Below are 72,089 nucleotides of genomic sequence, written 5' to 3' on the forward strand. Positions count from 1 at the left end.
AGAAGGTGTAAGAGCATGGGTGAAGGAAGAGAGAGAGGAGGAAGGAGAAGGAGGGAAGAGGAGGAGGGAGGGGGAGGAGAGAGGAGGAGGAGGAGGAGGGAGGAGGAGGAGGAGGAGGAGGAGGGAGGAGGAGGAGAAGGAGGAAGGAGAAGGAGGGAGGAGGAGAGGGAGAGGGTGGGTTGCAGGGTTGGAGGAGAGGGGAGAAGGGTTGCAAGGTTAGGACATGCTTTTGGATGTGCAGTGCAAGGAAGCATGGACACTTGAGACAAATGCTTGGAATACCAATGTAGACTCAACACAATGCCCCCAGAGTGCGGGCTTCATTCCATTATGGGGTATTTATACAAGTTGGAGAGCTTCTCTCTCTGCATGTAACACAAAGTCGTATCACAAAGTTGTTACACAAAGTTGTATCACAAGGTTGTAACACAAAGTTGTGTCACAAAGTCATAACACATTCTCTCTCTTCATGCAGAAGTTGTAACACAAACTTGTAACACAAAGTTGTTACACAAAGTCGTGACATAAACTTGTAACACAAACTTGTAACACAAAGTTGTGACATAAACTTGTAACACAAACTTGTAACACAAAGTTGTTACACAAAGTCGTAACACAAAGTTGTGTCTAGAAGTTGTAACACAAAGTTGTAACACAAAATTGTATCGCAAAGTTGTAACACCTTCTCTTTCTTCATAAGTTCATGTTGGCACAGAGTCAACATACTCTCGGATCCATTTGATTACCCGTCCTCGGGTTATGGCTTATTGCGATCACGTACGTGGGTTGCCATGTTTTTAGTCCAGTGGCTGTGGAACTTGTGTCGTGCCAGTCAATCCTACTGTAGAGCCTTAGCACCATACAATTTTTGCGCAGTTTCTAGGTAGCCTGTATCTACCATTTGCTCGAACAGAGATATGTGGCGTGCCTCCAAGAAGATCACTCTTTGATATAGTCGGCTTGTAATCTGAGCATCAATCCGTTCATTGGGATTAAAGCTGAGTGGAGGCAAATGGGAATCAAGGTAACATGGGACCTCCAGAATTAATGCTAATGTTTTGTAGAATATGGCACTTTGGCGAAGGAAGCGATCAATGTTGCCGCGCATTGTTTGTTCATGCTGCTGAAGTGCTCGGATCATGGTGCCTTGGATATTCCATTCTACACCAGAGTAGGGTTCGATCATTGGCCAATTAATGACTCGATCTTCAGCCAAAGTGTGTATGTTGGCTTCCCATTTTTTACGCCGTGGAACTGCATAGAACTTGGGATGGGTTCTGAGACATGGAGGTGCCCGTAAGTACTCCTTTAAGAAGTTTACATCAAAGAGCTTGGGATGGCACCAATCAGGTTGTGGATCCAATTTGCTAATCCAACCTTCACTTATTTGGTGCTGACGAAGATTAGTAGGAAAGTTACCCAGGGTCCATCCACTGTGAGTTTTCATATCAGGATATTTGCTCCAAAGTTCCTTGATGGGGTTACGGGGAAGTGGTATCTCATCAAAATCATACCCATCATTGGAACTTGGCATGGGTGTACGAATTGGATTATCCGGATCCTGATATTCAAAATCAAATACTGCATCATTTTCTGTTGATGGAAGCACCAGAAGTGTCGGAGGTGATGACGGGGCTGGGAGAGAATCAGGGGACATGGGGGAGAAATATGGCTGAGTGATAGTGGCAGAAGGGGGAGCAGAGGGGAGGGGGGGAAGAAATGGGCAAATGGTTTGAGCAGCTTGGTAATCCTCAAGGGTAGGATTAGCAAGGGAGGGAAAAAAGCTAGGTGTGAGGGGCTCGTAAGTTTGTGACTGTTGGGTAAGTTGAAAATGGTGAGAGGCATGAGCAAAGAGATGATGGAGGGAATAGATGTTAGGATGGAGCTCGAGGAAGGTTAAGAGGGTGGTAGCAGCAAGGGGAAGTGAGGTTATGATGTTGGCAGAAAGAGTGGTTAGATATGGGAAGTTGGATGTGAGATAGGCCTTGTCATCTTCCGACACTTCTTTTTGCTGGTGCGATGGGATGATCAGCTGCATGGGTTGGATGTCGGTTATGTCATGCCGTGCAAATAATAGGGATGGCCTTTGTAGCAATGGCAACAAACCTGCAATAACCCTGAGGGTAGGACTACCCATGAGGCAGACATATGCAATGAAAGCATCCGTCCTGAGAGTTATAAACCCGACATGTGTAGACAGGCAGAAGATATTCTTCTCATCTTCAGACAAGTCTTGGCAAATTATGCGCAGGGTTTTAATCCCGATGGATTGTTTCCAGTCGATTGTTGGATGAGCAGATATGATCTTGAGTTGGAGTTGCTTCCATTGGATAAGCACGCATGCGTGGAGGTGATCTTCCATTTGCAGAGCAGCCACAAGCTCTTCATACACCATGGTTGTGCATTGTAGTGGGCCGTCATTGGTGTTATCTTCCAATGCCTCATTGTTGTGCACTAGCAATTGGAGTTCAAGCTTGGAGATGGCTATTTTTTGGGAGTGCATCTCATTCATCTTTTCTTTGTACTGATGGTAGATGGTTGTGTATGCCTCTTTAAGCTTTTTCATTTGCAAGGTGACCTTTGCCTGTTGAGGAATGTCTTCAGTGGTATTGGACCATTGGTCCAAGAACTGGGCTTGTGAAGTGCTGGCCTCTTGAACAATAGCAAGTTGGTCTTTTAAGAGTCGGCATTCCCTTGTAAGCTCATCAATGCTAAAGGCACGTACTACCAAAGATTGTTGCATGTCTTCAAGCTTGTCCTTGCAATCCTGAAGCTCTTCTTCTTTGTGAATGAGAGTGAGTCGAGCTTGTGCCACTATCTCTGTTTGTTGCGCATGTGCAGATGTCAGGGAGTTATAGGAGGTCTGTAGGATTGCCATTGCTTCTACTGCTGCAGTCAGCTGTGTTTGACTTTGGTGGAGGCTGGAGGTCACATCCCTTACGGCCTTCTCTTGAGCTTGGAGAGTCTGGTTCATGCGCACTTCTTCTACCTCCTTCTCATCTATTTGTGCCCGAAGTGCCTTGACCTCTATGGCGATTGCCTGGAATCGGTCTTCGATTTTTGATGCTGTCTGCCTTTCCATATCTCTTGCATATGCTTCCTTATCCAAGCTAGTGAAGAGTTCTGACATTTGGATCATTTGGCTAGCTTGATGTTGGAGAATGATAGACGGTGATGAGGTCTGGCGATATTGCTGATACAAGTTGTGCCCATGTAGCCATCCCGAGGATTCTGTAGTACTTGGGGGAGGTTGTTCCAATGGCATTTCAGTTCCTTGTGTACAATAGTCATACTGCTGATCTGGCACGAGCTCTCCTTGGGGCTCATCGACGATTGGCATGGCGTCGATGGGCGGTTCGAGTGCTGATGTGGTCTCAAGCTCTGGTGCTGATCGTTCCTCAGGTTCGGGTGCCAACCTTGTCTCGAGCTCGGGTTGGTGCTGTTGGTGGAGACTTAGTGGTTGCAGTTGTGCACCGAGCTGAAGCATTTCCTGGGGCAATTCTGCAATCCTGCTTTCCAGAATAGGAACTTCTGTTAAGGCATGTGTACTTATCAATGTGATAGCTGGAGCAGTTGATGATGGCTCCCATACTGGTGAGAAGGGTATGTCCAACTCCTCAATTGGCTTTGGAGACTGGGGCAAAGTCATTTCTCTTTCTTGTAGTTCTTTTTTGATGATTATAGCCAATAAGTGCGGAATTTTACATTTCTGGCCTGAAGAACCATCGAGTTTTTTGGTAAAGAAAATGACGAAGTGTTGGACCTAGTCTTGCTTGAGCTTCCTACTCAGCAAAACAAATGTGCGGAGTGGAAGGGAGCGTTCCTTGCCGTTCTTTATTCCCAGGATGGTGGAGAGAAATTGTGCTGCTTCTTTGAGGCGAGGGTCAAGGATTGTGCGAAGCAAGATGCCATCTCTATGGATCAGGGTACCCTTGGTGAGGAGAGACTATACTTCGATAAACTTTGCATCCGCAGACCTTTTAGGGTATTCGCCACCTTGCTTTGGCAGAGAGAAAGCCCTTTGAATGACTGTACTGTCGAGGATAATGTTCAGTGGGCTCTGTTGTATAGTGATTGTACTGTACTTGCCATCCATTGCATTGCTGGAGTAGTAAGAGTGGAGAAAGTCCTTGATGTAGGTGGTCATGATAGGACTGTCCTCCAAGGATTTGAGGCTCTCATGCAAATTGCCTAGACCCCGTTGCTCTAAGTAAGATGTTGCTTCCTGGGAAAGAGCATAAGTCGAGGTGGGTGGCCAGACAAGTTCCAATGATTGGGCCTTGTTAACGGTTGTGTAGGCCGGCTGTGACTGGGGTGGCATTTGTTCTGCTTGGACATGCACTGAATCTTCTTCCGAGCTATCACTTTGGACCACGAATGCCTGTGTTCTCCGTGGTTGAGAGGATGTAGATGGCTGCGAACTCTGGAGGGGGTCCCGTGGTTGAGGTGGTGGGCTCTTTCTATGCATCCTCTTTAGTGGCGGCATCTATTCTGAACCTGCATCCATGTACATGTAGTGTACCATTGATCATTACATTGATTGGCATGCCTGTATGACCTTTCTGTGTGTGTGTGGGAGAGAGATCTTTTTTTTTTTTTTAATACATTCTTTGAGAGTGTGGAATGAAAGTGTGGGGTACAATTATTCATGCAATCATCTATGTGTCTAAGCGAAAGCGTGTGAGTGCACGTGACCTAGTAGCTAAGTAGGGACTAACTATATGCTTTTTTGCTGGGATTTTCATAGGGCAGCTAGAACTCATCATCGCTTCTGAGCTCTAGGTAAAATCGATTGAGGCTACCTATATGTGCAAAGACGTACATATGCAAGTGAGTGCTCGTGATACAATCTAATCCTAACTAAGGAAGACTTGGTTTCCCAAATCTTCGTTTTTGTCGAGGATGGCTCGCGTGTTGATGTAGTAGCGCTTCAATCGGCTCCTGTTTATTGTTGTGTTGAATTGGACTCCATCTAGTGTTTCAAGTAGCACAGCTCCGATGGGATTCATCTTTCATACTCGATAGGGTCCTTGACCTAGATACTTTAGTTTTCCCTTGTGTACTTTGGCATTGTATAACAGGACTAAGTCGCCTTCCTTGATGTCTTTAGCTTTCAGATTCCTGTCAAACCATGCCTTTCTTTGACGTTTTTCTGTTGTCATGGCATGATAAGCGACTAGTCTTGTCTCTGTATGCTTTTCCAACTGACACAGCCTTTCTTTCAAGGACTCGTGATCACCCATGCGTTCCTGTATTGCGATGCGTAGACTTGGTATTACAAATTTGAGTGGGACCACGGCTTCAAGGCCGTACACCAATTGAAAAGGTATGTTCCCTGTACTGACCTTGAATGTGGTTCTATATGCCCATAAGGCTGCATTCAGTTTCTTTGCCCAATCAGAACGCTGTGGTTCTACTACCTTGGTGAGGATATTGCATATGATTTTGTTTGTGGATTCTGCTAGTCCATTCCCTTGGGGGTAGTAGGGTGTGCTTTTTCTATGAATGACCATGAAGCCAGACAAGAGTTCTTGGATTACCTCATTGACAAAATGTGTGCCTCTATCTGACACAATTTCAATGGGGCATCCGAATCGAGTGATCACATGTTCGTACAAGAATCTTGCTGTGCTTTTGGCATCTGCCTTTCTGACTGCTTTAGCTTCAACCCATTTTGTAAAGTAATCAGTGGCCACAATGATGTAGCGTGCCTGTGTTCCTTTTGCTGCTGGATCTATGGGACCTACATAATCAATCCCCCATTTTTCAAATGGTTGTTGTGCAACAACTGTTGTTATGGGATTGAAGTCTTTGTGTTGTGGTTTAGTAGTTCGTTGGCATACATCACAGCCTTTTACATATTCATAGGCATCTGCCCACAGTGTTGGCCACCAGTAGCCTACGAGGAGAACTTTTCTTGCTGTGGCTTCCCCTTGGAAGTGTCCTCCTGCAATGCCATCATGGACTTCACTCAGGATTGGCAGGATCTCATGAGGCATTACACATCTTCTTAATATCTGGTCCTTGCCCATCTTGTATAGTTGTCCTGCAATGAGTTGATAGGGTGCAGCCTTTAGAATCAATTTTTTGGCATCTACTGCTTTCATGTCAGGGGGTGGTCTTCCTGCCATCAAGTACCCAATGATATCTCCACACCATTCTAGAACAGCATCTATTTGAAATAGTGTGGCATCTGGTAAGTCGTCTTCTACTCCAGTGGCTTCTTCTCCTGTCTTGACTCGAGATATGTGATCGGCAATGTAGTGTTGGGCACCTTTGCGGACCACAATTTTGAAGTTGAATTCTTGCAGCAAGAGGAGCCATCTGGTTATTCTTCCTGTGGTACACGGACGGTTCACAAGATAAAGCAATGCTTGATGGTCGGTGTAGAAGACAAAATCATTTGCAAGTAGATAGTGCCAAAATTTCTTTACACTGTACACCATTGTGCTAGGGCTTCTCTTTCTGTGGTTGTATAGTTGATCTCTGCATCATTGAGTTGTCGACTGGCAAAGTAGATGGGGTATTCTTTCTTATGTTCACCAGGTTGACAAAGCACACTCCCAATTGCATACTTGGATCCATCAGTATGAACATGAAAATCAATATCCCAATTGGGAGATATAAGGATGGGTGCTGTGATTAGGCGCCACTTTAAAAGCTCAAAGGCTTGGTCGCACTCTTCGGTCCATAAGAACTCCACTAATAGTTTGTAAAGTGGTCTAGCTATCATGGCATACCACAATATAAATCTTCTATAATAGCCGGCATGTCCCATAAAGACCTGTACACCTTTGGAATTTGTAGGAGGAGGCAATTCCATGATGATTTTGATTTTGTCCATGTCAGTTGCAATCCCATGTTGAGAGACGATGTGTCCCAAAACAACTCCGTGGGTGACCATGAACTGGCATTTTGTCGGATTTAGGGAGATGCCATACTCCCTGCATTTGATTAGTACTTCTTCCAGACATTTGAAGTGGTCCTGTTTGGTTGAATGGATGCACAAATCATCCAAGAACACCTGTAAAAACTTATTCAAGAATGACTTGAAAGCTGTGAACATGACTCGCTGGAATGTGGCTGGGGCATTACAAAGGCCGAATGGCATGACTCTATATGCAAAAATACCCCATTCTGTAGCAAATGCTATTTTTGATTGGTCTTGAGGAGCAATTTGCACTTGGTTATCGCCACTGAAGCCATCCAAGAAGCTATATATTTCGGATCCTGCCACCTTTTCCAACACTGTTTCTGTTAAGGGTAGGGGGTAGTGATCCCTAATTGTGGCAGCATTCACATTTTTCAAGTTTACGCATATTCTGAGCTTTTTGTTGCGTTTAGGCACAATGACAATGGGTGAAACCCAATCAGTGTGCTCTATCTCGTAGATGAATCCGGCATCTAGGAGTTTTTCCAGCTCGTCATAAACCATGGTGCCATATTTAGGATTTGTGCGATAAGGTCCACATACCTTAGGGCGAGCACCTTCCCTTATAGGGATCGTGTAAACTGCCACTTCTGGTGAAATTCCTTTCATCTCTTTGTATGACCACGCTAGGCAGTCACGATATTCCATGAGGAGGTCTTTGAGTTTGAATTCATCTTCTTGACGGAGCTGTTTCCCAATGAAAACCAATTTTTCTTCCTCCCCTTCAAGGGCGAGGTTTATTGTGCGTGTTTTTGCCGGTCCCTCATAGATTGGAGTTTCTCCAATGCTATCAGTTTCTTGAACTTCAGATTCTCTGATTGGTCTTGGCATTGCTATTGGTGCACTGCCACTTGTATAATTCTTAAAGTATTCTGGCACTTCTCGAAGATCGGCCTCTGATGGGGTTGAACTAGCCTGAGATGTGTCATATGTACTAGGTGGCATAGTTGCATTTAGCAATTTGTTAGGCTCTTCTTTTCTTTCTTTGTCTGAAGTCTCTTGATCGAGCTTCATCCGCACATGTGGCTTATATTTCTGAAACTTCTTACGTTGGGAACTGTGGGGTAACTTTTCCACTGGCAAGATGTTTCCAAGTAAGGGTTCATGTGCTGCACATACTCCTTCCAGCCCCTCAGGGGACCATTCAAGAGTTGGTGGTTTTGATTTTGTGGGAACTGCCTTTGCAAGGTACAATTCGACAATCCTTGTTTGGACTCGTTCGAATTCATTGAAGTGCTCGGCCTTGGCTTTACTGCGATTTCCTCCGATAGCTTTCTTGCGGGATCTTCTGCTGTTATTCAACTGTGGAGGTTCAACTTTTGGGAGCTCAACTGCCATTAGGGCATGCAGAATGGCTAGGTCATTATCAAAGATGTGATCTTCAATTTCAGCATTCGCAGCCTCTGTTTCAAGGTCCCAAGGAAAATCTAAGTCATCATTGGTATGGGGACCTTCTTCAGGTTCATTATCCCATTCGAGGTCAGCCATAAAGAAAGGCATCTCTAGATCGATTGGTTCTTCATGTGTCGGTGGAGGATCGACCTGGAGTGCGTTAACATCTATCTGTGAGAAGATGGGGTCTAATGAATGGCAGTGGTCGATGGTTGCCAATGTTTGTATCCAGTTATTGACATTGCTTTGTGAGTCACCTGCTATGGCATGCTGTTGCAAGGGATCTGATTTGCTCGAGATTGTCGTGGAAGATGTGTCATCCAATGCTCTAGGAACAATTGGTTTAATAGCTCCTGTCCCCACATTCACCCTGACTGCAGTGTCTCGATTCTGGATTGTCAATCTATCAGTGCCCCAGTCATGGAGGACTGATGCTTCCCGTAACCAAGGACGTCCCAGTAAGATTTGATAGGATTTTTTGGGGAGATCCAAGATTGTGAATTGAAGGGAAAAGCGGACTCCTGCGATCTTTGTGGACACGCCATTCACTATTCCCAAGGGTTTAGCCCGTGAATCATCAGCAAGGCGTATGTTGAAATTAGCCTTTTGCATTGGTGGGAGACCCCATTCTTCGTAAAGCTCCTTTGATAGGACATTGACATCTGCTCCACCATCCACTATGGCTTGGATTTCATTATATGCCTTGTGGATCAAAGGCACAGTGATGTTGCGTATGTCATCTTTCTCACCCATCCGCACAAGGATATCTTCAATGTCATTCATAGGTGGAGGGGGATTTGCGAGTTCAATCCATCCTTTGAAACTCTCCCAGAGATTGGGACAATTTCGTAAGAGGATTCTGATGGGAATGGACACAGGGCAACTCAGGATGCTAGAGAGTGCAGCTCCTTCAAGTTGACGTGGCGGTACATTCTGTTGTGGAGTCTGTTGTTGGAACAAAGGCTCGAGTACAATATCAATACTTTGTGGGGCCAAGTCATGGAGTGGGTCTTGAGCTTGTTTCTGAGCCTCAAATTGAGCTTGTTCATTTTGGACCCATTGCTGAAGTGCCTGAAAACGAGCCTTCTCCACCTCTGCATTCGGGAATGGAGGTTCTTTTATTCGAGGCTCGGGAGTTGATGTGGATGAGCTCAGCTGCTCATTGCTTGGCGGAGGTGGAGGCACTTGTGCTTTCTTTTTCAGAAGTCGCTTCGGTTGTATTGGAATGATAGGGTCCTTCGTGGCCTCTTTCTGTTGGCGTGTAATTACATTGATAGGTTGTGACCTTAGACTTGCCGAACCCAGACTTTGACGGTCCACCCCAATGATGCCGATGGGGATGTCAGGCTTAACCCCTGTTTGTTCTGGGACCTTATTTTTACAATCCATACAGGCATGTCCTATGCCACAATCTCTGCAGAGTGGTTGGAAAGTGGCTGGGCTACCGCGATGATGGCAGTCTGCGCTTCTATGATTTTCTCCACAACCGTAACACTTGATTGGTGCACGAAATGTGTTGGGTTGCACTTGATTTGCATAGACTGGTATTAGACCCTCTGCACCTTCTACATAGTACATTGGGTACTCTGCTTCATACTCAAATAGTGAGTCTACTTCTTCGGCTTGTAATTGATGTATGGGGACTGCTTGAGGAGCTGGATTTGGTGCTCTTGGATACGGTCGTGGATTCGGATTCCTGAGTAGTTGTGGGACTTGTGTCCGAACGGGAACAGGATTTAGTCTCGGAGCTGGGGGCACTTGTGCAAGTGCCGGTTGCCTGTATACTGGCATGGGTGCCGCTTGGTATTGTGGTGGTCGAGGCGGATTGTTGCGCATGTTGAAGATGCAACTGGTCTCATCATGGCCGCCGACGACATAGATATGGCACCACAACCGTGGCGGTGGATTCGCTTGTGCAGTGATTCTTGCTCTTAGGACTGGGCATTCATTTGCTGTATGATTTGCCAAGCAGTGTGGGCACCAGACATTTTCTCGCCATGGATATGTTTGAGTTGGCGGTTGAGACAAGTGAAGTTTTTGATCCATGGCCTGCATCATATCTTCTTTCAGCTTCAAGGTCATGGCCTCGAGGCGATCTTCATTGGATGTTTCGGCAGTGTCCTTTGATTTACCTTTTTTTGAGCGCTTATCGCGTGTATTTGATCTGGCATCATCACTGCTAGTGTCTGAATCTGTCATGCCATCTTCGATGTCAATGGCTGCCGCATGAGCAGCACTGAATGTTTCATAGCTACTTATCTTTTTCATATCCTTGCGGATTTTCTTTCTTAGACCTGCTATGAACCATTCCGTGAGGTACTTTGCATCTGGGCGTGGGTCACATTTGGCGATCAATCTCTTCATCTTTCCCAGGTATGTGCGTATATCTTCCCTCCGGCCTTGTTCGATCTTGCTGAGTTGGAGAGCGGGATCATCTTGTAGCCTCTCCGTTTGGAAGCGACATTTGAATTCGGTTTGAAGTAGGTCCCATGTGGCACGTTCTTCCACAAGAAGGTCGAGGTACCATTCCGACGCCTCATCAGTTAAGGCCATTGGAAACCAAGCCACCTTGGTTTCATGGGATTGATCACCACCTGCTCGACATGCGGCATCAAAATGCTGGAGGAAGCGAGCTGGGTCTCCCCTACCATTATATTTGGGAAGTTCCAGTTTTCCCAAGGGGCATCGGCCTTGATTGTTGTGATTTCGTCGATTGAAGAAGTTATCAGCCTCGGCATCGAGCTCGATATCCCCATCATGCTCAGGACGACGTCCAGCCATGTTGGGGCGTGGAGGAGTTAAAGGAAGTTGTTGAATCTCAGGGGGGGATTCGGGGTAGAGGATTGGCGGGGGCGGTTGTTGCAGTGGAGTTAGTTGTGGATTGGGCGAGTGTTGGAGTCGAAGTCGTTGGCCAGAACGTAACTGCATGTGCAGATGGTGCGTGATTTGCCAAGGGTATCGCTACCCCAAGTGTGGGTGTGGAGGTGGTGCTGTTAGGAGAGTTAGAGTGGTGTTAGTTTGTGTAGGGACCGTCGTGTTAATAATGTGCCTAAGATTGTCCTACGTGTGTAGGGAAATGTGCCGGTGCAGACGGATCGTTAATCGGAGGTCGCAGCGTGAAAATACAAGTGAATTAATGCAAAATGAGGCCCACACGGGGGCGCGAATGAACGTGTGCTAGGGATGCTGAAATGGTGTGCAATGGGCTGGAAAAATACCCCGTAACGTGGCGTTTCCGTGTGTGAAATCTGGGTTCAAACGGGGTTCAATTTGGGTCCCAAACGGATGAGTTTCGAGGGGTTAAAGGAGGGGTAAATTTGGCATTTGGGGGGGTCCTAATGGTGGTGTGAATGGACTGTAAGTCCAACCGAGGGGTTGAAACCAAGTGGTTCTAGTTAGGGAAACTAACCTAGATCCTCCCAGTTACTGTAACTGGGAGGTTTAACTAACTGTAGTTAGATACTAACTGAAGAGTTAGTCTAACCTAACTGAGGGTAAACTAAACTAACCTAACCTCAGTTACTACTAACCAAACCTACGTAGCTAATCTAACTGAGGTTAACTAACTAACCTAGGGTTAACTAACCTAACCTAACTGTAGTTAGTACTAACTTAACTATGGTTAAACTAACCCTAGAGTTAATTTTAGGTTAGGTTTAGTTTGTGTGTTTTTTTTTTTTGGTTTGGTTAGGTGGGGGGCTGCTCGGCGGTGGCGCCCAGAGGGGTTGACGCGGCGTGGGAGGGCGAGGGTGGCGCGCGGGGGGGGCAGGGGAGGGCGAGGGGGTTGCGCGGGGTGGGGGGGCAGGGGGATAGGGCGGGGGGTGTGTGCGGGGGGTGTGAGGGGAGGGCGGGGGGTGGCGCAGGGGGGGAGGTGCGTGCGAGGGGGGGTGGCAGGGGAGGGCGGGGGGTGTGAGGGGAGGGGCATGGGCGGGGGCGCTGGGCTACGGGCGGGGGTGGTGCGGGCGGGGGGGCACTGGGTTGCGGGCGCTGGGCTGCGGGCGGGGGGCGGTGCGGGCGGGGGCGCTGGGCTGCGGGCGGGGGCACGGGGCTACGCAATGCAATGCAAGCATGAGGTGTCCCTTCTTCATTGTTAGTCATGGTGGGATATTGTAATTCACCAAGACTATAGGCCATGTCGACCAAGATGTCGAGCATAACCCAAAAGGGTTCATGCCATCCATGGTGAGCCCAAGATGTAAGTTGCATGGCTGTTGACTCTTTCCTTGGAAGAGCTGGGTATTCTATGTTGCAGGGTTCCAAGGCTTTTTCTCACCTACAGATATATTGGGATTGTCGTTGTAGTATATGTGTAGCTTAGGACCTCGAGTCGTGTTCCGGTGAGAGACGTAGGCTTAAGTGTGGTAAGCAAACAAAGTGCAAGCATGTGTAAAAGGCACGTAAACCATCGTTGTTGGGGTAATGAAGGCTTGTGCCTTCATTGCAGGTTGTAGGGTTTAGGAGGAGTTTAAGGGTTCAGAAGGAGGTTCCAGGGTTTAGAAAGAGTTCAGGGTTAGAAAGAGTTCCAGGGTTTAGAAAGAGGTTCCAAGGTTTAGAAGGAGTCCAGGGTTAGAAGGAGGATCCAGGGTTTAGAGTAGAGTACATGGTGGAGAACTCGTCTCCCTCGTAGATCATGGAGTTTAAGGGTTTAGGAAAGCATAGGAGTGGGAGAGGAAGAAGGTGTAAGAGCATGGGTGAAGGAAGAGAGAGAGGAGGAAGGAGAAGGAGGGAAGAGGAGGAGGGAGGGGGAGGAGAGAGGAGGAGGAGGAGGAGGGAGGAGGAGGAGGAGGAGGAGGAGGAGGGAGGAGGAGGAGAAGGAGGAAGGAGAAGGAGGGAGGAGGAGAGGGAGAGGGTGGGTTGCAGGGTTGGAGGAGAGGGGAGAAGGGTTGCAAGGTTAGGACATGCTTTTGGACGTGCAGTGCAAGGAAGCATGGACACTTGAGACAAATGCTTGGAATACCAATGTAGACTCAACACAATGCCCCCAGAGTGCGGGCTTCATTCCATTATGGGGTATTTATACAAGTTGGAGAGCTTCTCTCTCTCCATGTAACACAAAGTCGTATCACAAAGTTGTTACACAAAGTTTTATCACAAGGTTGTAACACAAAGTTGTGTCACAAAGTCGTAACACATTCTCTCTCTTCATGCAGAAGTTGTAACACAAACTTGTAACACAAAGTTGTTACACAAAGTCATGACATAAACTTGTAACACAAACTTGTAACACAAAGTTGTGACATAAACTTGTAACACAAACTTGTAACACAAAGTTGTTACACAAAGTCGTAACACAAAGTTGTGTCTAGAAGTTGTAACACAAAATTGTATCGCAAAGTTGTAACACCTTCTCTTTCTTCATAAGTTCATGTTGGCACAGAGTCAACAATGGCTTGCTCACAAAGTCTTGCCATTGATTGTCTATGTGCTTCCAAGTAGCACAATCTACACGAATCCTCAATGTGTCATTAGTGGACTGATGTGTAGCATGCCAAGTCATCAACTCCCCTATGGATTTGCATAGGAACATGTCTTGCATTCTAGCAATGATGGGAAAGTGTGTCAAGACATTTACTGGGATCCACTCACCCTGCAAGCATCTCTATATATCATTGTTCCCCACACTCCAAAAAACTAACCAAATCTCCATGCTCATGATGAAATAAAATACAATCATTGCAACAAGCATGGATGGTATCATAATCTATACCCACTGTTGTCAGCGCCTTCTTCACTTCATCTATTGATGCGGGCTATGATGATTCTCAAAACAATCAAGATCCAAATTGAGATAAATTATGCTCTAAGCTCATTAAGGCTGAGACACTTATATCAGACCACCCATACTTTTTTTGCAAATTCAAGATCAAGAGACAAGCTCATAGTTTTGACATCCCAACACCCTCATACAATTGTGTTGATTGCAACTCTCACACCACGGCCTCAGACTCGAACATCATGTGTGCATGTGATTTAGTGCCCCTAAAAATAGAATCCATCATGTCCACCATACCCTTGTCATCATATCCTGCTCAAAGTGTGGAGGTAGACGCACCCCCTCACCACCCTCCTCATCCTGTTGTCATAAGGTTTTGTGTAAATACAAGATCCTATCTCAAGGTTTTGTGTAAAGTACGCATGCAATATTAATCATGAACTCAAATAGCATTGACTTAGCAATGATCCATCACCACCACCAACGGTCGGTACTGGTGAAGGCTCCTCCCCATACATCTGCAAGTGGCACATGACAATATGACATTGATGTCGTACTTCTTGCTTGCAATGAGTGCAATGATAATAAAACCTCTCAGTAAGCCACTCCATGTTCCCGAGCGTTGGTGCATCATCTAATGAGCTTCCAGTCGTCCCTTCCATATGCACATCTCCAAAATCATAGAACAAAATGATTACAATCCACTCAAGATCCAAAAAATACCCTATTGTTAGCTTTTATGCCCTATTTGTTTAGTATATACTGACTTTAAGGGATACACAGAGTCAGGATATACCGACAATACAATGTCAGTATATACTGACACTGAGAGCTAAAACCCAAAACTTGCGTCGCCACCCATCACAATTGATCCATCGCAGAAAAAGCAAAAACCTGTCCTGCTTTCTCACCTTCGGTGACCTCACCTTCCTCCAACCTCTTCCCCATACTCCTCACCCCTACCTAGCCCCTCTCCCAACACTTGTGCTCCCTCTCTACCCTTCTGTCTCTCTACTCACATGAAAGTTCATTTTCCAAGAAGGTGTGTCTATTTAAACAATGTAGGTTTTTTTTTTTTTGGGGAAGAAAAGTAGAGCGTCTTTATTGCTTTATAACATGTAATACATAAAAAAGATATCTCCTGGAATATCAGTTCTGACTATAACAGCACTTACATCATGAAATAACACAAAACTATCAACTTCAAAATAGCCTAAGACGGGCTTCTCAAAGATGAAAGGAGAAGCTAGAGGTTTTCTCTTTGGAGTCTAAAGTAGCAACAGTAACACCAGCACCACTACTATCTGTAGAGTGACCATGAGCAATAGTGGTATCTATAGAGTGACCATGAGAAGTAGTAAGGCCTGGTGTGCTTAGAGACAGCACTATGCCAAGACTTATTTGTTAGAGTTTGCACACTCTTCAAGTGGAAGAGTTTAGGGTCAGCTTTAAACTAGAAGGGACTTCTCTCACTAGAGCCAAAAACACACCTCAACAAAATAGGTTTGTGATCTGACAAGCTTAAAGAGGAGTATGTTTCCATTATCAAAGATAGATGATTGTTTAATTAACTTTGGGAAACATAGAACCTGTCTAATCTAGCATCCCTTCTATTATCTCCAACTTGACTATTGCACCAAGTAAAATCCTTGCTTGTGCTCACATCAATTAGGTGCCAGTGTTCTTTGCACTTTTCCCATGAAAATAGTTCAGTTCTGTCTGAGTTGTTCTCTACCATTTTGAAATCTCCCATTAGAATGTAGTTGCCATCTACATACTATAGAGATTCCCATAGAGCCCTCCTTTCTATAGCTGAATTAGGAGGATAAAGAGAGATAACTAAGAAATTAATTCCAATCACACAACATTGCAGCATTAACCATGTATTGTGGTCATCTGTAGTGAGCTTCTTCTCTTTACTGTCCCAAAGGACCTTAGATATTCCCTCTCCTACACCCCTTAGGTGTAGATCAGGGTCCTTGATGGCTAGACCTGCTTGACAATAGTCCCCTGTAGCCCCTTCGATCAAGGGGTCATCACCTTCGACCGAGGGGGCATCACCTAGGCATACCTATCGTAGATGGAATAGTAGTAAGGGTCGAGGCTGCTATGGTGGCTCCAAGGATGTAGATGAGAAACCACTCAAGAAAAAACATCCACTGACTATGAATGGTACATGCAATGGCCACCTCATCAATTATGTGCATAAGCAAGTGCACTTGAGTTGTCATAATGTTTGAGGAAAAGTGCTTCTCAAGCAAGCATATGGCTTTGATGCAATCCACCCTAGCCTTCTCGATGCTCAATATAGAGATCTCTTTTTGAGATATCCACCTATTTCACATGCCCATGTAAGATTCATAATCAGTCTACAGATTATTCAACTTAAATTGAAGAAAATGCAATCTAGTGTGAGTTGATAGTAATCATACCTCACAATACCACTAATCTTGAATATAGCATTTCTAACATCTTCTTGTAAGCATCCTTTCACTGTAATTGGATGAACTATCCAAGCAATAAAGAAGTCATGTCAATAATATAACATAATCATAATTACACTAATGCGTCACGATTATCGGTACACTAATCCTATAGCTTAGAATACAAGTAAGACCTTGTGCCAATCATGGGACTTGAGCCCACTAAGCTTATTGTCCTTTGAAAATGCTCCTTTCAAGCAACACATGTACCCTGTCAGTGTTCAAAAAGAGGCAATGTCCACCTTGACCGCTTCCTCCTCTACGAACACGCACTTGGGGCCACAAATGAGGCATCCTATTCATAGTGCACAAGTATTCTCGCACTCCTCTTAAGTATTTGTCACCAACCAAGTGTGCCCAAATAGTAGCCCCCACATTCTTGAAGATATGCATGGGATCCAAGAGATGATTGATTTGTAATTGACCCCAATTTAGCCATGGTGGGATATTGTAATTCTCCAAGACTATAGGCCATGTCGACCAAGATGTCGAGCGTAACCTGAAATGGTTCACACCATCCATGGCAAGCCCAAGATGTAAGTTATGTGGCTCCATTGCAAAGTTCGGCCACTGATTGTCTATCAGTGTCTATGTGCTTCCAAGTAGCACAATTTGTAGGAATCCTCAATGTGTCATCAGTGGACCAATGTGTAGCATGCCAAGTCATCAACTCTGCTATGGATTTGCATCAAAACATGTGCTCTATTCTAACAATGATGGGAAAGTAGCTCAAGACCATTATTGGGATCTACTCACCCTACATGTCATCTCTATATCATTTCTCCCCACACTCTGTACATTGTAGTCAAATATCCATGTTCATGATGAAAGAGAATACAATCATTATGACAAGCATGGATGGTATCATAGTACATACCCACTGTTGTTAGCATCTTCTTTGCTTCATCTCTTGATGCGAGCATGGTATTTGGTGTAGGCAACATCTTTTAGAGCAACCTACCGCAATTCAAACATGCATAGGCTTCCAATAATGAAAAACTGTACAATGATTCTCAAAACAATCAAGATCCAAGTTATGAGCTAAATTAATGTAGGATCTAACCTCATTAAGGTCAAGACACCTATATCGGACCACCCATACTTTGCTTGCAGATTCAAGATTGAGAGACAAGCCCGTCATTTTGACATCCCAGCACCCTCATACAGCCATGTTGATTGCAACTTTCGCATATTGGCCTCAGACTTGGACATCATGTGTACATGTGATGCAGTGCCCCTAAAAATAGAATCCATCATGTCCATCATACCCTCGTCATCATCTGGCACATTCGAGAGATTATCCTCCTGCTCAAAGTGTGAAGGTATACACGCCCTCTTGCCACCCTCCTCATCGTGTCTCAAGGTTTTGTGTAAATATAAGATCACGTCTCAAGGTTTTGTGTAAAGTACACATGCAATATTAATCACCAACTCAAATAGAATTGACTCACCGATGATCCATCACCACATGCACCACCAATGGTCGGTATTGGTGTGGGCTCCTTCCCATACATCCACAAGTGGCGCATGACAATACGGCATTGATGTCATACTTCTCGCTTGCAATGAGTGCAATGGCAATACACACTCTTTGTAAGCCAATCTCTGCTCTCGAGCATTGGTGCATCATTTGACGAGCTTCTGCTCGTCCCTTCCATCAGCACACCTCCAAAATCACAACACAAAATGCAAGGAAATCCACTCGAGATCTAAAAAATAGCCACCCATAAGCTTTTATGCCTATTGCTAAATTTTATGCCCTGTACCATCGATATATACTAATGTTATATCCTATTCTGTCAATATATACCGATGCTTTTACGGATATATAAAGTCGGTATATACTGAGAGAGCAGTGTCGATATATATCAACTTTGGGAGCTAAAACCCGAAACCCGCTAGTTGTCGCCCCTCGCAATTCTATTGTGGGAAAAGAAAAAAACTCTCCTCCTTTATTATATTTGGCGACATAACTTTCCTCCAACCTCTTCCCCATACTCCTCACCCCTACCCATCCCCTCTCCCAACACTTGTGCTACCTCTCCACCCTCCTCTCTCTCTGCTTGTGTGAAAGGACATTTTCCAATTAGAAGGTGTGTCTATTTAAACAATGTAGGTTTTTTTTTTTTGAGATTTCATTTTGTAAATGTTGAAGCATGTTTCTCCTTACATTGCTAAGCCCATGTGCTCACTTTCATGCTAAGGATAAAAAATGAGATTTGGTGAAAGAAAGAAGGATCACCTCTTCTTTTTTTGGTATTTCTGTACTTTCCCTTCCTCTACTTTCACTTTCCCTTCCTTTTTCTAAAGTGTCTCTGCTCCTTTCCTCTCCTTTTCTTTCTTTAAAGGAAGAAACAATACACAAAAAACAGTCATGAAAGAGAAGAGTATGAAAGCTATACCTATTGTTTTCATGCTTTCTCCTTATTTGTAGGCTTCGCTTTGTCCCCTCAATCCAATCCCTTTGGAAAGTTGCTTCTCCAAACTCCTCCTTTCACTAATTAGTTTTCTAAAAAAAGGATATGTTTCCTCTCTTTTAGAAGGTCAGTACACGAAACACCTCCTCTTTTGAGCGAGATTATCCGATGCTAGGACACGTCATTTCCGGGTAGTGCTTCTTCTCTTTTCGTGGTTGCATTGGCTTGCAGCTAGTACCTTAAGTGCTAGCTACAGTGATGGGCATAGGAACTCTTATCCTCTCTTCTCCTCTGTTCTCCCCACTCTTATTTCCTCTATTCTCTTTTTTCTCCTTCTCTTCTCTTTTCCTTTTCCCCTTCTCTTGTCTTCTCTTTTCCTCTCTTTTCTTCCTTTCTCTCCTCTTTTCTTATTTCCTCTCTCTTTCCCCTCTCTTTTCTCTATCTTTTCCTCCTCTCTTCTCCTCTCTTTTTCCTCCTCTCTCTTATTTCCTCTTCTTTCCCTCTCTTCTCTTATCTCCTCTCTTCTCCTCTCTTTCCTGCTCTCTTTTCTCTCTTTTATCCTCTTTTCTCTCTTTTCCTCTCTTTACTTCTCTCGTTTTCTCTCTTTTCTCTCTTTTCCTCTCTCTACTTCTCTTTTCTCCTCTCTTTTCCTTCCACTCTTTCATCCTCTCTTTCTCTCTTTCATCATCTTTTCTCTCTTGTCATAAACATATGCATTTGGTATGCTTTTGCTTATATGCTTATGCATGATCATATGCTCATATGCTCATGCATAAGCATATGCTTTCTCTCTTTTCCTTCTCTCATTTCCTCTCTTTCCTTTAATCCTCCATTCTCTCTTTTCCTCATATGCATTTTTGTATTCTTATGCTTATATGCTTATGCATGAGCATATGCTCATGCATATGCATAATGATATGCTTTCTCTCTTTTACTTCTCTCTTTTCCTCTCTTTACTTCTCTCTTTTCTTCTCTCTTTTCCTCTCTTTTCCTTCTTTCCTTTCCTCTCTTTCCTTTAAGCCTCCATTCTCTCTTTTCCTCTTCTTTTACCCTCTCTCTTTTCCTCTCTTTTTCTCTCTTCCTCTCTTTTATTCTCTCTTTTCCTGTCTTTTCTTCTTTCCTTTCCTCTCTTTCATCCTCTCTCCCTGTCTTTTCCCCTCTCTTTTTCCTCTTTTCATTATCTCTTCTTCTTCTTATCCTTTTCCTCTTTTTTCTTTTTCTCCTTAGCCGTATTTGGTTCTTTTTTTTCAAATAGATTCTAAATGTAATGCTCATGAGTGTCTTCCAAAAACCCCAACCCAGTTCCCCACGTTGGAATGATTCTGGACATCCAAACTCCACTATCACATGTAGCAAAGAAGATTGCGCACGATATAGACTGGGTGAAGTATAATGTCAAAGTGTGTGCATTTGGGTGGGGTCTTGACCGAAGGCGCTTAGAGTAGTAGTGACTAAGGCAAGCATGAAACAACCTATGAGTTCTCGGTAAGTTTTTGAAAGACCACCATAACTGACTATATAGCAAGGATGATACTATAAAGGACATAATGGGTTGTATAGAGGTCTTCATGGACTACAAGTACATAATCTATGAAGAGTATGATTATTTATTAGAAGAAGTGGAAGATGAGGTCTCGAGTGACCCGTCTAGCAGTGAGGAGGAGGAAAGGACCTTGGACAACAATGCAAAGCAGTATACCTCCTCTATTTTGGCATTTTTGGACAATGTCTCTTTTAGACACACATATGAGAACTCTCTTGGATTCCGCTTGTCTTAAGTAAATAATTGTCCTTTAATAATTTTCTTTTCATAATTTTCTTAAGTAAATAACTATCTTTTCATAGTTTTATTAAATTGAATTTGAGTTTGACCTAATAAATTGTCTTTTAAGTAAATTGTCTTTCCGCTTCTTACCCACTCTTGTGTTTGTTTTTATTTTCATGTTTGTGTCTGTGTTTATCCAATCCCCCTGAATTAGACATGGCATCATGTCGCACGTCCTCTGAGTACAAAACCCATTGTAGAAGGATGTGTCATGATCTGTACTCTCCAGAGGACTTTGATTCTCCTTAATCGACTCGTTAGGTGCCTACCCCTATGACTACCCTTGGGCTGACTTCTCTCTGGCCTAGCACTACAAATACCCCTCAGGGAACTCCTTTACTAGCAGCCCATGGCTTCCTTGGGATACCCAACAAGTTTGTAGCATAGATAAATGATGCAGACGCAATGAGATTCTTTTCACTACTATCCCAGAGGAGCTCAGCTATTCCTACATCCCTCAGGGGTAGATCAAGGACATCGATGGCTAGACCTACTTGAGAGTCATTCCCTCTAGCCCCTTTGACTCAGGGGTCATCACCTGGGGTTATTCGGTAGGTCCTGGTTTGGACACTAGATGGGGGCCATGTATGGCCTGATGGCTGGACAACTTCAGATAGAGTTGGCACTCTGCCAACTAGGCTACATGCAAGTGCGAGAAAGCATCCCATGACTGACCGCACTAAGGGTAGATGGAGCATTTCTCAAGGCAGCCCACTCTCGGGTTGCGGGGCCTATTTGGAGCCCCAGATGATCTCGGATGGCTCTGGGCTGAATGGAAGGCATAGGTTAGTTGCTCTATTCTACGCCATGGTTCTAACGTGTGGTCAGTGGCCTATTTTGGGACCGACCTCTAGTTGGCCATTTTGGGCCGACTGGGTCAATCTCCCAATTGGGTCTAACCGACTATGACTGGTGGCTATATAAGAGCGAGCCCGTGAAGCCTATCATCATCACTGGCTATAGTAACCTTGATTCTGTAGCATCTAGCCTCTGTCCTCTACTGTTTCTAGCATGCCTTCGAAGCTTCTCACATAGGAGCACACGGCTGGGAGGCAGTGCCATCTATTGTATCAGTTTTATAGTAATCAAAATTTTGATTCTCCATACTATCTGCTTTTCTCTCTTGTATATGAGATCTTGTTATCTATTGAGCATAGACATTGTATTGTTTTCTTACATGGTATCAAAGCTTGGGCTCTAGCAAAAAGATTTGGTAGTGTGTTTTTGTTTGCGAGTAGACTGTGAGAGATGGCCCAGCTTGCAAGACTACGAATCCCACCATTTGGTGAAAGCAAAAAGTTGGATGGCACTAACTATCCACTCTGGAAGTTCAAGATGAAGACCATCCTAAGCGCATACGAGCTTTGGGATACTGCTACTGGGGTGGACATGAAGCCAATTACGAGACCAAATCCAGCCAATGTAGGACAACAGATAGTACTAACTACGGATGAGATTCTCGCGTGGACAAGAAGAAATGCAGATGCATTGTGTTCTATTGTCTGTGGTGTAAGTGATTTTGTCATGGCGTTAATTCAATATGTCATCATAGCGGAGGAGGCATGGATGACAGTCTTGAAAAATCAGTACAAGACCATGAATCAGACGTGGATTTAGAATCTAGAGACTCAACTCGCGAATGAGAAACTATATGAGTCTCAAATAGTAGAGAAGTTCATCACCAGGGTGAATAATCTGCACGATCAAATGACTACAATTGGCATCACTATCACCAGCGATAATCTAGCACGAAGGTGCATACGAATTCTCCCACCAAAGTACAAAGGTCTAGTTATGATGCTGAATACACATAATAGAAATCCACCCCTCAACATTGAGGATTTCAGCACGATGCTTCTGGAGGAGGAGATGCATCAAAAGATGAGGACTGGAGAAGATTTGGCTTTCTCGGCTGAGAAAGGTAAGGGTAAGGACTCTGGTAACCCATCTTCTTCTGATGATAAAAAGAGAAAGAAGAAGATCAAGTGCTTCTATTGCAACAAGGTAGGGCACAAGTAGAATGAGTGCTGGAAGAAGATTGCAGATGAGAAGAACGGAGTAAAGAAAGAGTCTAGCAATAGCACACAGGTAGTACCAGTAGAGCTGTGCATAGCAATTGAAGAGATTTGCACGGGGGCAGTTCATGTGCCTATGGATGAACCTTAGATTATTGATAGTGGTGCATCACGCCACATGACCAGTTGGAAGGATTGGTATACCTCTCTACATCTCGTAGGGAATGACATCCTGGTAGCAGTCAGCAATGATGCAAAATGTCCAGCAAAAGGAAAAGGTATGATTGCTCTTAAGTCAGATGGAGTTATAAAATAGTTGTCTGATGTTCTTTACGTGCCAGATATCAAGAGAAACTTGTTGTCCATTTCTGCGATCATGGATCGGGACCTCAAAATTCACTTCAATAAGAATGGTGCATAGATTTTGGATCTTCAAGGGAAGTTCATTGGTAAAGGTACATGGTGCAACAACATCTATGAACTCTCAACCTTCAGTGCTCGAGCCGATGTGAGCAACACTAAGCTATGGCATGAGAGGTTTGGTCATCTAAACCTTAGTTCTTTAAAGGAGATGCATAAAAGTAGAATGATTGCAGACCTACCCGAAATTATAGATTTTCCCGATGTATGTGAAGCTTGCATGATGGGCAAGCAGCATCAGCAGCCCTTTCCTAAAGAGGCCAGCAAGGCAAAGGCTCCTCTAAAGCTCGTTCACATGGACCTCTGCAGAAAGATGGAGATGGAGGCTTTGGGTGGTTCCTCCTACTTCATGATCCTGATCGATGACTATAGTAGAAGGATATGGATATACTTCCTGAAGACTAAAGATGAGGCTTTTAGTAAGTTCAAAAAATGGCATGTAATGGTCGAGAAAGAGACGGGGAGGAAGGTGAAGAAGTTGAGATCAGATAGAGGTGGAAAGTTCACATCAAATGAATTCAAAAGTTACTGCAAAAGTCACGGGATCAAGAGGTAGAAACCCCCACCACATACATCACAACAAAATGGAGTAGTAGAGCATAAGATGCACATCATCTGTGAAATGGGCAAGAGTATGATGAAAGGGAAAGATTTGCCAAAGACTTTTTGGGTTGAAGCATGTAACACGGCAGCTTACATTCTGAATCGTAGCTACACGAAGGTTGTGAATGGGATGACTCTACTACAGGCCTTTTCTGGTAAGAAACCTTCAGCTGCACATTTTAGAGTTTTTGGATGTGATTATTTTGTGCATGTCCCTGATGCTAACAAGACCAAATGGGAACCGAAGAGCCGGAAGTGTATTTTCTTGCGCTATAGTGAAGAGGCAAAGGGTTACCATCTCTATAATCCTATTACCAAGAAGGTAATAGTAAGTTGCAATGTGGTCTTCTCAGAATAGCCACATCAATTGGAGGAGGATGCTTCCTTCCTAGACAACCAGGACCAGGATATCCATCTAGTACAACCACCAATAACAGAATGAACTTCCCCAATGGTGCTTGGGAGGATTCAAGATAAAGAAGAGGAAGAAGAGCCTACAGAACCATACCATTCCTGAAGTGGGTAAAGCAGCTTTTGGATGGCAGAGAACCCCCAGCCATTGAGGAGGAACCATCCAAACACTGCCGGTCCAAGAGATTAGAGGAGCAAAGAAGGGTGCAGGAACACTTGGTCAACCATGCTTTGATGACAGAGGTGATCTGTGCTGAAGAACCCAAGTGTCTTAAAGAGGTACAGGGTGATGAGAGGTGGATGGAGGCTATGCAGTCAGAGTATGGCTCCATAATGAAGAACAACACTTGGGACCTTGTGGATCAACCACCAAAACGCAAGGTACTCAGCACCAAGTGGGTGTACAAGACCAAGTACAAGTCCGACGGCACGTTGGATAAGTACAAGGCTTGGCTCGTGGCGAAAGGATTCGCACAGGTACATGGTTTTGATTATCAAGATATTTTTCTCCCACAGCTTGACTAACCACAATTTGTAGTGTTTTGGCTTTAGCCGCATAGGAAAGTTGGCCCATGTTTTAGATGGATGTAAAATCTACCTTTTTGAATGGATATCTCAAGGAGGAGGTATATGTGGAACAACCACTAGGTTTTGTGATTCTCGGTTCAGAAGCTGAAGTCTGTAAACTAAAGAAGGCACTTTATGAGCTAAAACAGGCCCCACAAGCGTGATACCAGTAGATTGATGCCTACTTTCTACAAAATGGGTTCAAGAGGAGCCCATCTGATGCAAATTTGTATATTTATAGAGAAGGAGGCAAGTGCATGATCGTGGTCCTTTATGTGGATGACCTTGTCATATAGAGAACCATGAAGAGAAGATCTCACAGACAAAGAAATTTCTAGGAAGAGAGTTTGAAATGACAGACCTCAAACTAATGCATTTTTGTTTGGCGATTGAAGTTTGGCAAGAGCCAAAACAGATCTTCATCTCACAGCTAAAGTGTGCTAGAGAGATACTGAAGGCATTTGGCATGGTTGAGTGCAAGACAGTTGGCACCACTATGGAGGTTGACATGAAGCTCTCAAATGAGGATTCATTACCACTGGTGGACGAAGTGAAGTATAGAAGGCTTGTGGGCAGTTTGATTTACTTGTGCAACACGTGGCCGGAAATCAGCTTTGTGACTGGTGTACTAAGCAGGTTTTCCAATAAGCCCCAGGAGAACCATTAGAGGGTAGGGATGCAGGTGCTGAAATACATCAAAGGCACACTTGATTATGGCATCACCTATATCAAGGGCAACATATCTTGACCAGATTCTGTGACTCAAATTGTGGGCAGGAGATGTGGACAGCAAGAGATCAGTGACAGATTACTATTTCTCACTTGGATCTGGAGCTGTGTCATGGGTTAGCAAGAAGCACCAATGCCCGAGAGCACAGATTGGCTTACAAAGAGTGTGTATTGTCATTGCACTCATTGCAAGCGAGAAGTATGACATCAATGCCATATTGTCATGCGCCACTTGTGGATGTATGGGAAGGAGCCCACACCAATATCGACCATTGGTGGTGCATGTGGTGATGGATCATTAGTGAGTATTCTATTTGAGTTTGTGATTAATATTCCATGCGTACTTTACACAAAACCTTGAGACGTGATCTTATATTTACACAAAACCTTGAGACACGATGAGGAGGGTGGCAAGAGGGCATGTATACCTTCACACTTTGAGCAGGAAGATAATCTCTCGAATGTGCCAGATGATGACGAGGGTATGGTGGACATGATGGAGTCTATTTTTAGGGGCACTACATCACATGTACACATGATGTCTGAGTTTGAGGCCAATATGTGAAAGTTGCAATCAGCACGTCTATATGAGGATGCTAGGATGTCAAAACTATGGGCTTGTCTCTCAATATTGAATCTGCAAGCAAAGTATGGGTGGTTCGATACAGGTGTCTTGACCTTAATGAGGTTAGATTCCTCATTAATTTATCTCATAACTTGGATCTTGATTGTTTTGAGAATCATCATACTGTTTCTCATTATTGGAAGCCTATGCATGTTTGAATTGCGGTAGGTTGCTCTAAAAGATGTTGCTTGCACCAAATACCATGCTCGCATCAAGAGATGAAGTAAAGAATATGCTAATAACGGTGGGTATGTACTATGATACCATCCATGCTTGTCATAATGATTGTATTCTCTTTCGTCATGAGCATGGAGATTTGACTAGTTGTACGGAGTGTGGGGAGAAATGATATAGAGATGACATGTAGGGTGAGTAGATTCCAGTAATGGTCTTGAGCTACTTTCCCATCATTGCTAGAATAGAGCACATGTTCTGATGCAAATCCATAGTGGAGTTGATGACTTAGCATGCTACACATCGGTTCACTGATGACACATTGAGGATTCCTATAGATTGTGCTACTTGGAAGCACATAGACACTGATAGACAATCAGTTGCCGAACTTTGTAATGGAGCCACATAACTTACATCTTGGGCTTGCCGTGGATGGCGTGAACCGTTTCAAGTTACACTCAACATCTTGGTTGACATGGCCTATAGCCTTGGAGAATTACAATATCCCACCATGGCTAACAATGAAGAAGGGACACCTCATTCACTGCAGTCCTTGTGCCAGGGAAGTACAAGGCCAAAAATATGGACATGTATATAGCACCTTTGATAGAGGAGTTACAGATCTTATGGAGAGAGGAGTGCAGGTCTTTGATATTTCCAGAGCTCATAGACATACCAATGACATTTTTGGTCAAGGGAATCTTCATGTATGATGTGGACCATATATGACATATGGACAGTACGCAGGTACATGGTTGTGTCTTTACATGTATAATGATACTTTTATGACTCTTTCTAGTGCATGTCTTAGGACTTGCAACAATAAGTGGGTATCATGCTTGTCCTATTTGTGATACCCTCCGTTGGACCTTCTTGCATGTGGAGGCCAGATTGATCCACCACCACCATATTTGAAGGCAAGTGATTGGATTCAATCTTGGAGGGGAAATGGAGAGGGGCCTCCTCCTAGTATGAAGAGGCTATCCATCTTTCACAAGCTTCCTTATTCGGGTCAATTACAAATCAATCATCTTTTGGATGCCATGCATATCTTCAAGAATGTGGGGGCTACTATTTGGGCACACTTAGTTGGTGACAAAGACTTAAGAGGAGTGCAAGAATACTTGTGCGCTATGAATAGGATTCCTCATTTGTGGCCCCAGTGTGTGTTCGTAAAGTTGTCCTCCCAAAAGCAACATGGATCCTCTCCAAGAGAGAGGAGGCAGCGATCAAGGTGGACATTGCCTCTTTTTGAACATCGATAGGGTACATGTGTTGCTTGAAAGGAGCATTTTCAAAGGACAATAAGCTTAGTGGGTTCAAGTCCCATGATTGGCACAAGGTCTTACTTGTATTCTAAGCTATAGAATTAGTGTACCGATAATCGTGATGCATTAGTGTAATTATGATCATGTTATATTATTGACATGACTTCTTTATAGCTTGGATAGTTCATCCAATTACAGTGAAAGGATGCTTACAGGAAGATGTTAGAAATGCTATATTCAAGATTAGTGGTATTGTGAGGTATGCTTAATATCAACTCACACTAGATTGCACCATCATTGCTAGAATACAAGACATGTTATGATGCAAATCCATAGGGGAGTTGATGACTTGGCATGCTACACATCAATCCACTAATGACACATTGAGGATTCGTGTAGATTGTGCTGCTTGGAAGCACATACACAATCAATGGCAAGACTTTGTGAGCGAGCCATGCAACTTACATCTTGGGCTCGCCATCGATGGCATGAACCCTTTTGGGTTATGCTCGACATCTTGGTCGACATGGCCTATAGTCTTGGTGAATTACAATATCCCACCATGGCTAAAAATGAAGAAGGGACACCTCATGCTTGCATTGCTTGTGCCAGGAAAGTACAAGGCCTTAAAAAATGGACATGTACATGGCACCTTTGATAGAGGAGTTATAGATCTTATGGAGAGGCATACGGGTCTTTGATATTTCTAAAGCTCCTAGACATACCAAAATGACATTATGGTCAGGGGAATCTTGATGTGGACCATGCATGACTACCCAGGATATGGAGGGTGTGTAGGTACGTGGTTGTGTCTTTACATGTATAATGATACTTTTATGACTCTCTTTCTAGTGTATGTCTTATACTAACACATTCATGCATGCATGCAAGACTTGCAATAACTGGATACCATGCTTGTCCTATTTGTGGGAAGGGTTTGATTGCACTTGCATGACACTCCAAACATATGAGGAAAATGGTTTATGAAGGTCATGCTCGATACCTTCCGCTGGACCATCTTGCGCATGAAGGCCAGCTTGATCCACCACTACCATCTTTGAATGCAAGTGACTGGATTCAGGCTTGGAGGGAGAATGGAGAGGAGCCTCCTCCTAGTATGAAGAGGCTATCCATGTTTCATGAGCTTCCTTATTGGGGTAAGTTAGAAATCAATCATCTCTTGGATCCCATGCATATCTTCAAGAATGTGGGGGCTACTATTTGGGACCTCTCAAAAGTAGCACGGATCCTCTCCAAGAGAGAGAATGCAGTAGTCAAGGTGGACATTGCCTCTTTTTAAACACCGACAGGGTACATGCGTCGCTTGTTTAGAAGGAGCATTTTCAAAGGACAATAAGCTTAGTGGGCTCAAGTCCCATGATTGGCTGTAGGACTAGTGTATTGATAATTGCGATGCGTTATATTAGTGTAATTAGGAATATGTTATATTATTGACATGACTTCTTTGTTGCTTGGATAGTTCATCCTCCCAATTACAATGAAAGGGTGCTTATTACAAGAAGATGTTAGAAATTCTATATTCAAGATCAGTGGTATTGTGAGGTATGCTTACTATCAACTCACATTGATTACATTTTCTTCAATTTAAGTTGAATAATCTATGGAAAGATTATGAATGTTACATGGGCACTTGAAATAGGTGGACATCTCAAAAAGAGATCTCCATATCCAGCATCGAGAAGGCTAGGGTCGACTCCATCGAAGCTGTGTGCTTGCTTGAGAAGCACTTTCCCTCGAGCATGATGAAGTTGTTGATGTAAATGCTCTTGATTGAATTTTTTTCATCTCAAACTTGGACATGAATATATGAGCTTCAAACTTGATGTACATCTGTTGTATTTTTATTCTTTCTAAGCATCAAACATGTATGAAAAGAATTTTTTTTTGTCACTGGGAAACACTCTCTATTAAAGGTTGGTATGATAAAAACACTCTATTTTAAAGGTCGGTATAGGAACACTTCTCAGACTCAGTATATACCAACCATTACACTTCTTCTCAGAGTCTGTATATACCAACCATTACACTTCTATCATTGGTCGGTATATACTGACTATTACACTTCTATCATTGGTCGGTATATACCGACCATTAAAACTTCTGTCAAAGGTCAGTATTTACCGACCCTTTTAATCCCATCATACGTAATGACAATTAGCGTATAAGCATGCATGCTAAACATCGGCACTTAATCATTGAAACAAGGCCCTTGTGTAGTAGTGGACGTAACTGGGAGCTTGCAGTCAGATGTATGCCACATGTATTTTTTTAACCTTTCTACTTAATTTGGGTATTTATGATCATAATTGCTACAAAATGCATCGTCATTGTTTTAATCATGGTCTTTTATAGTATAAAAAGTATAGTGCAGTGTGGTCACATGCATAGCATTTTCATGTGGAATGCATCGATTCAAGGAGAGTCACATATGATTGTGGAGTCATGGCTAACTTTGTACAAGATAACCGAGCAAGTGCTTCTAATACCAATCTTCTCTCCTCACAGTTAGATTATTGTGGGACCATATGTGACATCTATGAAGTTGATTCTAGACAATTTAGTATTTTCATTCTTGATGTCAAATGGTTTAGAACTATCTACAATGGTCCCAATGCTACAATCAGGAGAGACATCTCTTGTTTCTTTGCCATTGACTCCACCATACCCTCTGATGAACTGATACCTTTGTTCTTTCAAAGCATTGTGAACAGGTACACACTAACAAATTGAATAAAAGCTAATATCTTAGTTTTCAAACAAATGTTGGTAGATGTTCTCATATATATATTTTTGTACTTGAGCATAAATGAATATAATTGCTAGCAACTAATTTGTATCTTCAACATAGGTGGTCTTTCATCTGGATTGTTTGGATCCAAGATGGTGGTTCATGGTCCAAGTTGCTCCTCAAAGCAAACATATTTTTGAAGATAGGAATGTGGATACAGAGATGCCAGTAGAAGATCCAAATAATGATGTTAATGGATCTAGGGAAGAGGATGAAGATGAAGATATGGGCCAGAAGAAGGTGACAATAATGACACTATAATGGAGAAAGGTGGAGATCACGACTTTGGGGAAGAAGAGGGAGAACTAGAGGCCGGTGAACTAGAGGATCAAGTCTTAGGTAGACATACAATAGGGGATGATGATGTAGGTGATAAATTGTATGTAAACCTTATGATAGACATATTTGGCATGCAAGACTGAAGCCGTCCATGTAAATGCTACCGATTCATAGTTTTGGATGAAGACTTGGCTGAAGATGAAGCCGTCCATGTAAATGCCACCGATTCATAGTTTTGACATCAAAGAGACTTCTTATGTGTAATTTAATTTGGCCCTCACATTTTTATAGTGACATTTTGTACATTAATTTGTATGTTAAGCTCACTATCAATATATGAGTGTTTTAATCTCAATTTTGGTGTACATACTCTTATATTTTAAACTTCGGTATGAAAAATTGTACCCAGGCATTAATGCAAGGATTGGTAGCAGTCAATATGGTAGTTGATGTATATGTTGGTATAGGGGTTGGTATATACCGACCCCTATACTGACAAATATACCGACAACCATACCGATGGCTATTTTGACATCCTCGGGGGATTCACTCATCATATGTAACCCTATCACGTGAGTTCAACAGAAGGATATTTTTTCTTTCTAAAATTTACAGAAATAAATATACATAAGGGACTATTTAAAATAGTTTTGGGAAAATTTTACAGATTTGTATAGAAAATGGGTACATTTTATTAATGAAAAATGTACAGATAAGGGATTTTAGAAATAGGCCTTGAACGCACGTGGTATAGAGGGTTTATACATAGTGACCCCCCCGAGTTGACATCTACACTAACACCTTCCTCACCCACCAATTGTATCTATGATCTTCATGATCGTGCTTGTGAAGCATTGGAGAAAGAGGTCCATGTCTTGTAGTGTATAAGATAGTATGTGCAATCAAAAAAAGGGGGTTTATATGTTCAATATGGAGCTACAAAAAAAATACATACATAAGGGTTTTTTAAATCCAAAAAGCAAAAATTTTCATACATAAGGGATAGTTTTATCATATAAAAATTTACAAAAGGGGCATGTATAGGTTATAAAATCTATAGGTAGGGGTTTTCTTAAATACCCCTTGATCGCACATGCTATATGGGGTTTTTACATAGTGCCCCTCCCCAGATTGAAAAGTATTGATATGAGAAGATGCATTGCATGATCAGGTTTCTTAGATGTCAGCTTTCAAATATAGTCTACATACATCATAAAAGGTCTATTTAATCATTTGGAAAAACAATCATAGCTCTTAGTTTAAAATTACTTCAAAAACCATTCATAGGTAGAGAGGTCTTCATTACCCCTTGTACCCAAATCATGATATGAGATATTTCTAGATAGTGTCTCTCCCCCTTCATTGGGCACCCATTCTAGAGAATGAATGAATGAAAACCTTTTATATTCTTAATAAAACAAGATTGGCACCACTACCATTCTCCACTTGTACAGATGTTTACCCTACTATTCTAGAAGGGGTATTCCAATGATCATGGTGTCTGATTCCGATCCACATGTGAGCAGAGATAGTGATCACTACATAGAAGAATGCACATGTGAGTTTAGGCTTCTCAATGCCATTTCTTAGGGCCAGCATGAGTTTGGCATCACTGCCATTCTCCACTAGCGAATATCTAGCCAAACTAAACCTATAGATTGAAATTCCATATGAACTCTACACAGTGGAGACAGTGATCACTACATAGAAGAATGCACATGTGAGATTGGCACCACTGCCATTCTCCGCTAGTAGTAGTCTAGACAGACTCCACTTGTAGAAGAATCCACATGTGACTCTGATGATCTCAGAGATTGACACAATTCCATATGGTCTCTACACAGCGGAGACAGTGATCACTACATAGAAGAATGCACATGTGAGTTTAGGATTCCTTGTGCATGTTTTCAGGTCATGGTATGAGATTGGCAACACTGCCATTCTCCACCGGTGGCATTCTCCACAGAGATTGACACAATTCCATATGATCTCTGCACAGCGGAGACAAAAATCACTACATAGAAGAATGCACATCTGAGTTTAGGCTTCTGAATGCCATTTCTTAGGGCCTAGTAAGAGATTGGCACCACTGCCATTCTTCACTTGTACAAATGTCTACCCTACTATTCTAGGAGGGGCATTCCAGTGATCATAGGAGAGTGGTGTCCTATTCCATTCCACATGTGAGTTTGATGAACTCAGAGATTGACACAATTCCATATGATCTCTACACAGCGGAGACAGTGATCACTCCATAGAAGAATGCACATGTGAGTATAGGATTCCTTGTGCATGTTTGTAGGTCATGGTATGAGATTGGCACCACTGCCATTCTCCACTAGTGGCATTCTCCACAGCGGAGACAGTGATCACTACATAGAAGAATGCACATGTGAGTTTAGCATTCCTTGTGCATGTTTTTAGGTCATGGTATGAGATTGGCACCACTGCCATTCTCCGCTAGTAGAAGTCTAGATAGACTCCACTTGTAGAAGAATCCATATGTGACTCTGATGATCTCAGAGATTGACACAATTCCATATGGTCTCTACATAGCAGAGACAGTGATCACTACATAGAAGAATACACATGTGAGATTAGGATTCCTTGTGCATGTTTTCAGGTCATGGTATGAGATTGGCAACACTGCCATTCTCCACTTGTGGCATTCTTCACAGAGATTGACACAATTCCATATGATCTCTGCACAACGGAGACAAAAATCACTACATAGAAGAATGCACATCTGAGTTTCGGCTTCTGAATGCCATTTCTTAGGGCCTAGTAAGAGATTGGCACCACTGCCATTCTTCACTTGTACAAATGTCTACCCTACTATTCTAGGAGGGGCATTCCAGTGATCATAGGAGAGTGGTGTCCTATTCCATTCCACATGTGAGTTTGATGAACTCAGAGATTGACATAATTCCATATGATCTCTACACAGCGGAGACAGTGATCAATCCATAGAAGAATGCACATGTGAGTATAGGATTCCTTGTGCATGTTTGCAGGTCATGGTATGAGATTGGCACCACTGCCATTCTCCACTGGTGGCATTCTCCACAGCGGAGACAGTGATCACTACATAGAAGAATGCACATGTGAGTTTAGCATTCATTAGGCCCTAAGAAATGTCATTGAGAAGCCTAAACTCCCATGTGCCAATCTTTGTGGAGAATGCCACCAGTGGAGAATGGTAGTGGTGCCAATCTCATATCATGACCTGAAAACATGCACAAGGAATCCTAAACTCTCATGTGCATTGGCACTTTTGCCATTATCCTACTGCCATAATTCTCCGCTAGTGGTTGAGAGTTTCTTTGGAATCATGATTTATTTCAGGGATTTCAATGGTGTATCAACAAGTTGTTATGTTTTCATCCTAAAGTGTACTTTTTTACTTTGCAATGAGTAATCAACATGACATGTAAAGTTATCATTTTACAATAATGATAGTCAGTCCAAAAATTGAAAGTGCACAATAAATGATTGTCATTGCCACCTAAATTACATCAAATGCTTGTCATTGCCCATTGATTTTCCATCAACACATATCTTGCATTCATTCTCCTCAACTACATATCTTCATTTTCCATCAACTACATATCTTACTAAGTTAAAGAGCCTGTGCGTTTTCATTGCAATACTCATGGTTATTAATTACACTCTACATTTTGTAAACGGTGTTTTGGAGATTTTCAAATGAGAATGCTCACAACAAAAGCGAGTCTCAATATCAATGGAAATTCCAGAATTATGAAGGTGTTTTTGAACATCACTATGGCTCACGAGATGAATCTAACTCAAATGGGTTTCAAAGTTTATTATTTTGTTGATGATAACGTAGTTTAGACATTGATATTCTATTTATTATTTGAGAATGTAGTTGATATTTCACACTTCATGAATGGCTATCTAGTCTATTTTCACATATTTCTCCTGTTTTTTCATTGAGGGGAGCTACAATTTCTTCCAAAACTGCCATTCTGGGAATTGGGTTTTTCCCGAATTATCTAATACGGACTTTTCCAATCTAATTTTTGATTTATACGGTTCACTCTTAGGGTCAAAGCTCAAGCATCCCATCATCGAAGGCGAGTGATCACCAGGGCCAGGGATCAGATGCACGTGATGAGGATCAGGGAGAAGGCATAGCTCACGAGGACCAAGGAACATGCCAACAAGATGAGGATGATTATTATTCAGATGAGTAGTAGTAGTAGTAGTGGTAGTAGCATTTTCTTCGCCCTGTATGTCATTTTGTATATCCACTTGTTTGAGCAATTTTGTATCGCCCTTTCAAAAGGGTAATTTTGTAACAAACAATGTTGTATATGTTCGACATGTATATGCTTTTGTTGCTCGATCATTTCATTTGAGCGATTTTGTATCACCCTTTTCGCAAGGGAAATTTTGTTATAGAAAAAATTTGTTTTGTAATTACCAAAAAAAAAAAGAATTAGTGGCACTAAATAGGGCCATAGCAAGCCTATATAGCGACATTTACCAGTGTCGCTATATAATGACGATTAACAGTGTTGCTATATAGCGACGTTTATCATTGTCGCTATATAGGGACGCTTTATAGCAACGGTTCTTTTTCGACGCCTTTAGTGACTTTTATAGCGATGTTTGCGCCCGTGAAAAAAAAAAAGTTTAATGTAAAAAGCGTCGGTATTTTCGTTGGAAAATGGCCTATGCCTTGTAGTGTTGGAATCTTCAGTTTGGTTCATGTAACATTGTGGATATTGTGACATTCACCTCTACACTTGAAATCCTTAGCTTCAGACTGAAGATTTTTCAATATCCTCTATGCCTAGAACGAGGTTCCATTTCTTAATCCACAGTATCAAACCCCCTAGTGAGTCAGTTTGCCTTTTGTTAATTTTGGGCCTCTTTGCACTCATTTAGGGTATCAAGTCGGTGACATGTATAGCTAGAGGAAATGAAACTTGGCCATAGGTTTCACCCAAAATTTGATAACTCTCACTATTGCAATCAAAATTTTCACTAAATTTACTTCTGTTGTGCACATTCATGTGTCACTATGTCCTAGCTTGTTACCTTGTCACCTAAACACTCTCCCAAAATCCAATTTAGTTGCATCCATGACCTTGTCTTATTCCCCTCCTTACTTGTCCTTGAAAGTTACTTTCATGTGCTCCTTAGGGGCATTTTCCTCCGTGGCTCCTCATGCTCCTCAGGCTCCCTTAGAGTTGGAATATGCACAATTTTTTACTCTTCTCACAAAGCTTTCGGACAACTCCTTGTTTCTCTTCACAAGCTCTCTCATTTAATAACGTAAATAATTTCTCATTCCTTCATTCACTTTCTTTATTTAAAATAAGAAACCATGTGGTGTGATGCAATTTGTCATGGGTTGCAAGAGAACTAGAGAGCGGTCGTGAGATAAGGTAGCTGATATACCCAGTCAATGTATGTGAAGGAGATTGAAGGCCATGGAAACTAATGATACAATATCCAAATGGAAATGGGAGACACATTTTCAAAATGAATGCAAAGGGAGAGACAATGCCACAAAAAATGCCTTGATGCATGCTTCATAGGAATTATAGCATTTGCAATAGTTTGATGAGATTACATTCAAGACGCCAAGTTTATAACTTTTTGATCTTAAATTAAGCTTCAAAATTTGTAGATTATTTTAGACACCAAATTTATCAAATTCCATTGAGAAATGCATAAGCTACAAATGTAGATGAGAGTGCACATGTGTGCATGTCCTCAAATTCCATTGAGAAATACAATATATTTCGTGAGGAGATGCACACATGTGCACTCTCATCTACATGTACTCACATGCATAGGTGTAGTTTGCATATGTGCACGTGCACACACACACACGTACATGCATCTAGAGACACACAAATGCACATGCTTGCACGTTTGTTTGTGCGTGTGCATGCACATGCACATACACACACATGCATGCGTGGATGTGCGTGCATGTGTGCACACACACACACACACACTCATGTGTGCTCCATGTATGTGTACATATGCACAAGTGGACACGTGTGCATGCACACACACACACACACACATACACACTTGTCTATGTGTGCATATGCACATCTATCTAAACAAGTAAGTGGATGTGTGTGCACACATGCACATGCACATGCACTTACATACATGTTACACATAGAAATAGAGCCACACAACCACATATCATTATGTCTTTTTACTAGTGTTTAACAAGGTTGAGTCAATTTAGCATGGTTCAGTCAATTTTTATCTTAGTGTTTAACAAGGTTTAGTCATTATGTCTTTTTACTAGTGTTTAATAAGGTTGAGTCAATTTAACACGATTCAGTCAATTTTTATCTTAGTGTTTAATGAGTGACATACAAGGTTATATTATTTGTTCATTGCTATCATTTTTATATAGTATAACACAACCACAACCTTTATTTCTTCGCAAATGACTACTAATAGGAGTTCGTGGTATTTCAAAGTTGTCTAAATCTTTTAAATAATAAGCTCCATTAACATTTTTATTTCTATATAGTACCATTGTATATTCTTTGTCTAAAATTGGTAGTTTGCATTTTCTAGAGAAGAGAGTTCTCCCCTACGCACATGAAAAATGACACTTTATAGGAAAAAAGTGTAGCGAGAATGTAAGCAATGACAAATTCCCATAAGAAGTCACCCTCAAGTCACCTCTTCACTTTAAATGATGAAGATTCTCCCCTACACACTAGTATGATTAGTTTTTTCTACTGTGTGCTAACCTAGGAAATTGATCAATATTGCCTCCATGCTTATTAAACCATATTTTATGAGGCCCAAGGCATGGGACAAGATACTAACATTAGTTTGTTAACAAAATCTTGTATATGGGCTCTTCATGATTGCATCTCATGGCCATTTTCACTTTTTGTTATCTCTGTTTAAAGATGTCACATGTGATCATATCGATGTAGAAAGGAGGTTGGTGGGTATCACATGAATAGTCCATGTCAAGTGCTAATTATCCTATGGATTCAAAATTTACTAAAATATAACAATTTTTTTTTCATAGAATCAAAGATAACAAATATAATTTTTTAAAAGTATATAGACCTCTGTGTTGATTTCTTAACTTTAGTTAAATTTATTGTAAATCTATGGCACCTAAAATGAAGGGATCCTAGTTTCTTTATGCTTTCTATAACTATTGTGTGTCTATATGAGACATGATTATGGAGAGCTTGCACCACACTTACATGCTAGCTACTTTGTGTGGCAATGGGATTGGGCATTGATACATGCAGAGTTATGCATATGTAGGGCATATGTGTGAGAGGAGGATCAGAAGGCCTAATGGTATTAAGAGCACTTGTGCCTAATGGGAATTAAGAGCATCACGCTGCATCTCAAAACGTTTGGATGACAAAAATAACCATTTCTTTAGATTAAATTTTAGAGTTCTTTTGATTTCTCATGAAAATTCCCAAATAGTAGATGGTTTAGTTTGTGCAAGTTTAGATTTTATTTAAAATCCTTCCCATAAAATAGTAATTAAGAAACCCAATTTGATGATATCACAATAATACCAAAAATAGCATGCACACATGTGCGCGCATGCGCGCACACACACACACATGCATGCATACACACACACACCCACACTTTTTTGTATATAGTCAAATCTTATATTTCTCTATGGGAAACCTCCGAAGAGGTGAAAACCCACCATGAAGTACAAAAGTAAAAAGATAACACGCAGACCCCTAGGAAAAGCTTGGAGATTAACTGCAAACTAGAAAAGTAAAAAGTTTACAAGTCACTAGGGGGGGGCATCTAGTAGGATATCCTCCATAGTGAGATTGTCTGTGTGTAAAAATTGTTGTAAGGGAACCACATCACCATCAATAAAATGAAGGTGTTTATTACCCTTGCGATTCTTTTTGAGACAAGTGGGCACTTGAAATTTTTGAAGAATCCCAATTTCATGATATCACAATAATATAAAAAATAGCACGTATACGTGCACGCACGTGTGCACACACACACACACACATGTGTGCATGCATGCACACATACACACACACACACACACACACACACACACACACACACACACACACACTTTTTGTTATATAGTGAAATCTTATATTTCTCTATGGGAAACCTTTGAAGAGGTGAAAACCCACCATGAAGTACAAAAGTAAAAAGATAACAAGCAGACCCCTAGGAAAATCCTAGAGATTAACTATAAACTAGAAAAGTAAAAAGTTTACAAGTCACTACGGGGGCACATCCAATAGGATATCCTCCACGATGAGATTGTTTGCGTGTAAAATTGTTGTAAGGGAATTACCACATCACCATCAATAAAATGAAGGTGTTCTTTACCCTTGTGATTCTTTTTGAGACAAGTAGGCACTCCAAATTTTTGAATCATAGGGGCCAAAACCTATCACAACCAAGGATGGAAAGTGTCCAAGGAAAATGGACACACACACACACACACACACAAATGCACAAAGGAACGTAGATAGACATGCATGCTCTCTCTCTCTCTCTCTCTCTCTTGCTCGCATGCGTGCGCGCACACACACACACACACGTGAGTGTGCATGTGCATGTATGCACACACACACACACACGCGCGTGCATGTGTGTACACACACACATGTGCACATGTGCACATGTGTGTGTGCATGCCTACAGTTGCATGTGCATGCATGTGTGTGTGTCTGTGCACAAGTGTGCATAGACATCCATGTGTGTGTGAGAGAGAGAGACAGAGCATGCACACAAGTGTGTGCATGCATACACACACATGAGCATGCATGCATGCATGTGTGTGTGTACATGTGCATGTGTGCATGTGTGTGTGTGTGTGTGTGTGTGTGGGTGGGTGGGTGTGCATTCGTGCATGCATGTGTGTATGTGGGGGGGCACACGTGCACGTGTGTGTGTGCATGTGCCTGTGCACACACGTCTTGGGGGTCCGCCTCAAAAAATTTTAGTGTACTACGTGCATTCAGAAGGAGGGGTATTTTAATATAAATTTTGAGAAATTTTAATAGGATTACAATAACATGAGGGGCTACTATATTCCACTTTAAAACAAAATTTGTTAGTTCATTATAATTCGGGGGAATTGTTTAGTTTAGGGTTTTTAAAAATAATCCTTGAATGCATTTGATAGCTAGGGTCTCTTAATAGCTCACCCCATGAGAGGCGCATGTGGGTGCATGCACATGCATGCACTCACATGTGTATGTGTCCATCCTAATGCTCATGCATGCACAAGTGCATGTGCTTGTGCATCTGCATCTCAATTTATGTGTGTGTCCCTATGCATGCATGTCTATATGTGTATATTCATACATATGGAACCCAAATATTCTATGTAAATATGATCATACATGTCATTTAAATCTAGGTAACATTTGGGACATGTATGATCATATATCCATAATCATATGTGAGGTTTGAACTATCAGACATAGTAAATATAATTATTAAAACTATATAGGCAAGCAATAAAAAAGTTAGCTAGAATTTTTTTAATGATGGATGCAATCCCTTTTAAGTAATATGATCTTTATTACTTTTTGAATATTACTTGTTTTTCATCTTTCAATATTAATATGGAACAATAGTTACTAGTTGATACATTTATGGATCTGTTAGTATCCTAGTGGTGAGTTATCAAACTATAAACACAATCTAGTTTTTCAAAGCATGTTGTATATGAAAGCACATAGGCAGTTGTGAAAGGGGATCCCTTACGTCTGTAGAAAAAATGCCAGGTTATTTCTTCTTGAGTAGGATCCTAAACAATGAACCAAGGTGTATCTTCTTAGAATACCTTTTGGGCTCCTAATAATGAATCATAGTGTAAGTTATCTACTAAAATTTAATGTTCCAATTACTTTAGTGCCTCAAAAAAATGATTCTATGAATTGTGTGTAGTATGGGCCATGGACAATTTTAAAATGGTTAGTTGTTTCAACTTTCCATCATGGGAATCAAAATCTATAAGCTTGGAAAAACATGTTACGTAAACAAATATTCAAGCTTCAAGGAGAAAATTCGCTTAAATTCTTATTATAGATTTCACCTACATAAAATGAATGGAGTTCAGCTTTATTCAAGTCCTCCAAAGTGAGACCACGTTTGTACTGAATTCTCCACTATGCAAATTAATTTTTGTATGACTATCTTCAAGATTTAAATTACAAAATTTCACGAATATTTCTCCCCTAAATATGTCTGCTTCTTTGTTATACTAATAAGGAATTCTCAACATAAAGACAAAGGCTTGCTCAAACTAAAAACGTAAGCAAACCTTCTTGAGCTTGGTTCTAAATGTGCCATGATTAATATTTAGAAGGTCTAATGAGTGCACCAAAAAGAGACGCATGATTGGCAATTGTATTCTTATAATGCCAAAGTCAAAGCCCTTTGATACGTCTTAGACCTTTAAAAAGTGAAAAAGGGATGAGGATGACCTTGTGGTCCAAAGATATGTGTCCCACTACTCATTCACGTCAATATATATAAAGCTCCCCTTTAGTTCCCTGAAGGCATGAAAATCATAGGTTGGCTAAAGGGTCCAAATTTTTGATTTATTCTCCTAAAAGTACGTAGGATGAATGGTGTGACATTACTTTCAAAATCGCACATGGGAAGGAAGAATGTCCTTTTAAATAGAGTTTGCTTATTCAACACGCAATTGTGGGGTGATATTTTTTCAATTTGGCTCATAAGTTGAAAAAGAAAAAGGAAATTACATTTGCTCCATGATTGTGATGTCTTAGTGAAGGGTAGGCTTTCATAGAGAAGGTAAGGAAGAAAGAAATGGGTTGTGTGTTTGATGAGATGACGTTTGATTCCTTCCATGATTCATGGGGGTTATATGGAGGCAAGGGAGGAGGGCTAAGTGTTTGCCGACGCAAACAAGGTGGCTAAGATGCTCATAGGCCAAGGAGTGTTAAGATTGTGGCCTTATGAGAGGGTGGGGTCCTCGTTAATTCTTCTTTTTCTTTTCCCACAAAAGGGGTTGTAATGGGGTGGGGAGCACTTTCTATTCTTTTGGCGATTAGCACTGAGTGATGGATTGGGAGAGGGAAGGGCTTATGCCGACGGAGAGGAGAAGAGGGGAGATGCCCAAATGCAATGGCTTGGGTGGTGGAGGTTGTATCCCACTAGGTGTGATTGGGAGGACAAGATGCCCTCACGAACATGGAGGCACAACCCCATGGATATGGGAGTCCACTCTTTTCATCAAACTTTTTGCAATGTTGATTTGAAAATGAAAAAGGTTTGAAGGACGTGGGTGCATTTTGTTTTTGCCTTGTGGAAAGGTAAACTCCTTTGCACTGCATTCATCTTTTTCTTCTTCTACTGCTCCTTCATCTTCATCTTCTTATCATATAATGTTCTAGGGAAGCTTCGCCATAGCCATAGCCATAGCCATAGCCAGAAGCAAGAAGCCAACACCTCGCAAGCCTCTCTGTCTGTCTGTCTGTCTCTCTCGTTCGACCTTCTTAGAGCTCCAATTCTAACCTCCAATGAAGCTGTGACGCATATTCTTCACCACTCTCGTCCCTTCGTTAGCCTCCCTGTCTCCTCTCGTTTCTATCCTTCTCACATCTGGCTTGTTGCTCCTTCCAGCGAATCGCCATCACTCAGACCGGAGATTCGACCCCATTTGACCTGGTGAATTGTAATATTCTACCATCCACCATCGTATCTTGCTATTCTTGTTTTGAATTCTGCGTGGCAACCTCGGATTCAAATTTGGGTAGTTATCCCCGGACTAACAACGTGAACTCGTAGCCTTCGCTTGCTCTGCCTTCTTTTTGTCTCTGTGAAATTATGGCGACAATTTTGTAAGTAACGCACGCGACGCAATTCGTTGTCTGCGCAGCAGATGTATCGACCACAGTATCTGAACCCAGAGCTGCCCATCAACCAGTCTGTCAGATCCCCTCAGCGTGCAGGTCTTTGCCTGGCCGGAACCAACTTCTCTGGAGATATTGCCGTCATGTGCTCGCCTGATCCCAAACCACGACTGCGATGGACACCGGAGCTCCACGATTGTTTCGTTGACGCCGTCACTCAACTTGGTGGTGCTGATAGTAAGTGCATCTTTTCGCATTGGAGGAGCATCCTTCTCTGACAAAAGCATCATCGTCCTCACCCTCTGCTTTCAGACAGGAAAGGACCCTCGGTCCCCAGGGCTCTGCTACATTTTTTAATAATACATACTTATTTCTTAGGGCTTGTCGGATTTTTGCTTGGAGAGGAAAGCGCCGTGGGTCCGTGACCCATCTACGGTCGTATGCTGTATTCTAAGTGGATGAAGCCAGAAGGATCATGATCAGATTTCCTGAATTCAAAGTGCTACTTTTAAATTGCAGAGGCTACTCCAAAGACCGTCATGAAAGCAATGAATGTGAAAGGACTAACGCTGTACCACTTGAAAAGCCACCTTCAGGTAGCTTCTCTGCTGAATTCCAATGTATAGGCGTTAAACTAGAGAATTGGATCACTTCGATGTCTGAAATGCAAGCGTTTTTCTCCTTATCAGAAATATAGACTTGGGAAGAAAGCTCAGCGCGAAACTACAGTAGAATCCAGCAGAGATGCAGGTGTGCTTTGCAGTAGAAATTGTAGTCCGTACAGAGTTCTGGATTATTTTAGCTTCTTCCATTCTTTTGTTTCATTTCTTAAACGTGCCGGCCGTGCGGCTTGATTTCAGCTGGACAGTGTAATGGGGGAGCATCTGAAAATTCACCACTCAGAAACAATGCAACAATGCAAAATCGGAAAGAGTGAGTTACATCTCTTACGTGTGTACTTACTACTGCACGCTTGTTTGTTGGCCTAGAAGGCTAGAAAAGACTGAAGAGTCAAAGAATTTGAATGCATGTAGGTCATTAGAAATTGCAGAGCATCTCAAATTCGAATTGCAGAAAAGGCTGCGTGAACAGCAGTTTGAAATCGGCGTTCCACAAAGAGACTTTTCGCACCTAGTGAGTTTCCCTTACATTTCTATCGCCTTTCTAGAGCTCCCTGGATCGTCAGACTATAGTATGATCCGCAAACCTTTCGTGGCGGACAGGTCCAGAACCAGCTTCAACTGAGAATCGAAGCCCAGGGAAAATATCTGCAGGCAATTTTAGAGAAGGCGCAGGATGCGGCCTTTGCTACTCAGGCGACATGCTCGGGAGCGGGAGGACAAGGAGGGCTGGCAGACATGACGTATAATATGCCAATGGAGTACTTGACTGCGGCGTTCCCTGCATTTCTAGGATTTCCAAGGAAGGACGACGAGCGACGAATATCGCAGGCATTAGAACACTCAGGGTCCCCAGGCACTTTAAGCGGCTACTGCATGACAGAGGATGGAACGGAGGAAAGAAGCAGGAGCATAAAAAGGGCGAGGGCACTGGTCAGCTGCCAGGACGAGCTGGGAAGGTTATGGAGGAAACCCACAGGTGGTGAAACCTGCGAGGAGACGCTGGAAGGGGAGGAGGTGGCTGGCTCAATTGTTAAAGTTGGTGGTGCTCTTGACGATCAAAGCTGCAACGGCTCGATCGCCATAGCAGACCAGCTGCGCCCCTGCATGCAGCAGCTGAGCAACAGCGCTACTAATTGTAGAAGGGCAGCAATGGCGTCGCATGAGATGGCGAGCTTTCCTCAAGGTTGTGCAGCTCTTCCAACAGCTGCTGCTGTTGGAGATAAGGCCAGAAGTAGCCTCACCGCCGTAGCCATAGCTCAGGAGAAGCTACCGATGCAGGTGAACACCAGTACGTCTGGTAGTACGATGTTGGGCTGCTCACAGGACCATGCAGCTGCATTAAGTGCAATTGATGTTGATCACCATAGAAGCTGCAACAACAGGAGCAGCTCCTATATCGCCACAGGCAACATATCTTCACAGGTCCAACCCATCAACAGCATTCTCACAATGGCTGGCTTATCTGCAGAGGAGGAGGGCGATGTTCCCTTTGACTACAACAGCAGCAGCTCTATCGCCATAGCCTTGTCATCAGAGAAGGTGAGCAACAGCTCTACTGCAACTTCGTTGCATGAGGTATTGGGCTTCTCACAAGATCAATATGCAGCTATGTGCATCCCTGATCAGCCTAGCACCACCTTTAGAAGCCTTCTCCAAGAAGACAACTACCTGACCTTCAATGAGAATCCAGTGTTCGCTCCTCTCCAAAACGCCCAACTCGACTTGAATGCCTTTGGTTTATGGAAGAGATGAACCTCAGTAGGAAGGTCCTCGCCCATTATAGAAAATAAAACACCTTGACATTCCTATTGAAGTTTCTTCTTCTCTAGCCCTCCATGTCTTGAGGATCCTCTCCGAGTGTTTATGGAGCGTAACACACATAATTTCTTGAATGCTAAAATGAAAACCTTGCAGGTCTACAATCCCACGTGAAGTAATGTGGAAAGTGATGAAAAGTTGGAGGGAGGAAGTGATTTTCAAGCTAGAAGGGACATATGTATCGTCATCATACTCTCACTCTTTCGATATCTCCAAATCTATCAATGAATGTTATGATTCTAGTACCTCCCTTTTTTGGCCGTATAAAATGGTAATAAACTTATTCTTGAATTTCTAACACAACGGATTGGCATAAAATGTTTCTTATGATAAAGTTGAATGCATGCTTGTTGTTGATTTCAAAGGATGGTAGAATAACACCAAAGAAATGTGAATTAATACATCTAATCACATGTTGACACACCTAATAGCTTGAGGTGTGCCCTTAAACTATGGAACATTTAATGTTTGTTCAAACAAAGGAACCTTTTTAGATAGAAAGTTCATTGAAATCTACATGCACAATGTGGCTTTCAATACATTCAAAAAGAAGTTTTAATGCATTATAAAAAGTAAGGAAGCTAGGATCCATCCTAGATCCATACATAAGCTGAGGTGTCAATATAGTGAATAGACATCTCGTGTAGGGTCTTTTAGGATAAAACACAAGAAGATAAAGCAACTATAGACACATTTGATAGATGTGCAAAATAGTGGATGCATCTATAAGCATTGTTAGAATAACGAAAATATAGACACGTCTAATAACGTGTCTAAAAGCACGTCTATTTGTGCATCTATTAGCATGTCTATTAGTGTGTCTGCACTGTAAATTAGTCGCGATTTAGATGTAAAACAGAGAATACAAAAAGTGAGATTTTGGTGTAGGCTGATAAATGTACATCACTGCTCTCCAAACATTGCTCATAATTACCAAAGCACGTAATTTTAACAAAAACATCAATGCTTTTTGGCAAACTCACATATACAAAAATGAAGTGAGGTGAGGAGAATGAGACAATATATAAAATAGTTTTGTCAATATCAATGATGGGTTACGGTTCAATCTCATCCTCAATGAGATCAACCCTTACCAAACAATGTACCTTAAAATCCAAACCAGTGTTGAGATCTACAAATACATTCAACCCACTACTACTTGTGCTACTCATGTGCTCATCGAAATCAGCATCACCAATGGTAGGCTCGTCCTCATGGGTAATGGCCTCAATATCTGTATCTCCTATCTCATAATCATCCTCCTCTCTCGTATCACGGTCATCATCATCACCTCCATGGCCATGATCATCCTCCATATGCTCCATATTAGTAAATGTACTATACATCACTTTGAAACGTGGCGTAATAGGTATTCATGTCACTACCTATTATTATCCACACCATTGTTTGATAGACAACCTAATTTAAACACAAATACAATCGTGTTATTTTCCTTGCATCGAAGGTATCAAGTATTTAAAAGTGAGTATTTTTATATGTGTGTACAATACCTGTTCACATTGTTGCGGTAGTACTAGTGTGTCCTTCTTACTTTGCCAAAACTTTGTAGAGTTAATAGTTACAAAGCCACTTGCATGATGTTTGATTGTTGCACTAGGGCCTCGTTCCACCACATCCTTAAACCACTTTGCATCCAAAACATACACAAAGAAGCATTGAAAGTCAAGCTTAATAATATCTTGGATTATGCCTAAATAATCATCCATGGCTCCATTGGCTCCCTCAAAGCTAGCAACGATGCCGCAATCTTGTGTATTTCTCTTATCATCAATCCGCTGTGTTAAAAAATGCTTGCCCTCACACCATATAGCATTGAACATAGTATACTAAACCAAGACAAAATCAATTAAATAAGCAATCTAAATTGTTGAAAGCTCCTAATTTATGCATAACATTCTATATACTGACCTTACTCATGCATCCCCTAGCATACTCCCATTCTTCCATTGTGATATGCATCCCCTTGTCTCTCTCTGATCTCTCCATTTCATCAAGTAGCCAATCATCAAGCAGCCAATCCACATGAATATCCTTTGGAAGTGCTCTTAGATGCTGAGGGTGTGGCACACGAGATCCGTGGTGTGTACGAAAGAGGGCCCTTTCTCCTTGTCTTCTTGCCTTTGCATTCTCGTATCTTGTCACCCATCTTTTCATCACATCAGTATTAAGCATGCAATAGAGGATATTATTAAGCAACTCCGTGTCTATTACTTTGCTGCATCCTTTCCCTTGAGGCATAATAGAGGTCATCCTCAGGTCTTCATCATCTCTCCATAGTCGTGGGAGAGAGCTATCCACATCAACAAGAAACTCAGAAATATATACAAGTGACTTTTGTACTAACCAACCCTCAGCCATGCTACCTTTGGGTCTTGCATTTTCTCTCATGAAACCCTTCAAGGTCTTCATGAAGCACTCGAGGAAGAAAAACCATCGTACATGTACAATACCGCATATAGCAATCTCATCCACCAAATGCACTATGAGATGTAGTTGGCTTGTGAGAATAGAACATGGAAATGTCTCCTCCACTAAACAAACCACCTCCATTGACATAACTCGAGCATTCTGAAGCGTGGTGGTATCTATTTCCTTTGAGCTCATATACATAGAAAGGAAAAAGTACGCAATATTAGCAACATGAACACCTTGCATCCTGTAAAGTACCTCACAAGTTCGCCCATCTTGTAAATACAATATTCACATTTTGTATCCACCATAGAGGGTGGAAGATTATAATTCGCCAATATCACTAGCCATACATTGTAAGAGCTGCTTTTGAGACCAAATGGGTTCACACCGTCCATGCCCAATCCAAGTCTCAAGCTCCTAGGTTCTTCCTTGAAGCTTGGCCATGTGTCTTCAATATGCTTTCACGCAAGAGGGTTTGCGGGAGTTTTTCACTTGCCATCGGTTGATTGATGGGAGGAATGCCATGACATAAGCTCTACAATGGATTTGCACTTGAACATATGTAAGATGCGAGGGATAATGGAAAAATGTCACAGAACCTTACGAGGCACATCCAAAGTTTTGAGATCTGCTCTATATCTTGCCTCTCCACAAGTAGGACACTCTCTTCCATCCTTATGTGGTCCACAAAACAGAACGCAATCATTGACACATGCATGGATGTGCTTGTAATCTAATCCTCCAAGAGAGGTCACATGTTGCCTTGCCATATCTCTTAACGTCGGTAATTTATATCTCCCTTGGAAGCATTTTACACGTGAAGACCATAAATGAGAAAAAGCATTCGAGTAATTGACCCACTAGCATAATTCACCATGTTTGTAAAATAGACTTTAAAGCTTACTTGAGTAATGCATTTGAACTTGCTTTGCTCCATCCTGCAAGTCTAGTAACTCAAGGGAGGCATGTAGAATAGAGAATGTGCACCCCTCAAATAGTGGCGTTGATGCTGTGGTAAAAAGATCGTCCTACTCCATGCTATCATCCCTACCTGAGGATTGATGGACATATAAATCCCGCACCATATCATGAAACACCTCCTCCTCCATGACCTCATGAAGTAATGGCAAAGGGCTACTATCACCATCACTCCATGCATCTGTAATGGTCCCTCCTAAAGATCCCACCTCATATCGTTGATGCTTCGCCTCCTCACGATGAGCATAGGGCAACATATGTGGGTGTGGCACTACATCTTGTATCAAATTAAAACGGGATCATAACTCAAACACATGAATACCCATAGGTATCTCAATCAATCTTAACTCTTTAACACTTACCATGTTTATGGTCGCATCCCATTCTCCATACTTTGAGATGTGATTGAGTGTAATTCTACATGCACGATACATGTTTTCTCAACATCAATCACACATACATTTGATTTTTTGCTCCAACCACATTTCACGATGGTGGATACGGAGGGATTCATCCTCACTAAAGCTACTTGTTGAAGATGAAGACATCCTACATATAAACAACCTAAAAAATTTGTTCTTGCATGAGTTGTAAATGTCAAAACTCTGTGGAGCATCTGAAAGCATGTATGTACTATGGAGTGCATCTATAGGTGCATCTAAAACATACTTTAGATGCATTGATAGACTCGTAGATAAACACGCAGATTGCGAGCCGATTTTTGAACCTACTTTTAGCACGCTTGCTTTTCTTCACATACTTTTAGCATCGCATGGCTTGCTTTTATATTAACAGACATAGCTTTGGGCATCCACACTTATCTCCAAGCACCCACACTCATCTCCAGGCTTTCGAAATCATCCCCAAGCACACAAGAGAAGCGGGTGAACAAGGAAGAGAAGAAAGAGAAGCAAAGGGTGAACAAGGAAGAGAAGAAAGAGAAGCAGCTTTGAAGAAGGACAAGAAGCTTCCATACCTCCATCCAAGGTACGTCTCTTGACAGTTGATCTTCTTTGAAAGTTACTCTCTTTAGATTCTTCCTTTGTCGTATGCAGGGAACGGATGTTTTTGGTACTAGTGTTATTCTTTTTGGGATTGGGTGCATGTCCTTTTCAATTTCTTAGAACAAGGCATCTGTCAGAGCGTGTCTATAGAGGCATCTAACAGTGCATCTATAGACACGTCTGTCTTTTAGAAAACCATATAGTTGTGCCTATAGATGCACTGTTACATGCGTCTATAGACACGCTCTGATAATCTTATATGTTCTTCCCTTTCCCCTTCCTTTTTCTTCTCTTTCCCTTCCCCTTCCCCTTTCCCTTCCACTTCCACTTCCAAGAAAAGGATTGCATATTGAATGATGGAAATAAGTGATTGCATGAATGAAGAAAGGGATTACATGAATGATGGAAAGGGATTGCATGATTGAAGAAAGGGATTGCATCAATGATGGAAAGGGAAAGCATGATTGAAGAAAGGGATTGCATTCGTGAGGAAATAAAGGATTGCGTTCTCTTTTTCTCTCCTTTCTCCTCACTTTCCTTCTCTTTTCTCCTCTCTTTTTCTCTCTTGTCTCCTTTCTTTTTTCTCCTCTCTTTTCGTCTCTTTTATCATCTCCTTCCTTCTCTCTATTTTCCTCTCTTTCCTTCACCTTGTCTCTCTTTTATCCTCTCTTTCCTTCTCTTTTCGTCTCTCTTTTTCTCTCTTATCTCCTCTCTTTTCTTCTCTTTTCGTCTCTTTTCTCATCTCTTCCTTCTCTCTTTTTCTCTCTTTCCCTCCTCTCTTTTCTCCTCTCTTTCCTTCTCTATTTTTCTCTCTTTTATCCTCACCTTTTCTCTCTTTTTCCTTCTCGCTTTTATTCTCTCTTTCCTTCTCTTTTCATGGTAATTTTCCTCTCTTATCTCCTTTCTTTTTCTCTCTTTTTTTCTCCTCTCTTTTCCTCTATTTTCCTCTCTTTTCTCCTCTCTTTCCTTCTCTCTTTTTCTCTCTTTTATCCCCACTTTTTCTCTTTCTCCTCTCTTTTCCTCTGTTTTCCTCTCTTTTCTCCTCTCTTTCCTTCTCTCTATTTTCCTCTCTTTTATTCCCTCTTTCCTTCACCGTGTCTCTCTTTTTCCTTCTCTCTTTTATCCTCTCTTTCCTTCTCTTTTCGTCTCTCTTTTTCTCTCTTATCTCCTCTCTTTCCTTCTCTTTTCGTCTCTTTTCTCATCTCTTTCCTTCTCTCCTTTTCTCTCTTTTCCTCGTCTCTTTTGTCCTCTCTTTCCTTCTCTCTTTTTCTCTCTTTTATTCTCACCTTTTCTCTTTCTTTCCTTCTCTTTTTAATCCTCTCTTTCCTTCTCTTTTCATGGTAATTTTCCTCTCTTATCTCCTCTCTTTTCCTCTCTTTCCTTCTCTCTTTTTCCCCATGTGAAGCTTCAATAGCCTGACATTAAGCAAGAAAATACAGACTTTTGTCACTCTAATTCAAAGAATGCAGGAGTCTATAAATGCTTGCTCAATGTCAGGCTATCACTTGATTTTTTCTTTTGCATCTCGTGACAAGGGCATGCTCGATGGTAATCTTCTTCTTTTCTTTTCTTCAGTTCATCATGTGGCCAAGAAGCTCTTCAGCCTCACCTGACTTCGGGATGCCATCTTTTGGGAGTTATATAACATTTTGGGACACCCTCCCACTCCTGCAGAGTTATACACATATATGATGGGTACTACAAACACCCCCATGAGTTGGCAGTACAGACTCCAAACCACCCCAATCCCACACCAGCAAAGATTACCCCAGCAGAGTCGAGACATCCCAGCCGGCCACAAAGGCGAGCCCCTTCTCCCCCCTGCGGCGATCAGGAGGTCCTTCTACCTCATAGAGCCGTCGACGTACTCTCCTACCATCGAGAGTCGCTTTTCCAACTATGAGTGGCTAGTGTACTGCCGTGTAGTCAAGAGCCGCTTCTCCAGCTACGAGCGACTAGTGTACTAGCTCAACACGACACAACAATAGGCGTAGTAGCAAGGAGAGTGGTGGGGGATGCATGGCACAGTGCTTTGGGAGGGGTAGTGTTGGGGACAGGGATGATTCAAATGATGCCAACGTGCCAGAGGGTGATGGTACGATTTTTTATGACATCACTCAGACAAGAGGCATCTTGATGGATGCACGGGGGAAGGACATTATGGCCTTTATGCACTCTGTAATTGCTAACAACTACAGAGATTGCTTCACTACAAAGACCATCCAAAAAAGTTGGCTGATGGGACTCTCGCTGCTATTCGCTCTAGGTATCCCAATTCACCCAATGTTCAGTTCACAGATAAATGGGCCAAGTCAAAGATTGTTACGATACTTGGCAATAAAATATCTTTGCTTAAGAGGTAGGTACTAGCCGAGATTGCCAGGCTCGAGGGAGGTCAACCACCAAGGGTCCAACCTGACACCACTCACAAGCATGAGTGGAAGAAAGCAATGAAGGTAATGAAGGCAGACCCCAGTTTGTAGCAAAGGATCTAAATCGAGCAATATGAAAGCGTGCATTTTGGAGCAGGGGGTGTTGAATCATGGGAGGCCCAATTTGTAAGTATGGATTTCAAATTATATTGTTTATGTAGTTTATTAGGAGGTTGTTTCTTTGTACTAACCCCTCCGCAAATTGTGTCATCTTGTAGCTTGATATTGTGGGTAGGTACCCTACTCCTGTTAAGACAGCCTACCACCACCACCATCGTAGAGGAGATACATGGAGGCACTTCTATGATGACGGGTTAATTCCTAAGAAGCATTATATCCGGGATAGTGGAGCATCCCCCGAGGTATTTGAAAGTAATTAAATAATGTCAATATTATAAGTAAAGATTTTGATTTTTCATATATTGATCAATACACATTGTCCCTCATTTATAGGGCCTTGCGGCTAATCAGGAGAAAGAAGATGAGGAAGAAGGGGGCAAAGAAGGGGGCGAAGAAAGGAGTGAGGATGTGGAGAACTTAGATTAGTCATAAAAAGTAGTGCTAGCTACTCTTTTTTGTACTTGAAGCCACTGGCTTGGCTTCGTGCCTCTCTTGTATATACACTCCTCTTATTTTTTTTACTTGAAGCCACAAGATGTGGCTTGGCTTTGTGCTATGTGTACATACAAGCACTTTTTGAGCTATGAATTAATATACATCTCCATTTATTTTTTTGGCTTTCAATTTCCTTGTGCAATGTTCTATCAATTGATGCCTTGTCAACTAAATGTTTTGGAGTTGTAATGTTTTATTTGGAATTGTAATTGTCGGCTATAGATCCCGAGACAAAGACATGCACATATGCACATAGAGACTTGCATACATGAGCATGATGGTAGTACATGCATGTGGTTCACTACAAGACATAGGCCCTTTTCCGACGAAAATACCGATGCTTTTTACATTAATTTTTTTAAAAAAAATGGGTGCAAACGTCGTTAATAAAGTCATTAAATGCGTTGAAAAAGAACCGTCGCTATATAGCGACGCTGCTAAACGTCGCTATATAGCGACACTAATAATCGTCGCTATATAGCGACACTAGTAAACCTCACTATATAGCGATGATTAACAGAAGTAAAAGAAAAACATTAGTGGGGCTAAACAGGGCCCTAGCAAGCCCTGTTTTGCCCCACTAATGCTTTTTATTTTTGTAATGACAAAAAAAAGTTTTTTATAACAAAATTCCCCTTGCAAAAAGGGTGATACAAAATCGCTCAAATGAAATGATCGAGCAACAAAAGCATATACATGTCGAACATATACAACATTATTTGTTACAAAATTACCCTTTCGAAAGGGTGATACAAAATTGCTCAAATGAGTAGATATACAAAAATGACATACTCCTCGTCCTCGTCTTGTTGGCCTGATCCTTGGTCCTCGTGAGCTACGCCTTCTCCTTGATCCTTGTTACGTGCATCTAATCCCTGGCCCTGGTGATCGCTCGCCTCCAGTGATGGGACGCTTGAGCTTTGACCCTAAGATTGAACCATATAAATTGAAAATTAGATTGGAATTTAAAGAATAAAATAATTTAAAAAGTGAGATTACAAGTAGGAGTAGACTTATACCGTGTGAGCAGCCACCTCAACCCAATCGACTGTCGCTCCCATTGCCTCTTGCTCAATAAACCACGGCTTTGTTCCTATGCGAAATGCGCATCGCATCTCTGCATCTGTAGGAAGATGACCCATCGTAGCTTACTGTGGATCCAATTTACGAGAGTTAGAGCTAGGTAAAGTGCATGTAATATGTAGTAAAACAAATAGAACAATACATTAAATGAGAAGAAGTAGACTTACCACGGTTGCCTCGAACGCCAACCGTCCGCCTGCACCAAAGTGTGAAAATCTACGACGTCCAGCCATCTCTTGGTAGCCCTCCTCTGATCCTTAAACATTTTGGGATGGTCTCTATTCTGCTTCTTAAAAACTTCTAATCAGCTTTGTCTGCCCATCTAGGCTTAGCCAACCCCTTTGTGATGGAAGTACGCAAAGTTGATCTACGATGCTTCAAGACCGAACCCATGCGCTCTCACATATAATTCTCATTAAACTCCCAATTTGGTGGGTTAGGGTATTTTTGTTTTTATTCATCGATGACCGCCTGCTTCTTTTGGTCATCTTCATAGCGCCAATCGAGGGAAAAGAGAGAAGAAGATGGGGAAAGAGGATATTTGCTCAAAATTTCATGATCCAATCAATGGTGAAAGGAAAAGAAAGGATTTTTCAAAGTCATAAATAAGTCATCACTTAGACATTATATATGTATATAATATAAAGGTTTATTTATATCTATATTTATTTATCAATATTTCATATTTACTTACATATTCCTTGAAATAATTTGGATTTTTTTGCTCCCCAAAAATGACTTGAGCCTATATATTTGGACCCTCCCACCTTTTGTCCGCTCGTCGCTGGGGGGTTTTTGCTCAGAAAATGGAAACCCCCCTTTGAACGATTGTGTAATCTAGGGATGGTTGTCTTCTTTTGGTCACTTATCATGGATAATGCACAAGTATGTTTGAGGATACATTTCAAAAAATATGTGCCACGTGTAGCACACATTTCTATAACTTTTTTGTTGTAACATGTGCTTTCTTCTATATTCCGTCAACTTAATACATTCATTTTGGCATTTTGTTGCTCACTGCAAGCTAAGCCTTGATTGCACTACATAAACCACACTTAGAGAATTCACTTGTTTTTGACAAAGTCACATGCTTGAATTCAAAGTTCCATATGTGGTTGAACGTGGAAGTTGACATCTCTTTACAACCCAAACTATGCTTTAACTGCATGTTAACCTCATAGAGAATATCAACTTGCTTGTATACATCCGGTATCACCAATTGTGTTTCCCTTGATACATCCTGAAGTGTTCAACTTTTGTGTGGCATACGCACAAAATTGTTATCCATAAAATCTTGGATTATGGCTCTACCCAGTTCTGTGTGGTCACAATCTCTGCACGATTCCTTTATACCAATTTCAAATTGCTCCTTGTATCAATAAAATGTTTTTTTTGGAATACCATGCATTTCATACCATGCTCTACAAAAAACTTGAATACCATTAATGCAATGAAAATACATATTTGAACTACCCATTATCATCTTTTCGACAAGCAACCCCAAGAGTGTCATATACATAATTGGTGCGAGCCTCCAAACTTTGGCCCCAATACTCTATGCGTAATTTGGATATCATTTGATGATCAGCACATTGACAACAATTTCATTTACAACAATTAATCATAGATACTTTTGTGACTGCATCCCTTGTGAGTCTAGATGATGCTAATGGCATGCAATGTTTTTTAGTTTTCCTCTTTTTCATGCACTAACGCCTCTTTTTTGTGGATTTTTCATTTGGGTCCTCATCTTCCATGTGCTTTTGCCCAGAACCACTTGGAAAATTCATGGTGTCATCGATTCTTAATGAAGCTCGGGGGGGTCACTATGTATAAACCCTCTATATCACGTGCGTTCAAGGCCTATATTTAAAGTCCCTTATCTGTAAAAAATTTCATTAATAAAATGTACCCCTTTTCTATACAAATCTGTAAATTTTTTCCAAAACTATTTTATATAGTTCCTTATGTATATTTATTTCTGTAAATTTTAGAAATAAAAAAAATCCTTCTATTGAACTCACGTGATAGGGTTACATATGATGAGTGAACCCCCCGAGTAATGAAGTTCCATCTAAAAAGGTTATTTGTGCAATGGGCCATTTTATTAAATGGATGGTATCGATGCCTGATACATCACTATCATACTTTTCAATTCCCACACCCATATTACCTATCATATGCTCATGCTTATGCATAGCATATGTCTACTTCTCTTATGCTCATGTATAAGCATAAGCATGAGCATATGTCTTCTTCTCTTATGCTCATGCTTATGCTTATGCATAAGAGGAGTCTTATGCATAAGCATAAGCATGAGCATAAGAGAAGAAGACATATGCTCATGCTTATGCTTATGCATGAGCATAAGAACATGACCATCAAAGAGGGAAAAGAGGGGAAAAGAGGAGAAGAGAGAAGAAGAGGGAAAGGAAAGAGAGATTGGAAAAGGGGAAAGAGGGAAAGAAAGAGAGAAGAAGAGAGAAAGTAAAGAGGGAAAAAGAGACATATGCTCATGCTTATGCATGAGCATATGTCTACTTCTCTTATGCTCATGCATAAGCATAAGCATGAGCATATGTCTTCTTCTCTTATGCTCATGCTTATGCTTATGCATAAGAGGAGTCTTATGCATAAGCATAAGCATAAGCATAAGAGACAGAGACATATGCTCATGCTTATGCTTATGCATGAGCATAAGAACATGAGCATGAAAGAGGAAATAGAGGGGGGAAAAGAGGAGAAGAGAGAAGAAGAGGGAAAGGAAAGAGAGATTGGAAAAAGGGAAAAAGAGGGAAAGAAAGTGAGAAGAAGAGGGAAAGTAAAGAGAAGGAGACATATGCTCATGCTTATGCATGAGCATATGTCTACTTCTCTTATGCTCATGCATAAGCATAAGTATGAGCATATGTCTCCTTCTCTTATGCTCATGCTTATGCTTATGCATAAGAATTAGTCTTATTCTTATGCATAAGCATAAGCATGAGCATAAGAGAAGGAGACATATGCTCATGCTTATTCTTATGCATGAGCATAAGAGAAGGGGGAAAGAGAGAAGAAGAGGGAAAGGAAAGAGAGATTAGAAAAGGGGAAAGAGGGAAAGAAAGTGAGAAGAAGAGGGAAAGTAAAGAGGGAAAAAGAGACATATGCTCATGCTTATGCATGAGCATATGTCTACTTCTCTTATGCTCATGCTTAAGCATAAGCATGAGCATATGTCTCCTTCTCTTATGCTCGTGCTTATGCTTATGCATAAGAGGAGTCTTATGCATAAGCATAAGCATAAGAATAAGAGAAGGAGACATATGCTCATGCTTATGCTTATGTATGAGCATAAGAGAAGGGGGAAAGACAGAAGAAGAGGGAAAGGAAAGAGAGATTGGAAAAGGGGAAAGAAAGAGAGAAGAAGAGGGAAAGTAAAGAGGGAAAAAGAGACATGCTCATGCTTATGCATGAGCATATGTCTCCTTCTCTTATGCTTATGCTTCTGCTTATGCATAAGACTCCTCTTATGCATAAGCATAAGCATGAGCATAAGAGAAGGAGACATATGCTCTCTTATGCTCATGTAAGCATAAGCAGGAGCATAAGAGAAGGAGACATATGCTCTCTTATGCTCATGAGCATAAGAGAGCATATGTCTCCTTCTCTTATGCTCATGCTTATGCTTATGCATAAGAGGAGTCTTATGCATAAGCAAAAGCATAAGCATAAGAGAAGGAGACATATGCTCATGCTTATGCTTATGCATGAGCATAAGAACATGAGCATGAAAAAGGGAAAAGAGGGGGGAAAAGAGGAGAAGAGAGAAGAAGAGGAAAAGGAAAGAGAGATTGGAAAAGGGGAAAGAGGGAAAGAAAGAGAGAAGAAGAGGAAAAGTAAAGAGGGAAAAAGAGACATATGCTCATGCTTATGCATGAGCATATGTCTACTTCTCTTATGCTCATGCATAAGCATAAGCATGAGCATATGTCTTCTTCTCTTATGCTCATGCTTATGCTTATGCATAAGAGGAGTCTTATGCATAAGCATAAGAGAAGGAGACATATGCTCATGCTTATGCTTATGCACGAGCATAAGAGAAGGGGGAAAGAGAGAAGAAGAGGGAAAGGAAAGAGGGAAAAAGAGGGAAAGAGAGAAGAAAAGGGAAAGGAAAGAGGGAAAAAGAGGGGGAAAGAGATTGAAAGATTGAAGGAGAGAAGAAGGAAAGGAGGGAAAGAAGAGGAGAGAAGAGGGAAAGAAAAGGAAAGAGAAGGGAAGAGAGGGTTCCTATGCCCATCACTATAGCTAGCGCTTAAGGCACTACTGCAGGCCAATGTAAATAACAAAAATAACAAATGGAAAAAAGAGGAAGCACTTACATGGAATAGTACATCCCACTCAGTGTTGTGGGTTGGCCCTACAAAAGAGAGGAAACATACCATTTTTTAAATAAGATGTTAGAGGAAGGAGGAGATTACAAAAGCAACTTCTTGAAAGGAGGAGATTGAGGAGACAAGGAGAAAGAGAAGGAAGAGAAATACAAAAAAGACTAGAAGAGGTGAGTCTTCTTTCTTTCTTGAAATCTTGTTTTTTGTTTCAATCCTTTGAAATCAAGCATGAAAACTAGTTTACAGGTTTAGCAATACAAGGAGAAGCACTCACAAAATGAAATCTAACAAAAAACCTACCTACATTGTTGAAAGAGACTCACCTCTTGAAAAACTTCCTTTCAAGAAACCAAAGAGAGAGAAGGGTGGAGAGGGAGCACGAGAGCTAGGAGAGGGGTGAGGAGTGGAGAATAGAGTGGGAGGTCGTCGGAAATAGGTGGGAGTTCGTCGAAAATAGGTGGGAGGAGAGATTGCCTTGCTTACTTGAAAGATTAGAGAGTGCTAAAGAAAGCACCGCGTGTCGCGTCGGGTTTCGATTTTAACCCACAGCATCGCTATATCGACGATTTTTCGTTGCTATATAGCGACATTTTTAATTAAAAGCGTCGTTATATAGCAACGAAATAGAGCAAAACGTCTCTATATAGTGACGCTTGAAGACACTTTATGTTCTTAGTTAAAAAAGAAGCTCATAGATGCTATTTTATAACCGTTAATATATTTTCTTGCAACTTATGTTGTGATTTTGTAAGTATAGATGGAAGGGATGAGTGGAAGCTCGTCCGATGATGCACCAATGCCCAGGAGCACAAACTGGCTTACGGAGAGGTTATACTATCATTGCACTCATTGCAAGCGAGAAAAACGACATCAATGTCGTATTATCATGCACCACTTGTGGATGTATGGGGAGGAGCCTGAACCAGTACCCACTGTTGGTGTTGCACATGTTGATGGATTATCGGTAAGTCAAAGCTATTTAAGTTCATGGTTAATATTGGATACCAGGAAATACAAGATCTTATATTTACACGAAATCTTAAAACAGGATGAGGAGGCTGATGAGGGTACACATATACCTTCACACTTTGAGCAAGACTATAGTCTCCTAGATGATGACGAGGGTATGGTCGACATGATGGATTCTATTTTTAGGGGCACTACATCCCATGTACACGTGATGTCAGAGTCTGAGGTCAAAATGCGAGAGTTGCAATCAACACAATTGTACGAGGGTGCTAGGATGTCTAAACTACATGCTTGTCTCTCAATCTTGAATCTACAAGTAAAGTATGGGTGGTCAGATACAAGTGTCTCGGCCTTAATGAGGTTAGCTCTTGCATTAATTTGACTCATTATTTGGATATTGTTTGTTTTGAGAATCATCATGTATGGATTAGTGTACACCGAATCATCATTGCTTGAAGCCTACGTATGTTTGAATTATGATAGGTTGCTCCAGAAGATGTTGCCTGCACCAAATACCATGCCTGCATCAAGAGATGAAGCGAAAAAGATGCTAACAACGGTGGGTATGGATTATGATACCATCCATGCTTGCCGTAATGATGGTATTCTCTTTCGTCGTGAGCATGGAGATTTGGCTAGTTATCGAAAGTGTGGGGAACAACGATATAGAGATGACTTGTAGGGTGAGCGGATACCGGTAAAGGTCTTGAGACACTTTCCCATCATTGCAAGAATACAACACATGTTCTGATGCAAATCCATAGCAAAGTTGATGACATGGCATGTATCCCATCGGTCCACTGATGACACATTGAGGATTCCCGTAGATTGTGTAGCCTGGAAGCACATAGACAATCAGTGGCTGGACTTTGCGAGGGAGCCACGCAACTTACATCTTGGGCTCACCATATATGGCATGAATCCTTTCGGGTTACGCTCGACATCTTGGTCGACATGGCCTATAGTCATGGTGAATTACAATATCCCACCATGGCTAACAATAAAAAAGGGACACCTTATGCTTGCACTACTTGTGCCAGGAAAGTACAAGGCAAAAAATATGGACGTGTATATGGCACCTTTGATAGATGAGTTACAAATATTATGGAGAGGAGTGCAAGTTTTTGATATTTCCAGAGCTCCTAGACATACCAATGATATTTTGGTCAGGGGTATCTTTAAGTGGACCATGCATGACTACCTAGGATATGGAGAGTGTGCAGGTATGTGGTTGTGTCTCTATGTGTATAATATAGGACTATGCTTTTATGACTCTCTTTTGCACGCATGTCTTATACTAAAACATTCATGCACACATGCAGGACTTGTTACAAGTGGGTACCATGCTTGTCCTATTTGTGGATCGGGTTTGAAATCGCTTGCACGCTACTCCAAACATATGAGGAAAAATGTTTATGCAGGTCATGCTCGATACCTTCTGCTCGACCATCTTGCACGTGGAGGTCAGTTTGATCCACCACCATCATATTTGAAGGCATATGAATGGATTCAAGCTGGGAGGGTGAATGGAGAGGAACCTCCTCCTAGTATGAAGAGGCTATCGATCTTTCACGAGCTTCCTTATTGGGGTCAGTTACAAATCAATCATCTCTTGGATCCCATGCATATCTTCAAGAATGTGGGGGCTACTATTTAGGCACACTTAGTTGGTTCCAAAGACTCGAGAGGAGTGCGAGAAGACTTGTGTCCTATGAATAGGATGTCTTGTTTGTGGCCCCAAATGCATGCTTCAGGAAAAGTCCTCCCGAAAGCAATGTGGATCCTCTCTACGAGGGAGGAGGCAACGGTCAAGGCAAACATTGCCTCTTTTCAAACAACGATAGGGTACATGCATTGCTTGCAAGGAGCATTTTCAAAGGACAATAAGCTTAGTGGGCTCAAGTCCCATGTTTGGCACAAGGTCTTACAGGTATTCTAAGTAGAACTAGTGTACCGATAATCGTGATGCATTAGCGTAATTATGATTATGTTATATTGTTGACATGACTTCTTTGTTGCTTTGATAGTTCATCCTCCCAATTACAATAAAAGGGTGCTTACAAGAAGATGTTAGAAATGCTATATTCAAGATCTGTGCTATTGTGAGGTATGCTTACTATCAAATCGCATTGATTGCATTTTCTTTTAAGCTGATTAATCTGTAGACTGATTATGAAAATATCTTACATGGACATGTGAAATAGGTGGATATCTCAAAAAGAGATCTCCATATCGAGCATCAAGAAGGCTAGGGTGGAATCCATCAAAGCCATATGCTTGCTTGAGAAGCACTTTCCCTCGAGCATTATGACAACTCAAGTCCACTTGCTTGTGCACATAGTTGATGAAGTGGCTATTGCAGGTACCGTTCATAGTCGATGGATGTTTTTTCTCGAGCGGTTTATGAAAACTTTGGAGAGATTTATAAGACAAAGAGCAAGACCACAAGCAAGCATGGCAAAGGGATGGCTTGTGCAAGAGTCATTAGTATATATCACAGAGTTTCTTGCATCCACAGATCCCGATATGCCGCAAGCTTGGCATAACAAGGATGATGATCGCATTGTTGGCGAGATTTCCCAAGGAAAAGGGATTGAAAGAAAGATGAGTGAAGAGCAAATGGAGAAATTTAATAAGTTTTGTATCCTCAATAGCCCTAAGATGCAGAAGTGGAGTGAGAGATATGAAGTGGCCAAAGCAGAAAGAATAAATGCAAGGACAGATTCAGAGTAATGTACAGGCGATCGCAACCATATCCACGGGATCTGGCTCTTCTTCCCACTCACATGTCACTTGATTGGCTACAACTAGCTCTACATAAAGCCGAACGCGATGGAGAGACAATAAATGAGTGCGAGCAAGAGTTATCATCTGGATGTATAGTGCATGTAAGTTTCTTACCTCTTGACATAATTAAGTTATTATTTGTGGCAATATACGCTATAAAATAGATGCATCTTCATTGTTTTAATGATGCTCTTTTACAGTACAAAAAGTACAATGCATTATGGTCATATGGATGACATTTTTGCATGGAACACATCGATTCAAAGAGAGTCACAATGATTGTGGAGTCATGGCTAACTTCACACAAGATAGCTGAGCAAGTGCTTTGGATACCAATCTTCTCTCCTCACAGTTGGATTATTGTGGAACCATACGCGAAATCTATGAAGTTGATCTCAGACGATTTGGTATTTTCATTCTTGATGTAAAATGGTTTAGAACTATTTATAATGGTCCCCATGCGACAGTGAGAAAAGATAGTAGCAGTTTCTTTGCAGTAGACTCCACCAAACATTGGACCGATGAAAGTCATACTTTTTTCTTCCCGAGCACTATGAGCAGGTGCATACTAATGAATTAATTAATAGAAGCTTTTGCTTTTAAAGATCCATTGATACATGTACTTGAGCATAATTTCATATATATAATTGATGACATTTGGCACCCATCTTCAATATAGGTGGTTTTTCATCCGGATCATTCTGATCCAAGATGGTGGTACGTAATCCAAGTTGCACCATGAAGTAAGCAAATTTTTTAAGATAGAGATGTGGATATGGAGATGCCACTACTAATGCCAGATCCAATTGATCCCGATGAATCTAGCGAAGAAGATGAAGATCACAATATGAGCCAAGAGGAAGATGCACATAATGACATCGCACATGAGGAAGATGGAGATCACGATATTGAGGAAGAAGACAACTATCATCAAGAATCACCACACTTTATTCAAGAAGATGATCAAGTACTTTTAGGTGAACACTCGGGGGGGTCACTCATCATATGTAACCCTATCACGTGAGTTCAACAGAAGGATTTTTTTTATTTCTAAAATTTACAGAAATAAATATACATAAGGGACTATTTAAAATAGTTTTGGAAAAAATTTACAGATTTGTATAGAAAAGGGGTACATTTTATTCATGAAATTTTTTACAGATAAGGGACTTTAAATATAGGCCTTGAACGCACGTGATATAGAGGGTTTATACATAGTGACCCCCCCCAGGGTGAACATACGATGCTAGAGTACAATGATGATATAGGAGATCAACTCGATATAGAGTTGGAGATAGACTTGTTTGGCACCTTAGACTTGGCTCAAGATGAAACAGTTGATGTAAATGCTCTTAATTGATTTTTTTCATCTCAAACTTGGACATGAATATATGAGCTTCAAAGGCTTGATGTACATGCTCCTTAAGAAATGGATTGAGAAGCCTGTGTCAATCTCTGTGGAGAATGCCAACAGTGGAGAATGGCAGTGGTGCCAATCTCATACCATGACCTGAAAACATGCACAAGGAATGCTAAATTCACATATGCATTCTTCTATGTAGTGATCACTGTCTCCACTGTGGAGAATGCCACCGCTGGAGAATGGCAGTGGTGCCAATCTCATACCATGACCTGCAAACATGCACAAGGAATCCTATACTCACATGTGCATTCTTCTATGGAGTGATCACTGTCTCTGCTGTGTAGAGATCATATGGAATTGTGTCAATCTCTGAATTCATCAAACTCACATGTGGAATGGAATAGGACACCACTCTCCTATGATCACTGGAATGCCCCTCCTAGAATAGTAGGGTAGACATTTGTACAAGTGGAGAATGGCAGTGGTGCCAATCTCTTGTTAGGCCCTAAGAAATGGCATTGAGAAGCCTAAACTCACATGTGCATTCTTCTATGTAGTGATCACTGTCTCCGCTATGCAGAGATCATATGGAATTGTGTCAATGTCCGTGGAGAATGCCACCAGTGGAGAATGGCAGTGGTGCCAATCTCATACCATGACCTGCAAACATGCACAAGGAATCCTATATACTCTCATGTGCATTCTTCTATGGAGTGATCACTGTCTCCGCTGTGTAGAGATCATATGGAATTGTGTCAATCTCTGAGTTCATCAAACTCACATGTGGAATGGAATAGGACACCACTCTCCTATGATCACTGGAATACCCCTCCTAGAATAGTAGGGATCTATGTTAGTTGAAAGCATTACAGAGATTAAAAATTGTATAATATTAACTATGCTACCAAAGTTTTGATTTGGGTGCTTTCTACAAATCTATTGGTCCAAAGTAATACAGTATCTATGCTTTCAGATCATGCATTGTACATTTCTTTTGGGACATGGGGGAGGCACTAGTAGTATTCTCTCCTCCCAATGAGGTTATAGAGAAAGGCACTAGTGGCATTCTCCATAACCTTATATGTAAAATGGCACTAGCACCACCCCAAGAGAAGAATGGCAGTATTGCCATTCTCTCTATGAGTTCAGAGAGAAAGGTTGCACTATTTGCATTCTCAATTGACCTTTAGAGAGATTGGCACTTTTGCCATTCCCCAAAAATACAATGGAATCAGTGAACGACAATGGATAATGTTCATACTTTATTGTTATTTATTAGTTTCATATGTTTTTGTGCTTTGACATTGTTGAATACACTCTAAAGAATCAAAATATTTCTATATTCCTCAACTTCCACAGGGACCAATGATGCATGGAAGGATGTGGAGACATCAAATGTAGAGGACAACATACCACCAGTTGTGGGGACTATCAATTACGCGATGGATGCAGGAGGTATAGAAGAAAACATAACCCCAAAAATGGAGAAAATTGCAAGGAATATCACGAATCCTATACTCTTAGAAGAGAACATGGATGAACGTACTGTCTCAACATTGGGGACAAAACTAGATAATCTTATTGTTTTTGCAAACATGCATGAAATCATAGTACCTGACAATTTGGATGAGTCAGAAGCTAGCAACTTCAAGGAGAATTTGGATCTATATCCACATACAATTTCTTTGGATATGCCACGATTAACAATCATATTAGACTTGAATGGCCTGTTATTAAGTCGCTGCCTATTCAAGTCTCCAATACATCCGTCTATTATGCATGGCAAAAATAGTTATATGGTTGTTCGTCCTGGGTGCATAGAATTTCTTAAAATCTTGCTACAAAGATTTAATGTAGGTATCTGGTCAACTGCGATGGAGCATAATGTACTTGATATGGTAGGAAAGCTACAAAATTATATAAATGAGAGCCTCCCTTTCTTTGTTATATGGTCTCAGCAAGGATGCTACACTTACAGTAAGACAAGGATAAATAGGCCTGACAAGGTTGGTGTTGAGGCAATGTTCAAACCCTTGGCAAAAATCTCAAAGGCATTTGGATGTGATGCTAGAAGGACAATTCTTGTTGATGACTCCCCATACAAGGCTTGCATTAGCCCTCCATCAAATTGCATGTTTCCTTCAACGTTTGATGTACAAGACAAGGATGATAATATTCTACTGAGAGAGTTGATGCCATACTTACTACAACTCGATGAGACTAGAGATGTGCACAGCATGATTGAGACAAATCAGTATGGACAATTACCTGTGATGGAGGGGCATAAGGATTTCAACCTTGTCCAGAAAGTAATTGATGAATGGACGGAGGAAAATCATGCATGGTCAAGAATGGAATATAAAACAAGAAATCTTCCTCTTGCAGATCAACTAAGAGAGATGGATATAGGTGGTAGGGCAACCCATGGTGGTGATGGCCAGGTGCCTAAACTCAATGCATCCCAAATAAGACTTTTAAGGAACGCTCCGCAACTCTCTAGCATGAATGCTATGCAAGTTTCTCAATTGGCTATAGACCTAGGGTACAAAGGTCGCTATATCAAGAAATACATTGCTAAGGGCTACATAACCCGACTACAGAATGCGTATTTTTCATGAAGGTATATATGTCAAAGTGTTTTTTGATTTTATCTCAATATATATAACTGTTGTTGTAGCTAATTGAATTTTTCTTTTGTGAAGTAGATAGATATACATTCAAATCAAGCTTGAGTAGGTACATACCAGAACGAGATCCATTTGGACCACCAAAGTTACCTGTCCCTATCAACGAAGTGTTCTGGATAAAAAATGTGGCTTTCAAGGTGCATGAGTCAACCATTACAGGAGCTGGCTTGGGCTTGTTTGTGCATGGCTCCATCAAGAGAGGGACTACTATTCTCCATTATGGAGGTGACAAGTACTCCTACAGAGACTGGAAGGAATTATGTAGAGTTCATCCAAGGCTAAAGAAGTACTCGATCCAAGAGGACCCTACTGTCCCTATGAAGGATATGGTGCATATTGTTGGTGATGTTCAATATGGCAATGTGGCAGGATTTATTAACAGCAATAGAAATACCAATGTAAAGCCAAATGTTTGTTATGTATTTTCCCCTGATGTTCCACCTTGGTATGACCCCATGATGAACATAGATATTGCAGAATATGGTCACATTTGTATTGAATCCATAGATGATATACATGCAGGAGAGGAGCTATTTGCAGACTATGAGTTTTGAATAACAACATTGTATATCTTTATACAATCATTACTTATGGGAATTACTACTTTCTTGCCAACTATGTAAATTGGTGCGTAATTCTTGTGTATGAATAATATGCAAACATGTTCATAACTACAGTGTCTCTCGTGCCATTCTTTTCCGGTGCCATTCTCTTTGGGACTAGAAATTGAGAGTTTCTAATATATTGGCCTAAATAATTTGCCATCATATTCCACTCAACACTTATTTCATTAATTTTGGACTTGTCAATGTACAAATTCATTTTTACATATACTTTTGGACTAGTTTTCAGATAAAATTTAAGAAAAACCCAATCTTCAAAGCACATATAAAAACATAAAAACAAGCATTTTTATATATATTTTTTAAGGACATGAAACTAAAATTATAAAATTTAACGCAGCCTACATAAGTTACATGAAAAAATAAGATTCGGTTGTTGTAAACTCTCTTAATATTTAATGGTGTTAATAAACACCTTCAAAAGTTAAGCCTGAGATTTTCAAGACTACATAAGTTACATGAAAAAATAAGATTCGGTTGTTGTAAACTCTCTTAATATTTAATGGTGTTAATAAACACCTTCAAAAGTTAAGCCTGAGATTTTCAAGACTACAGCCATTCAATTTGATGAATTTTCTATTTTCAAGTCCTTAGCCTAAATTCAACCCATTCAAGAGCTGAGCTCATCTCTTCCTCATCGATGTAGTTAAAATTATAGAAGAGAAGTAAGGATTGATGAATTTTCTCCTACATAACACTTTGTTTGTTCCGAATGGCTTGCGCTTTCTCGGGGGAAAATCTTCCATAACGAGCCACACGCGAAGATATCTCACTTTGAAAGTCTATCAACTCTCTCCTATATGACTGCAATTTATCTATTTCAGTAGTAGCCATACTTATTTTTCTTTCCTCTTCCTTCTCTAAGCCCTTCTGACAAGCAAAGTCATCCTTCTCGTACTGGGTTAATGGAGCTGGATTTTGCTTTCTCTCCTCTCTCTTTCCTTGGTTCTCGGCAATCCATTCTTTGAGGCTGCTAATGGCTTGCTCGACACAATCGATTACCTTAAAAAGATCCATAATGGCTGCAAGATGAAAGGAGTATGCTTGAGAAGAGGAGGTAAGGTTGCAGGCAAGATGGAAGGAGCAAGCTTGAGGAGAGGAGTAAGGTAAGAAGAGTAAAGTGGAAGAAGTGTGGAGAGGAGTAAGGTAAGAAGAGTAAAGTGGAAGAAGTTTTTGCTGCGGGTGAGATATAGAAGACGAACGAGGTGAGGAAGGTAACGAGAGTGAGGAAAGATATAGAAGACGAACGAGGTGAGGAAGGTAACGAGAGTGAGGAAGGTAACTAGAGGAGATAAGGCAAGATGAAAGGAGTATGCTTGAGAAGAGGAGGCAAGGCTGCGGGCAAGATGGAAGGAGCAAGCTTGAGGAGAGGAGTAAGGTAAGAAGAGCAAAGTGGAAGAAGTGTCTGCTGCGGGTGAGATGCTGCGGGTGAGATATAGAAGATGAACGACTACTAGGGAATTTATAGAACTACAGATGCAAGACCGTAATGCGAGATGACTAGATGCAAGATCGTAATGCGAGACATTATAAAATAAAATGATGGGATGCAAGACCGTAATGGGAGACATTTGAGACATATAAGATAGTGATAGTACATTGAAATCTATAAAGTAAAATGATGGAACACAAGAATGATATAATTAATAGAATCTCATCATGAGATATTCTTTTAATATAATATAAGTTAGTAATTATTAGAATCTCATCATGAGATATTCTTTTAATATAATATAAATTAGACTTGCTGTACATAATAAATGATAGATTTTGAGTACATTGAAATCTATAAAATAAAGTGATGGAACATAAGAATGATATAATTATTAGATTCTCATCATAAGATATTTATTGTACATAATAAATTAGACTTTCAAAAAAGTAAAACCTAATGTATTGTAATGAAAAAATATCATAAAATATCCTAATGTATTGCAACATTTAACATAAGTTTTAAAAACACTATCATTAATCAATACAAACAAGATAAAAATCTTCAAGGACTCATGTTTCTTTCTACATGTTTTACAACTGAATAGAGTCTGATGAGTCCTTTGTTGCTGTGATTCTCTAAGAGTACATTGAGTCTCTACTTGTGTGGATGGTGTACATTGAGATTCTACTTCTGGTGCAATCGGGATAGACTTAATCTCTTCCTCCTTTACAAGATGTGATGTTGTAGATGCACATTGAGTCTCCACTTCTTGTGTAGGAAGAATGCATTGAGTCTCTAATTCAAGTGTAGACTGTAATGCTTCTACTTGAGGCTGTGATACAGAAGGAGACTGAATTGTCTCTTTTTTTTCTTTGGCTCCCTCAGGTTCTTCATTGAGTCCATCATGTTGTTTCCCAATGATAGCAGTTAGATAGTGAATAGTCTTAGCCACAAAATCTTGTAGCTCGAGCTTGGTATATGCTTCTATGGAGACATGTTCAAAAATTTCATTGAGATACAACATGAAGTTGTAGGCAATTCTCCACCCACTACTAAACATGTCTTTTTGGTCCACTGCGAGGCATGTCTGGAAATTTGGTTGGTCTTGATGCTCCCTGATTTTCATAATCGCAGAAACTAACTTGTTTGCAGACCTGTCCATCATGACATATGACAAAGTGAATTTGTGTAGTAAATAGTAAGATGCATGTTCATAATGATATGATAAAAGAACACTTACTTGAACACCCCGTGAAAGCCTGTAATTGAGTTGACAAACCAACAATGGTTGTCATCAAGGTCCCATACTATCAGGCTCCAATGTGAACTACATCACCAATAAAGAGCGATAAGATTTATCACAATATTAAGTATTAATTGACACAATATTATAAATAAGAGAGTAAAAGAAAGATTGAGACCATACTTACTTCTCATAGTATGGCATAAAGACAAGTAGTATGCCATCCAAGTCTAAAGGTTGTAGAATTGAACAAACATCATCTACTGTCTTCTTGGTATCACTAAGTACAGCTGAAAGAAGAGAATCGAGCATACAGACGCGATTCTGTACTGATCTAGGAAAATGAGATATAACCGTACTGCAGCAATAAATAAACAAATGTTAGAAGCAGATTGAATCAAATGATTGAAGTATCAAGTCAAGAGATGTTCATATCAAACCTGAGGATGGCCATCATGACTTTGTCATTAGCCTCTTTCAAAGGGTCGGAGAGGATTGTAACTTCCTCGCTACCAAAAGTCAAAACACGAGGTTGCTTGCTAATGATGACCTTAACCTCAGAAGAGCTCCCCATTTCGTCCAATATAGCGGTTACATCAGGACAACTTATGGGCGTAGCAACCAATGTTTCCTCTGGATGCTCCACCACGTTATCAATAAATGCCTTAATGATAGATGACATAAATGCATATAGATGCAAGTCTGTATATGTGGACAATGAGGTTTCATCGCCTCTCAAATCAAAAATTTGAGCAAGGAGCAAGAAGCAGTTATATCCAACTCTCCACCCACAACTGTGGTCATCATTCTGCTTCACTGCAAGGCATGTTACATACTCTATTTGATCTTCCAAGTCACCCTCCATTTGCATAAGTGCATCTATAGCACTTACCAACTTTCGAGCAGATTTACACATCAAAATAGAAAACATAAATGAATGTGCGCATTGCGTAGGATGCATCTCATTGACATAATTATGACACAAGTAGGTTATACTTACTCTGACACACTACCATGGATAGATGCTATTGAATTGACAAAGAAGCATTGCTTGGCTAAGATGTCCACAATTACCAAGCTCCAATGCAAGCTGCATTATCAATTAAGAATAATTATTATTTGATATAATCCTCCACAATGTAAGAGATAAGCTAGGTAGGGATTGATACTCACTCCTCGTGATATGCGGTAAAGATAACTCACACCGCAGTCAAATCAATAGGTTGCAACCACTTAAAAATGTCATCTATGGTCTTCTGCTTATTGCTAAGTACACTAGAAACAAGAGGATCGACCATATATGCACATCTTTGTATATATAGCGGAAGCTGTTGTAAAACCATACTGCAATAAAAAGAAAAGAATATTAGTTCATTTGATCCAATGGAAATACAAAAGCATAAAGTCAGTAAAAAGTTTGTGTCAAACCTGAGGATGGCTATTATAACCTTGTCATTGAGCTCGTTCTTGAAGTTTATGAGGATTGAAATGTCCTCTTCATCGAATATAAAAGTAAGAGGTTGTTCTCGAACTTGAAACCTAACTTGAAATGACTTCTCCATTTGCTGCAATGTATGATTATTTTCTAGAGTCATCCGATGGATAGCCAGAGCAGCTTTGCTTTCTTGAGATGAGCTTTCTATATTCTCTGCTCCAACTATGTCCTCCTCATCCTCCTCCTCTCCCTTCTCCTATAAAAGGATAAAATAATTATGAGATTCAAAATTTTAAATTAATTATAAATTTAAAAAGACCTTTAAATGAATAAAGAAAATTAAACATAAGTCTTCATACCTCTACATATCTTCGTGGTCTTTTTATGTAACCTTCAGAGGCAAGGTCAGTGTCATATCCATCTTCTTTTGCTTCCTTGCTATCGCTGGTGTCCTCAGTATTATATCCAGAGCTTTGATCATTTTCATCATCTTTCTTGCTCTCATCATACATGATCTACTCTATGTCATCCTCTTCATGTGAGATCGGACCTTTCTTATCAAACTTTATTGTGAGAGAAGCCACGGTATCAAGGTATTCCAAGCAAGTAGGGCTCTCAATAATATTTACATTGTGTCCTTTTCTGATAAGAGCTTCAAACAGATGTCCCATTCGGCACAATGTGACTTCCCATCCGGACAGTAGCAAAAATTCCATCATACTAATTAAAAGATCAGCACTTTTTGCTGGCCTTTCATAGTGATTTGCGTTGCGATGGAGGGGACTTGGAGCTTCATGCTCTTCCAGCAGTAGTTGCAATCTCTTTGCATTCCCTCTTATATTGTTTTGTAAGGAGTGATCATTGTAAGGGCTCTTCATGCACAAGAAAAAGGTTTCTAGACTCTGTATCTTGAGACCGCATTCTCTCTTGTCCCTTTTTCTTGAGTATATCCCATTGTAAATCTTGAGCTCATTGCCATATTGTTTTTCTAGGGTAGCAGACATTTGTTCCTTGTCATCTTTATCAGCAAATATGACTATATTACATTGTCCCACTCTACCAATGGTGGTATGTAATATTCTGTCAAGGAGTGGACGGATGTCATCCGGTGATATTTCATAGACAAAGAAAAGCTGAGGTCTCTCCCAAGCAGTGTCGTCGGACAAAAAATCACTCAATGAAACTCCCTTGCACTCAACACTCTTTCCAGACTCTGAAATGATTTCATGTATGAAATAAAAGCCCTTGTTCAAAGTCTTTTCTTTTCTGAGAGTGTGGTTATTGATGACTTTTTGTGCATATGCATACACATTTTCCGGAATGTCACTTCTCATAGAGGGAGTAATTTCAGATCCATCATCTTCTACCTTCACCCATTTATGCGCCCAAGCCTTCTGTTTAGCTGACGGTAAAGCTGATGCCATCTGCCTCACAATGTTATGATCAATTTTACATTGGTTGATTGGAATATTTTTTTCTCCCAATAAATATTCAATTGCACTCTTTACTGCATCACGCTTGACCTGTTGGATGATGTTATCTTCCATGCAATGATCTTTATCCTTTTTGCCAAAAAACCATTCTTTGGACATTAATTTCTCTGCAGCAAGACTTGCGTATTTGTCTGGTAGGTTTCTTAAAGGCCTCCACATCCGAG

At 41.1% G+C, this 72,089-nt stretch overlaps 1 protein-coding gene across 3 annotated transcripts; it reads left to right on the forward strand.

The window, feature by feature from the left end:
• The first annotated feature begins 42,096 nt into the window (after window positions 1-42,096).
• Window positions 42,097-45,135, forward strand: LOC147888819 (uncharacterized). 3 transcript variants are annotated; one of them, XM_087392617.1, is made up of 7 exons: window positions 42,097-42,356; window positions 42,561-42,771; window positions 43,054-43,130; window positions 43,224-43,284; window positions 43,395-43,467; window positions 43,569-43,668; window positions 43,758-45,135. In XM_087392617.1, exons 2-7 carry the CDS (start codon window positions 42,564-42,566, stop codon window positions 44,907-44,909), a joined length of 1,671 nt encoding a protein of 556 aa, XP_087248743.1. In that variant the 5' UTR covers window positions 42,097-42,356; window positions 42,561-42,563; the 3' UTR covers window positions 44,910-45,135. The 3 variants fall into 3 exon arrangements, with proteins under 3 accessions (XP_087248743.1, XP_087248744.1, XP_087248745.1); XM_087392618.1 differs by having other exon boundaries at window positions 42,564-42,771; XM_087392619.1 differs by lacking the exon at window positions 42,097-42,356 and having other exon boundaries at window positions 42,650-42,771; window positions 42,913-43,130.
• Window positions 45,136-72,089: the final 26,954 nt, after the last annotated feature.

This window comes from Dipteris shenzhenensis, chromosome 21, assembly GCF_047967505.1.
Source record: "Dipteris shenzhenensis isolate YYH24624 ecotype China chromosome 21, Dip_SZ_1.0, whole genome shotgun sequence".
Lineage (NCBI taxonomy): Eukaryota > Viridiplantae > Streptophyta > Polypodiopsida > Gleicheniales > Dipteridaceae > Dipteris > Dipteris shenzhenensis.

Bases quoted from the DNA above. Each gene is read 5' to 3' on its own strand.
- LOC147888819 (XM_087392617.1), top strand. From the start codon at position 42,564: ATGTATCGACCACAGTATCTGAACCCAGAGCTGCCCATCAACCAGTCT. The intron at 43,131-43,223 runs GTAGCTTCTCTG...TCTCCTTATCAG, and splicing joins ACTTGAAAAGCCACCTTCAG to AAATATAGACTTGGGAAGAA. The intron at 43,285-43,394 runs GTGTGCTTTGCA...GCTTGATTTCAG, and splicing joins AGAATCCAGCAGAGATGCAG to CTGGACAGTGTAATGGGGGA.